Source organism: Gossypium raimondii, chromosome 10 (genome assembly GCF_025698545.1).
Source record: "Gossypium raimondii isolate GPD5lz chromosome 10, ASM2569854v1, whole genome shotgun sequence".
Taxonomy (NCBI): domain Eukaryota; kingdom Viridiplantae; phylum Streptophyta; class Magnoliopsida; order Malvales; family Malvaceae; genus Gossypium; species Gossypium raimondii.
Window position 1 is genome coordinate 53,439,699 of NC_068574.1, and position 72,089 is coordinate 53,511,787.

General features: G+C 32.2%; 2 protein-coding genes, 1 long non-coding RNA gene, 2 other non-coding genes and 1 pseudogene across 6 annotated transcripts; 3 read left to right on the forward strand and 3 right to left on the reverse strand.

Annotated features, from left to right (window-relative positions):
* The first annotated feature begins 10,569 nt into the window (after positions 1 to 10,569).
* LOC105776426 (ubiquitin C-terminal hydrolase 13) lies at positions 10,570 to 27,557 on the forward strand. Its single transcript, XM_012599067.2, has 32 exons — positions 10,570 to 10,775; positions 10,992 to 11,055; positions 11,303 to 11,447; positions 11,545 to 11,702; positions 14,198 to 14,463; positions 14,542 to 14,760; positions 14,861 to 14,969; positions 15,053 to 15,168; positions 15,505 to 15,603; positions 16,968 to 17,077; positions 18,325 to 18,399; positions 18,515 to 18,593; positions 18,694 to 18,840; positions 18,942 to 19,022; positions 19,103 to 19,222; positions 21,027 to 21,149; positions 21,545 to 21,622; positions 21,717 to 21,805; positions 21,878 to 21,986; positions 22,071 to 22,139; positions 22,320 to 22,427; positions 23,070 to 23,125; positions 23,231 to 23,408; positions 23,522 to 23,623; positions 23,723 to 23,794; positions 24,047 to 24,112; positions 25,014 to 25,079; positions 25,884 to 25,967; positions 26,124 to 26,240; positions 26,448 to 26,522; positions 26,613 to 26,699; positions 27,001 to 27,557. Exons 1-32 carry the CDS (start codon positions 10,746 to 10,748, stop codon positions 27,040 to 27,042), a joined length of 3,339 nt encoding a protein of 1,112 aa, XP_012454521.1. The 5' UTR covers positions 10,570 to 10,745; the 3' UTR covers positions 27,043 to 27,557.
* A 4,678-nt stretch (positions 27,558 to 32,235) lies between these two features.
* LOC105776427 (uncharacterized) lies at positions 32,236 to 39,173 on the forward strand. Of its 2 annotated transcripts, none has more exons than XM_052621748.1 (2): positions 32,236 to 32,696; positions 38,624 to 39,173. In XM_052621748.1, exons 1-2 carry the CDS (start codon positions 32,493 to 32,495, stop codon positions 39,092 to 39,094), a joined length of 675 nt encoding a protein of 224 aa, XP_052477708.1. In that variant the 5' UTR covers positions 32,236 to 32,492; the 3' UTR covers positions 39,095 to 39,173. The 2 variants fall into 2 exon arrangements, with proteins under 2 accessions (XP_052477708.1, XP_012454524.1); XM_012599070.2 differs by lacking the exon at positions 32,236 to 32,696 and adding an exon at positions 38,111 to 38,476.
* On the reverse strand, positions 34,293 to 35,189 carry LOC128033731 (uncharacterized). Its single transcript, XR_008189757.1, has 2 exons — positions 34,855 to 35,189; positions 34,293 to 34,577 (listed from the first exon to the last, which is right to left on the reverse strand). It is a non-coding gene; the product is annotated as an uncharacterized LOC128033731 (long non-coding RNA).
* Positions 39,174 to 40,430: 1,257 nt separating the features above from the next.
* Positions 40,431 to 43,883, forward strand: LOC105775595 (uncharacterized; annotated as a pseudogene).
* A 23,603-nt stretch (positions 43,884 to 67,486) lies between these two features.
* TRNAD-GUC (transfer RNA aspartic acid (anticodon GUC)) lies at positions 67,487 to 67,558 on the reverse strand. The gene has a single exon. It is a non-coding gene; the product is annotated as a tRNA-Asp (tRNA).
* Positions 67,559 to 67,976: 418 nt separating this feature from the next.
* LOC128034328 (small nucleolar RNA R71) lies at positions 67,977 to 68,083 on the reverse strand. The gene has a single exon (XR_008190456.1). It is a non-coding gene; the product is annotated as a small nucleolar RNA R71 (small nucleolar RNA).
* Positions 68,084 to 72,089: the final 4,006 nt, after the last annotated feature.

Here is a 72,089-nt window from a genome sequence, read left to right on the forward strand (position 1 = left end):
TTTGGTTATGAACCGAGGCTGTATGCTCCCATACAATTCAAAGCAAGGTAAGTCTCTTAAGGATATAGTTGAATCTCTTTCTAGCACCATTCAACTATCACTACAGGAAACGAAGTCAAGCATTGATAACCTAGAAAAATGAATGAAGAACCATTTTTGGAACATAGAAAATCAAATCAGTCAGCTCACTATTTTAGTGAGTATATTAGAATTTCAAAAAGAAGAAACTAAACAAGATGTGGTTTCTCTCAAGGAGTTAACTAATCATACCAGTGATAAAACCTCCTTTCCTAGAAAGATTTGTTGAAACCAAAGAGCACAAGAAGGAAATTCTCAACACTTTTGATAAAGTCGAAGAGAAAATAGAAGATGAAATCACGAAGGAAAAGGTTAAGGACGAAGTAATAGTGCAAGATGATAGTTATTTTGTTGAGCCTATACACATTAAATTTATCTTTGTTCTAAACAGTTTTGAGCCTCACGAAAAATTGGGAGTATTAGAATTTCTTCGATGAATTTTTAGTTTTAATAATTGATTTATTTTTAACCCAATCAAACAACCACCATCCCTTCAACCCAATCACGTACTTTTATTGTACCAAAATTATAACTAGGTTTGGGAATGGTTGGTTAAAGAACCAAAGGGGAATCAACACTCCAAAGTTGCCTCGACTTCAAATATGTGTCTAATGTTCAACTTTACTAAGGGACCCTTGTTTGAAAATTGGGTTTGGAAATGCAGCGGAAAATATGTTTTAGGGAAAGCAAGAGTTTATAAAATTTTCCAAAACTAAAACTTGATTGTGATATCTAAAGTAATAAACACTTACTTGAAATTATACATTTTCGATTCGTCTAGGATGAACGCTTCGACCAAGTAGTCTTCTCCCCTATCCTCAAGCTCACATCTGCTAAGTGTGAGCTTGCTTTAAATCAGAAAATTTTCCATAAAATTACTAGTGCGGTAGTTTTTCAAAATTTTTAAACTTCTGGGCCAAATTGTAAATAAGAAAAATATCTTTAGAAATTTTCTGAAATAATTTCTTCAATGAATTTTCTCTACAACTTTCTCTTGAATTCAAGTGTGTGTAAAATAATGACCCATGACTCTCTTTATATAGGGAGAATTTAGAGAATTCAACGATGATTAAACTTAATCACTTTAATATTAAATTAATAAAATATTTATCAAGATAATCACTTTAATATTAAATTAATAAAATATTATCAAGATAAGTATTAAATTTAATTTAATATTAAATTTGTTAAAATAATATTATTTTTGGAATAGTTAATTTGAAATCAAATTATCCAGTAGAGTTTCAGTAGGAATGTAATTCTTCCACTACTCAACCACCGAAGAACCACCCATCGGCCACCGGAATGTCGTCGTTACCGCCGTCAGCACCGTTGTGTCTGGTGGTGCCAATGCAAGTGCGACACCCTTACGGCACCCCGAGCAGGTTCAAATGTTGTTGATTCGGTTTGAGCCTAGTGACAACCCGACCGATTCGATCCAGCCACCAATTGGACCGTTGGCCCAGTTTCACATACCAAGCCCATATTACTGCTAGAGACATCTCGATCCTCTTGACGCCTAGTTGCACAAACCAATCTCCAATTCTTATTCTGAGTCGAAGCTTGCATCTGATTAAGAGAATGTCGTAAACAAACCCTGACACGATGCTCATCAAATCCACATCTAAAGCACACTCTCATTTTCCTCCAACACTCGCCCGGATGGCATCTGTCACAGAAAGTACAAATCAAAACCTAATATACGCTTACATCTACCTCAACCCGCTGAGGCCTAACAATTATGGCTCGTTTCTAGATCATAGATTCCAGTCATCATAACCAAAACTCCTCATATTCTGCACTTATTCCTTTCTTTTTTCTCGCTCTCAAAGCGATTAATCTCATCCACTAATTTGGTCTCATTCGACGAAGTCGCTCAGTCACAAACCTTCGATTCATAGATTGGGCACCAACGACCCTTTGTAAATCCTTAAGCATAACCTGGGACACATCAGCATCCACAACTTCCTGATTACCACACTCAGATTCGGGCGTCTTAACAGCCTCTCTAATTTCTAGATTAGGCATGTTGCCCCGAGAAAAGGACTCGACGTGAGCCACTTGACAAGGCCCACCACGTCCTTGCACATCGCGATCATAGATACCACGTAAACTCATTTTGCTTATTGATAGTTCAAAATTATTTAGCTTAGGTTGTCTTTAGATTCTAAATCTAAAGTTTAATATAATTAACTAATATAAAGTAGAGATTGTTTAATTTCTATGGTTTCTAAAGTTTACCAATTAGCTAAAGTATTAAAGTAAATAAAACTAAAGCAACTAAAGTATAGAGTTTCTTACTTGGGTCGGCGTCGGAGACTCGGATTCACATTTCAAAACTAGATATCAAAATTTTATCAAAATTCTAAATTTAGAATTAAAACAATTTCCATAAAAGAAAAGTTGAAACCAAAAAATCACTACCCGAGTTTTGCAATCTCGCTCTGATACCATAAAATGTAACACCCTAAACCTAGCTTAGAAGTCATGTCCGGATATTGAAGAATTATGTTAACTTGTTTAAAAGCCTTTGCTTCAATCAAACTAAAAACGTGTTTTAGAAGTATAAAATTTGGCAAAAACTTTCACAAATGTCTAGAAAATCTTAATTTCGAAAACACTTAACTTAATCCCAAAGTCGTGTTTGAAAATAACTATTTTGACAAATCATTTCTAGTTTTAAGGAAAATACTCATTGAAGTCGTTTGTTTATTTACAGAAAAACTCTTTAAGGATTACCTAATTTGCAGCGGAAAACTTTCAAAGTTTTAATTTTGAAACCGAATGTTAAATTTAACTTGTGAGGTTTTGCAGTATCACGTTCACAAATATCAATATCGAAAAATTAAACAGAAACCAAAACAAAGCCCAAAAACAAATTATAGTTCCCAAAAGACCAAAATAAATAATTACGAAAATCACCATTTTTTAAAATTTAACTGATTTAACCATCTGAGCTCTCACACGCCGTCCGATTCTAATTTACCGATTACCTGAAACGTCAGAAATCAAAGAAAGAGGGTGAGCTATAAAGCTCAATGTATAACTAAACCCAAATAGAGATCATATATAACATAATATACATATCAGAGTTTCATAGAGAATTTCATGATGCACAAGCAAACAAAACTGAGAATGCATGATTATGCCAATGCGGAATTTTTAGAAAACCAGAATGCAGATTTTTTCTAGAATACTTCTTACCCAACTCCGCTACACACCAAAATAGAGTTCTCTAGAACTCATCCAACCAAATCACACCAACAGATAATTGTGGACATTTGTCACCAGAGTTGCAGTTAAAACTGCCATATCAGAATATATGTGGTCGAGCCACTATATTGCAGCCAAGCTGCCAGAACAGAAATGTGGATAAACCACCAGATGAGGCAGCTCATTAAACTGCCAAAAGTTCCTCCTTATAAAATTATCCCAAACCCATGCATGTGATATGACAAACAAAACATAATCAGAACAATGGCATGCTTAACATGCAATCAAATGTGACAATTTGAAAATTTTATCTCGTATTAAGAGATCAAATTAATAGAAATAGAATCGTTTCATAATATCACAAAACATGAGTGTCAGAATATAACATATTCCATTATCACACAACAATCAAACAATCACAGAATACAAGTCAGAGCACTTACCTTAGTTTCAGAATTGGTAAGCATATTAGTACTTCTCAATTGTCATTTAATCACAATTTAAAACATATATTAATCATAATTGATTAACGTTTAAACATAAATAATTAATGCACAGTTTTTACTTGTTAAAAACCCACACTACTTACAGTATCATACTTAACTTATATCCTATTAACATGCGTACATAATTTATATTTTAGGCTAACATAATTTCAAAAATCATGATTTATGGCCTAATTCGTATCATACAGACCCTAAGGAAGCCCACATTCGACTCACACATCGAATACGGCTCTAGGGAAAAATTTTAGTTTTTGGACCCACATGCCCGTGTGGTGCTGACAGTCCCACTTTTTGGATTTTGTCGTTCATTGTTTTCTCGGGTTTTCGTTACACACTTGGTCATTTTTTGATGCCAATTTAACAAACACAATTCTAGCACTCTAAAACGTCATCCAAGACAAATCAATGAACAATGATATACCAAATTCAAACACTAAATTCAACCTTAACACCAAACATAACAGTCCCTTCAAAGCATTCGATTGCTTACCACGCTTGCAGCAGTATGTCCTAAAGCGTAGTATACGCTGAATAAGTAAATGCTAAAACAACCCTCACCTACAGGAGGCCATTAACGATAAAAACAGAACTAAAGATGCACTAGAACCATCCATCTTATACAAAACCAGAAAAATAAATAACGTACTATGGGAAAAATAAAAAGAAAAGAACGTGAATGACACTTACACAATGATGAGCCCACTAACTCTCGTCCAAAACGCACAACACAAAGGTTAGCAGAAAAATAGAGTCTCCATAATAAGAATTGGAAACAAAATAGAGAAAAGAAGAAGAAACATTTTGGGAAAAGAAAATGTTAGATTAATTTCAACAACACTAGAAAACTAACGTGAAAAACAAAATCTGGGAAAAAATGGGGAATATGGAAAAGAAATTAAGAGATAATTCTCTTTAAAAAAAACACCCACTAACTCCTAATAAATTTGATTAGTTATCATTATCATAATTTGCCTAGAGTTTAAAACAAAAATAATTCCTACTTTACATATGCAAAGTTTCAAACACAGGGCCAAATGATAAGTTGACACCTTACCACTGAATCAGCAGACTTATTCTTGTCATCAGTTGAGCGAAAATAATACTTAAGCTATAAGCTCAAAGATAGAAGTTTGGACAAAAATTAACAAAACTCATGAAACAAGATTTGAACCCAGAACCTCACACACATAAGCACAACACTTAACCACTGAACCAAATTAATTTCCTTTAACATAATTTCACAATCCAATTTCTTCTAACCCAGTTTTTAGGATGTGACAACAAGTGAGAGATCTGAATCTTCATAATTACACTTAGCTACATTTGATTCTGCTACAATTTTCCCTTTATCACATTTACCCTTATTTTTTTTTCAACTTTGGGCAATTTTTTTTCTAGTGTCCTTTTGCTTTGACAGAAAGCACACTCATCTTTACTTACTTTCCCTTTTGACTTAGATCTCCCCTTCTGTACTATACTCCGAATGTGTGAATGACTTCGAATTACCAATGTTTCTACATCTTCGATAAAATTTCCCTACTTTTCTTTCTTTTTCATTTCTTAACTATATAAAGTTGTACATATTTCATTAAGAGATACATCAGTTTTCCTATGAAGTGGAGTAGTTTCGGGGAACTCAAACTCCTCAGGAAATGATCCCAACAACATCAAAGTCAAATACTCATATTTGAAAGTCTCATCCATATTCACCAGATCAATGACTGATTGATTAAAATTGGAAATGTGATCATTCATAGTGGTATTTGGAACATAAGTGAAGTGAAACAACCTCTTCTTCATGTGGAGCTTATTCTGATTGTTTTCTTCAAAAAATTCTTCCAGTGCCAACCACAACTTATTTGCAAAATTCTCCTTTAAGAAAGCATATCTCTACTCTCGAGAAAGGCATGATCGAATTGTACCACATGCTAAGCGATTGATAGTTTTCCAATCTTCCTCTTCCACATCATCTGGTTTATTTTCATCAATAACAATGGCTAGACCTTGTTGAAAGAGAACATCTAGAACCTCACTTTGCCACATATCGAAATGACCTATGCCATCGAAGATCTCCATTACTAATCTTGTATTTTCCATTGCTAGTCTCACCCACAAGGGTGATGTTGGAGTTGTTGATATCGTTGATGTGGATCCTTTTGGATTATCCACCATTTCAACCATAATCTTTCAATATGCTTAATGATCTTTTTTTATATGGAAGACCAGTTTAAATTGCAACCATAGAACATACTTCAAATAACCTTTGGCTTTGATACCACTTGTTGTGCCAATAGGGCAAAAGAGAGTAAATTACTATACTAGAAAATCATACTAGGTTTAATTCCCAAGAAAGATTGGAGGGGTTATAAAGGGTCCTACTTAAAACCCAATCTCCTAAGCAGAATCTCCTTACAATTTAATTTAATAGCATAATATATCACTACAATATACGCTACAAAATATTAAAAGATAAATAAAAGCAATAAAGAACACCAGAAATTTAATGAGGTTCGACAAATTACGCCTACGTTCTCAAACACTACCAAATATATTCCAGCGCAAAAGATAGAAGCGAAATATTAGAAATAAGGAGAGAGAGAAAAATTTCCTTATGAAAAATATGACAAGTTAGGAGATGATTCAAAGATGAAGAATAATAGTACAAAATCTTCGCAACTTTATATTTTTTAGATGTGGGATTGTGTTATTTCAACACAATCTATTAGCAAAATTCAATAAAACGATTTAATTGTTAATGTTAGAATCAAGATTGAAATTTTAAACTAATAAAAGTACATGGAATAATTTCACTAATCCAAAAGTATATAATAAATTTGACTGCATTGAAGTATAAGAACAAAATCCACAACTTATACATGGTAAACGGACTAGTAACAAAATTAAAACTTTTACCAATGATTGAATTTTACCTTGCTTTAAAAACTTAAGCGACAAAGATAATTATCACCACACCAATGATTAATTGATCGATTAAAGATAATTTTAAAATCAAGTTGTAGGTATAAAATAAATATAACATAAGTATCTTAATCTAATTTTTATATATACATTATATCAAGAATCTTAAAAAGTAAAAAGTATTTTTATTGTTTGTTGTATTACTATTTTTTTTCAAAAAAATTAAAAATTTGCTATTCAAGGTCAAATTATATTTAATACACTCTTTTATTATAATTTAAATTGTTATAATTTTTAAAAATACATATTTTCTATGTGATGTAAAATTTTTAACAGAGTGATTATAGCTTTTAATAAAATTATATAGAAATTCAAATAAAATTATAATTGTTATGAATATCTTATTAAGTGGATGTCCATCATGATCAATATAAAGTTTTAGTGTACTTCAAATTTTAATAGTTATTAGAATTAGATCTCTACTTCTTTTATACTTCTTATGCCTATAAATAGAAACTCGATGAAGCATTGTAATCATCTCATTAATCAACAAAATGCATTCTCTATTGTTTCCCATATTTTCTTTGTTCCTTAGTCTCTATCTCTCTTTATTTTATAACAATAATAATAAAATAACTTATAAATGTGTGAGTATTTTTATTTGGATGAGTATTTGGTACATTGATAGTATACTTTTTTTTCACAAGTAGTTTTAACAAATTGTCACGTGTCTCTTTTCTTTTAAATATATATTTTAATAATTTACTATATCTTATAATGCGCTTGTCAACCCTCTAGCTCTACTTGTAGAGTTTAAAACTCCACCGACAATGTGCCAAATATTTTCCTTATTATTTTAAGAAATTTCAACTCACTATAATAATTTTTTTAAAAGAACATAGGTTGTTTGACTCTAGAGCATAAATGTATTTTTTTATTTTTTGAAAAATATAAAAATATAAGGTTTAAATTTTGAAAATAATCTTTTTTATATTTATTTAGAATTATTTTTTAAAAATAAAATATGTGAAAATTATTTTCCTTTTATCTCACTAAAAAGCTTTGAAAAATGAAAAGCATGAAAGTAAAACTTCTTAATCTTAGATTTGGTGGATGAATTTACCTCAAATCTATATAAATACATTATGTTGTTAGGCTCGGAAAAACCAAGAGGAGGTGAATTGATATTTTAAGAATTCTTACAAATATTTCTAAATGATAAGGAAAGAGAAGAAAAGTTTGGATATATAATTCGATTTTATAGTGGTTCGACTCAATTGCTTACCTCCACTACTTTGGTATACATCAACCAAAGATTTCCCAATTCACTATACTTGAAGTATTACATTTCAAGAGAAAAAGTATAACATTTACAATCCCTATTTTTTTCACAAGGCTAAGATAAAACATCCTTTTTAATTTTTACGGCTTAACTAAAATACTCTAGCTTTTGTGACTCAACTAAAAGCTTTGACAATCTACTTAAGTATACTCTTTACAACAAAGAGAAGATTAGCAAACTAACACCAAACCTCTAGTAGGAGTGTGTTTGCAAATTGAAGCTCTAAATACAAAGATTTGAGAGTCAGAAAAGATATTACAATAAGCTCTCAATGAATATATACAAGAGAAAATGAAGAAAATAAAGAATTAAAAGCTTTTCTTTTGATTCCTGTACTTGGATGTTCATCTCTTGTATCTTGAAGTGGTCTTGAGGTGTATATATAACAAGGGAAAAATTTGTGATCGTTTATAGTCGTTAGGATAGTTTCTAGCCATTGGAAGCATTGTAGACAGACTTGTATCGATACAACTCACAAAATGTATGGTTAAAAGTGGGCTTGTATCGATAGAAGTGGACTTGTATTGGTAGAAGTCCCCCTGAGTAACGGTAGAAGTCTAGAGGAATGCTTGGGATGTTCTCTGACTTGCTTCTATCGGTAGAACTTCCTCCAAGTATTGCTACAACTTGTATAAAATGAGTTTAAAACACTTAAAAAACATTTTGGATTGACCAAACAATGTTTAGATAAATTAAAATACATTTCAAATATGTTTTTGAGTAATTTTACAATTCTTTGAAATGCTTTGAAATTCTTTAACAAAATTTTCAATAATTATTTTCACCAAATGACTTAGAAAATATAAATAAAATTTACCTTAAATGTTGTTATATCAAAAGCTTGAAAAATCAAATCTAACTCTGTATTATCAAATCTTTAAATTTGATTTTAATTTATACAGATGTAAATTTTTAAAATTTTATTTCTCATATTTTTATTACGAGAAAATAGGTTTAGGTTGTGCTTTTTATATTTTTATTTTTGTTGATAGATTTTCATCTTCATTTAATAAATCTATTTTAAAATTTTAATTATTAAACAATAAACATTTTTAAAAATTGAAAAGAAGAGAATAATTTCTCAAATCAAATGCCACGTTACTTTCTTATTTTCTAAACATTTACTTCATAGGGTTTAATGTAAAATACGCTTACTCCCCATGGTTTTAGGAATGCCCATTTACCCTCAAATTTGAAGAAAATATCATAAGCCCTATAGAGATCTATTTACTAAGCAATTTTAAATAAAAATTATACCATTCTTTTTATTTATCAATGTATTTTCTATTTCATTTATTCATATTTCCAGTTTTGATTACAAAATAATTAAAATTTAATTACATATTAAAGTGATATAAAATTAAATATATTTGAATATTTCATAAAAATTATATTTGATTTCAAATTTATATTTAAATTAGTTAGATATTATACTTGAGATAAATTCATTAAATTATTTTATGTAAAATTGATTAGTTACTATTATTTAAAAGGTTTTAACGAAAAGAAATTGATTAAAATATTAATTAAAAATTATTGAATATAAAATTAAATATAATGAATAATAAGTAACTAGTAAAGGGAAAAATGTTATTCTTATTTAATATTCATTTAATAAATAAATTTTAAGGTAACATTTGGTGCTTTCCTTCCTATACATTGAAAAGTATTGATTTTTTTTTTTGTGACAAAATATGAAAGAGTATCAATTACAAAATAATATTAGTATCAGCAAGGCTAGACTAGGCATCAGAGTAGTTTATCTAATCGAATTTGGTTAGTAACCTTTGAAGGAGTTGCATAGAACATTTTGAGGCTAATGGGTAAGTCCTTCGTCAATTCGACTAGAATATGAGGAGCAAAATTCACATCTTTTGGTATCTGCTTAACTTTCACATGCCAATTACGTCTGTATAGTTATTAAATTCTTAAAATCAAATCTTTATTCGGCTGACCTTTGATACCTCCCTAAATCCCTTTGATGGGTAGAGCACAGCCAATCTCAATGATAACTCTATCCCATCATAGTTAGCCCAAAGTTCTGCTTGCTCTACATTATATCTTCCAATGTTACCTCCTATCCCCTACATTGATCTACCATACTCGTCTCTTGCTACTGTTGTCGAAAAGTATTGATTAATATATTTAGAAAGTTGCATTATTACGTCTGATTCATTAAATACTTCATTGGGAATATAACGATAATTTACAAGTTTACCCTTATTAAATAAAAGTAATATTCATGTATTTTATATATTAAAATAATAATAAATATTTGGATTAAATATTTAATAATATTGTAATTGATAAATTTTAAAATTATAATTATAATTATAATTGAGTATGTGGATGAATTTATATATGTTTTAGCTATAAAGTGAAAATTGAAAAAAGGAAAGAAAAAGTTATAAAGTGAATAATAATAAGACCATCAAAACCTAGACAAAAAATGGTATTTGCCTATTTGGATGAAATAAAATAATGATCTCTGGCCAAAAACCGAAGTAATTGGTTGAAAATCCTGATTTGCCCCCTTTCACAGCAAAACCAGTTTTCCCCTCATTCCACGGGCACTTACACCCCCCATCGTTCCCCCCTCTCTCTCTCTCTTAGTATTTCTCTCTACTCGCAGCTCTCTCTCTCTCTCTAACAGATTCAGTCGATCGAGCGGCCGCCCATCACAGCCCATGACTCTGATGACTCCTCCACCGTTAGATGTAACCATCCAACCCTTCTTCTCTCTCTTCCTATTTCACTTCAATTCAATTTCGATCCCCTAACGCCGCGTTTTTTCAACTGTCTCAATGCTTCTTCCCATCCAGCTTGGAAGAGGAAATTCATCATTTTTCTGAGTGTCCATGCTTGGACTCCTAGGGTTTTGATCAGCAGATCCCAACTGTCCCTCTCATTTTGTATCTGTTTTTGTTTTGCAGCAGGAGGACGATGAGATGTTGGTCCCCCACAATGACTTCGTCGACGGTCCTCAGCCTTTAGAAGGTGAAATTTTCATCTCTATTAAATTTTTTTCTGCTTGTGTCTCATGAAACTGAGAGTAAGTTGAATTTCATTATAGAATTGAATTCTTATTTATTCTTTTTTTTTTTTTAGTTTCAGCTGAATGAAATGTCGTATTTACATCATTTTGAATATTTATGAATATTCTTTGCTGCTGATTTTTTTTTAAATTCTTTAATTTGATCGTTTCTTATGCTTTCAATTTTTAACATTGTCTTATTTATTAAAGTGGCGAAGGAAGCTGCAAGTAAAGTGGATGCACAAGCAGTGGATGATCCACCGTCAGGAAGGTTCACATGGACAATTGAGAATTTCTCGAGGCTTAATACTAAGAAGCTCTACTCTGACATCTTCTTTGTTGGAGGCTACAAATGGTAGTTTTAGTTGATCAATTTGTGCTCTTCGGAGTTCTTGCTAAACTATTTTTGCATTGATCTATCAATAAGATTTAATTTGAGTCCTTTTGAACAGGCGGATACTTATTTTCCCCAAGGGTAACAATGTTGATCATTTGTCAATGTATCTTGATGTTGCGGATTCAGCAACTTTACCCTATGGATGGAGTAGATATGCACAGTTCAGCTTAGCTGTCTGCAACCAAATACATAATAAGTATACTATTAGAAAAGGTATATCTGGTGGTACTGCAATTCTTAATTCAATCCCTTTATGTAGCAGTTGTTTTGGCATCTTATGCTGCATGTCAACGGGTTATACACCCATGTAAAGCCAGTCAACCTTCTTTTTTCATTCATCCATTTTTTTTTTTTGCTTTTTAAGTTGTAGTCTTTTTTGTTAAACAACTCTTGTTTTTGACATTGTTTCTGTTTATGAATTCTTTACTGCTCTGAGTGGTAGTTTGTACATCTATTTTATATACTTCAAAATTTAACTTCTTCTTCTTCTTTTAGAGCTGCCTTAATATGACCATTATCTGTATCTTGCATGTTTCAAACCTTCTGTTTAAGTGTATCCAAGATTGAGCTTAATTTCCCATTGGTGATAGTCAGTATTTCTTCTTACATCTTTTACTTCTTTTTTTTTTTTTGGATTCTTATGGGTGGGGATTTGAACCTTGAAGTTGAGACCTCCTTCCTTGAGGAGAAGAGTAACTATCAATTAGGTTATTCTGCAGTTGCATTTTGTACCCTTCGGATGAGCTGATTTATTCATGTGTTTTAGAGGTGGAGTTGAATGTAGCATGTTGAAGAGTAATGGCTGTGGAGCTCTGTCCCCAACGTGTAGTGACAATTCAAGAAATTTGCATTTATTTTTTTCTTTTTTTGGCATAGCTGATTTATAGAATCCTTTAGTTGCTAAGTTTACCTGGTTGTGGACTTCTTGTGGTTAAATAGATAGAGCTTGAATGCGGTTCAAGTTTTGAAGAATGAGTCTGCCAATGGCATAGTTAACTACTAAAAGTTGACATATATTTAAGGTTTATCAAATGGCATGCTATTTTGTTTCCTTTACTACTTTTTTTTATGTATGCCACATAAAGTTTGGGTTGGAAAAAGTAGTCTGAAGCTAAATTTGTCTGACTATGAAGAAAAATGATTGATTATGTGAATTTTGTCTTCAATCATGTCCCATGAGATCTAATAGCCGAGCTGCCATACTGCCATTTTTACTTTTGAGCAGTCTTGTGAAGACAAACTCCTAGGCATGACTACGGTTTGCGCCTTAGTGCTAGACAGCAAGAGCTCTTCAGACCGTTTTGGGTGAGTTCCATTGATGAGACATATGCTCGTGTGCCTAGGAGCCTGCTTTTTAAGGGGATAGGCATAGAAAGAGACTGTTCCATTGAAGTTCTCTTTGATTTAATTTAAACCTTTTTCATTAGCTATACCCTAAGGGATAGCATCAAGCTCTGTATTCCTTAATATTTGAATATTCTAAAAGAAAAGGGATAGCATCATGCTCTGTATTTATAGATAAAGCTCTTTGGACTTTATTCTCATAATTATATATTAAGCTTATATACACATGCAGACATAGACTGACATACAAAACCACATACGTATTGTACCTTTTGGAACTGATCTTAAAAGATTATATTTCTTATTTTCTTGTATAATCTAGAACTTTAATTTAATTTACCGAGGCAAGTTTGAAATTAAAATTTTTAAACTGTTTTAGTATTTTTTTTTCCTGATTCTAGGCCTTCTAGGATTTTCTAAAGACTTAAGTAAAATTTCCTTGACCCTGGGGTAATCTTTATGTGTTTATAAGTTAGCTTCTCCACAGGAACCATTATTTTAGACAGTTAAGATATATTTTAATTGCATGCTTATTACTTTCTAGGATGCCTTTGGTTTTGAAATTATGAGCTTTTTTCTTGTGAAATGGTTGTCTGACTAATATTGATATTCTCATTCTCGTTAATGTTGGTATTAAGGCCTTTGAAATTGCCCTGAGTTTCTCACTTCACTAGACATGCCCCATTCCCTTCTCATCAACTGCAACTCATAAGGCAACATGGTTTTACAAGTAATTTTCTGACCAATTTATCTATCCGGAAATCAGATACTTTGTACTGCCTGAAAATTCAGTCTTGCAACTGGCTGAAGTCCAGATCCCTCTTGGCATTAAACTGGTCTTGGACCCAGTTAAATAAAAAAGCTCTTGTTCCATCTATATTAAGGTTTGATGTTGTAACTAGCTCAATATAGAGTCCTCAAGATATACTCCTTGATATCTATTAAAGGGACATTTTGGCATTAAAGCAAAGCAGTTCTCCATGTTTGTACTTTATATTCTTTTTGGTCTTCCGTTCACTATGGTAAAAGTGTGGTGAACTGCTTTTACTTTTTATCCTCAAAGTCAATGTGAAAAATTGTGGTCTGGAATGGAGATGTTATTTTTGTTCTTTAATTCTTGGTAGATTTGGGTGTGATATAATGGGTGGGTATTCCTATAAATTTTTGAAATTCAGAAGAAAGAGAGGTGCATCAAAATTTCAAATGAATTTCCATAAAAATGCACTGCTTAAAGATGTTGATGATTACCTGATGTTTAGTGTGTTGAAAATTTAGGCTTCTTGAATTGTCATGGTGCCCACTTGTTTTTGCTTTATCATGCAAGCTCAAATTTTGTGCGATTGATTCTTCATTGTTCTTTGCAGACACTCAGCATCAGTTCAATGTACGTGAAAGTGATTGGGGCTTCACTTCATTCATGCCTCTTGGTGAACTATATGACCCTAGTAGAGGCTTTCTTGTGAATGACACATGTGTCGTAGAAGCTGATGTTGCTGTGCGTAAGGTTGCTGATTATTGGTCACATGACTCAAAAAAGGAGACTGGTTATGTCGGACTCAAGAATCAGGGAGCCACCTGCTATATGAACTCTCTCCTCCAAACACTCTATCATATTCCCTACTTCAGAAAGGTTAGCTTATTTATTCTTTATTACATTTCTTATAGTTAAAATTCTCAAGGAGTTAAATGCTTGAGCCATGCATTGCAGGCTGTGTATCATATGCCAACAACTGAGAATGACATGCCCACAGGGAGCATTCCATTGGCTTTGCAGAGTCTATTTTATAAGCTCCAGTATAGTGACACTAGTGTGGCAACCAAGGAGTTGACGAAATCTTTTGGGTGGGACACTTATGATTCTTTCATGCAGCACGATGTTCAGGAACTTAATAGGGTTCTTTGTGAAAAGCTTGAAGACAAAATGAAGGTATAGGGTTTTCTTCTATTAGTATTTTGTGATTGATTGCTCCTATGTTTGTTTAAAATGTTTCTAAAAATTTCTTTCTTTATTTTAAAATAACTCTCAGGGAACAGTTGTGGAGGGTACAATACAACAGTTGTTTGAAGGGCATCATATGAATTATATTGAATGCATCAATGTGGACTATAAGTCAACAAGAAAGGAATCATTTTATGGTACAGTTTTTAAGGTTACAACAATGACTAGATTGTTAAAGGTTGATATTGTGGGGCTTATAATTTGACACAATTACCTGTAGATCTTCAGCTTGATGTGAAAGGCTGTAAGGATGTTTATGCATCTTTTGACAAATATGTTGAAGTGGAGTGTCTTGAAGGTGACAATAGGTATCATGCTGAACAATTTGGTTTACAGGTGAGATGCCTTGGAGAAATCCATCAGTTCATCATTTTTACATTGAAACCTATAACTTAATGAACAGATTCTACATTATAAAAACTTGTGGACTTAAATAAATTTATTCAAATCTGCTTGTCTTTGGCTGGTCTGCGTTGTCTCTTCTTTCAGCCATCTTTGTTTAGATATGCTTGGGAAAGCAATCTGTTTTCTTCATGGTGTTGATTTGGAAGTTATGGTTTTCCTGACTTGGACTACTATGCTCAATGTTCTGTACTCAGCTTAATATCTTGCTTAAATGTTCCCTATAAAGATAATGTTTAAAGAATTTCAGGGGTTTTGTGCCTTTTTCAGGATGCCAGGAAAGGAGTTCTTTTCATTGACTTTCCTCCTGTCCTTCAACTTCAGCTAAAACGTTTTGAGTATGATTTCATGCGGGATACTATGGTGAAGGTTAGTCGCTGAATAGATAACTGAATATCTTGTCTTATATTTCTGTTGCTTTAATGATTGCTATTCTTTTCTTGTTTGAATTTGGTCAAAGTTACTCTTAAGCATTTAGTACAGCATCATGAATTGTAAGCATATTTTAATAACCATACTAGGATCAGGTTCTATATAATGCTGATTCTATATGATGCTTCCCTTAAATGAATGTATATGTGGCTTTCCATTTTTCTGGTTTGACTCATTTTATGTAAATCTGGTTTGTGCAAGAGCCAGTGAGATGATCTCCTATTTGTATTTTGAAGTTCATATTTCCCTTCTGAGATTTTGTTAATCTGAATGATTGTCTGTTAACTTTCTCTAGTTAGCCAGATATGTTTAATGTAAGAATTTACTTCTAAAAGTAGTACTGAAACTTCTTTTTTAAGATTATCTTTGGAATTCCTAAGATATTTCCTTATTTCTAAATAAAATGAAGATACCTTACTTCTTATTTGTTGTAAGAATATACCGACAAAAATTTAATTTCCTGGAATATTTTTATGTTGGGATTAATATTTTCCGTAAAAGATTTAGTCCTAAGGTTTCTACCCTCAATATTATGGAATGGTACATAAATGACTTGTTTTCAAGCTATAAGTTGTGATACTAGGCATCATGTTGTTGAACTTTAATAGGATAGATTATCTGGAGAAACACGTGAATCATTTGCATCTAGCTCTTTTAGCATTTTCTATTTTAGTTTAGAAGTTAACCTAATGGTTAATATATTTTCTGAGGCCATTTTTCTGTTTTCGTATAAGTAAAAGATGTACTATAAATTTGCAGCCTTTGCTAGATAATGTTACTTTTAACAAAAATGTGTTTTGAGTACATGTATAGTATTATGAAGTGTGTTGATTCCGACTTTAACATGGGTGGGTGATAATTATTCAATGATTCAGTAGTCAAAAATATTTTCTCTTTGCTTGTACTATACAATGACAAATTGGCAGTCAATTTGCAATTGTTTTAGAGGGCTCTTCTGGAAACAAGAAGTAAAGAACCAGAAGGGGTGTGGTCTTAAACTTTATGCCCCTCCTTGAGGTGTGGTCTTAAACTTTATGCCCCTCCTTGAAGCTGTTCTAAAATAACCAAGATACTTCTTATATCATTAGATCCTGTAGGCTCATAAATTTTGTCTGAAAGTGAGAGAGATGGTGTGTGATAAAAAGGTTGCACAAATTCTGTTAGATCCTTTCTGTTCTATTCTCTTACATGCATGTATGTGCATGCATGTGCATTTCACTCAAATCTGTTATTTAATCTTTGATATCCGTGGAAACATTTCTTTATTATTATTTTTAATCTTAATCATACTTTTTGTATAGATAAATGATCGCTATGAGTTCCCCTTGCAACTTGACCTAGATAGGGAGGATGGCAAGTATTTATCACCTGAGGCTGACAGAAGCGTTCGCAACCTTTATACCCTTCACAGGTATTTGCTCACTTTGTTGTGCTGGAACTGTCAATTGTTTTTTTAGCAGCTGTGTTCCTTCTCCCACTTGATGTAAGTGACTTAAGGAAGGGTTTCAAAGAAACCTAAATCTCTAAAAATTTAATCTGTTTTTGACTACAAATTATTAGATCAATCAATTAAGCATGTCTGATGGTATAATGTGCAATAAAAAACTAATCATTTATGTAAAACAATGCAGAACTCCCCCTCAATTAGATTTTAATGATTTGTAGAAATCCAAAAAGTGCCTGCAATAACTTTGAAGAGCAAGGAAGACAAAAGGAGAATATAAGAATGCTGTAACCACAAGGTTTTGTTTGATGAGCAAAGTATTCTGCTAGTTAACCTGACAAGACACCTTTTAATAATTTTTAATCAGTTCCAATTTACTAAAATCCTGCATTAACTTGAGCACTAAAAAAGCCAGACTAACCTATAGCTACCTTATGTAACAGAAAACATAATTAGTCGAGGTGATATAATTACCAAAATAACCTTTATTTGCTGCTCAAAATTGTCAATTTCTAGTAAGCATTATTTCTATTGTGATTTCTTTAGTTTTCTTCTGTTTTTGGGTCTTTTATTTTTTGTTGGACTAGGCTTTCCTCTGATTATGTGTTTTATGCTATTGTTGTTGTTATCATCATCATCATCAAAAGCACTGCAAATATCACCTTTATTTTTTTTGGGATAACTGAAGAAACAAAATCACAAAAAAGCCACCCCTAAGGGAGCCATCATTGTCTTGTGTCAATTAATTATTAGGCTTTGTTGGTTACTTGATATTTAGAAGCATTGTTGTTCATTTGGTGAAGTTGGCTATTGCTGAAATTTATCTACTTCCTTGTATAAATTGTGCTTGTTTCAACTGAGGGATAAGCACATTTATAATGATTATTCCAGTTTGCAAATTTATGCTAATAGTTTAACTAGTTGTCAAGTTGGTCGATATGGATGTGATAGAGGCCAGTTCTATTATTTACTTATATTTCAAACAGAGTAGTAATGAAAATTTCAGCGTAAGGTTATATTGGTGTTTTATTGATTAAGAGTGCAAATAGAGATTTACTTTCTGCCTTTTTGTTACTCTTTGTGGCAGACTTTTCTCCATCTTTTTTCTCTTAATTTAACTGCTTATAAAAACTATTCAATCTGGTCTTTTATAACTCACCTTGACAAGTGTACAAGAGGGTAATAAGATCATAATTCTTTTACATTGTATGCAGTGTTTTGGTTCACAGTGGTGGGGTGCATGGTGGGCATTACTATGCTTATATCAGGCCAACCCTCTCAGATCAGTGGTACCTATCATGTTTTGAAAATTTCTCACTTCCAGGCTTTTATGCTAATTGCCTGTCATAATGTTCTTGTTTTTACTTATGCTCACTTCAGCATTTATTGGTATTGGTCATCTAGGTTCAAGTTTGATGATGAACGGGTAACAAAAGAAGATGTTAAGAGGGCATTGGAGGAGCAGTATGGTGGTGAAGAAGAGGTATTGTTCTCTGATTGTTGCGTGTCAAAATTGATATTTCTTTTATGTGGTTGAATTTCCTTCAGTAGAGATGCTTTATCTTACCTGCTTCCTTAAACAGTTACCGCAGACAAATCCTGGGTTCAACAACACTCCATTTAAATTTACTAAATATTCAAATGCATATATGCTTGTGTATATACGAGAAAGTGACAAGGACAAAATAATCTGTAATGTGGATGAGAAGGACATTGCTGAACACCTGAGAGTAAGATTGCTTCTGATTTTTGTTAATTACAAATTTAAATTTGCAATGCTGTTTATGTTCACTGCAAAATGTTGCTGTGTGCTTTGAACATCACATTTCAGATAAGATTGAAGAAAGAGCAAGAAGAGAAGGAGCAAAAGAGGAAGGAAAAAGCAGAGGCACATCTGTATACTGTTATAAAGGTACAACATTCCGTATGCTTGTCTCTCTCTCTCTCTCTATAGATTTATATGTTTCTTATCTTATTTTTGTATGTCATCAGGTTGCACGTAATGAAGACCTAGTTGAGCAGATTGGAAGGGATATATACTTTGATCTGGTGGATCATGAAAAAGTTCGTAGCTTTCGAATTCAGAAGCAGATGCCTTTTAATGTTTTCAAGGTACTTAAATATAAGGCTAGATCTTTCTGACTTGTTTTAATCAATTATCTGGTATCCCCCTAAAAAAAGTAAAAATCGGAAAGTAATTCTGTAATGCCATTACTTTTTTTCTCGAGCTTCACTTGGAATTTTCTCCCTGCTTGTATTAGGGTGATTTCCTGCTACTTTTCCTGTATGCTTGGAATTGTTTCAATCTTCTAGTATTTTGTAGTAGACAATTTTACACTTGGGGAACGAACTAATTGAATTAGATCATTTTTCATGTCAAAGGTTTAAAAACTGACAATCTACTGGTAACTGACAATGCGTAGATTGAAAAAAGATGTTGAGAGGTAAAATGTACCATATTGGAGATTTTAGATCTGAGTCATCTGACTCTAGTTAAGGTACTACTTCTGCAATAACCTTGATTTTCTTTGTAAAACTAAAGATTTAGATGATTTAAAGTTCCAAATTAGGTTTCTCATTCTCTCCTGAAAACCTTGGGGCTCTGACTAAAAGTCAATGTGTGCCGATTTCTGTTTTTCTCTGACCGTGTGAGCGTGAGCTCCTACACTTTTTAGGGTAGCGTGAGCTCCTACTAGAAAGTTCAAAACCTGGGACGACTCAATATGATTGAAAAGCATGGAAAAACCATTTTGGATTTCATTATTACTTGTTCTTGTGAATTTTGCATGAAGAATTTGTAAGAGCCTGCTGAAGTGAAGTATGTTGACAAGTGAAGTTTAATATGAAATTGGTGAAGAAGATGGTTGCATAGATTAGGATTCTGCCTGATAAGTTCCCTGATGTTGATGTGAATTTGGTGATTATAACTGTTGGAATCCCTATAATTAAGGATAGAAATCTGATGGTATTGGAATCCCTATAATTAAGGATAGAAATCTGTTGTGATCTCTTGTAAATAGAAACTAATCTCAGTTACTGATTCTTAGGAAATTACGATATCAATTACTGATTCTTAGGGATTAGGATTTATTTCCTTTAAAATGATTATTTTTCTCTTTATAAAGCTGTAAACTAAAGTAGTAGCAATATAACAGAATTTTTCCTCTGAGTGTTTTTACAATAACTTGTCTGAAGTTTTTGAAGTATCTGACAAAAAGATTCAGGGCTTATTACTTAAGTACCAACCAAGGTTAGAATCTGGGTGAGAATAGGCATGGCCGTCATGAACGTGGTGGAAAGCACTTAAGTTATGGCATTACCAATTAAGATGTGAATGTGGATGCCTTTTCTCGAAATCTTCTCTTCTTGAAATGATGCACTTTTCCTTTAGTCAAGTATCTTGAATTTGTTGTTTAACTTTCCTTACTATGTACTATTCATATATGGTTTTATTCTACAGAAATTCCAATTATTAAGGAACTTTTGTTTGCCTCAGTAGGAGTTGGACCTTATATAGTGCAAGGGGAGCAAGACCTTCTAACTGAAATTTGTGTCTCACTTTTGGAGATAAATCAATTAAATGTGGATTTTTTCCCCTCTGCACTGCTTGTTTTTTATTTTCTGTTGTTTTAATCAAGCAGTTGAAAGAGATAAATGTAGTTTTAATTCCTTAACCTATAACTATGTGATGGTTTGAACTAAAAGTTAGTGGATTTCTGCATGTGCCTCAGTGCATGGTTTATGGATGGGATGCTTTCCGGTTAGATATGTTCTTATTTGCTTTGTTTTGTTTTGTATTTTTGATGATTTTATTTTTCTAGACTCCACAACAAATTCCTTTATTCTGTAAGTTTTGAAGCTAATGCCATACAATTGAAGTTTCTACTCCTAATGTCCTATTGTTTGTTATTATCAGGAAGAAGTTGCTAAAGAGTTTGGTATTCCTGTGCAATATCAACGTTTTTGGTTGTGGGCAAAGCGGCAGAACCATACATACCGTCCAAATCGACCATTAACTTATCAGGAGGAAGCACAATCTGTAAGTGTTTTTGGTTTTACTAATTTCAAGCTTTTACCTGAAGCATGTTATATGACCTATGGTTTGAACTCGTACCAGCACGCGACGCATGTACCCGAGTCCAAGCAACATACATTTAAAATCACGACCAGTCATTGAGTGTATTCTGTATATGAATTGAATAATGTGTAGTCTGGTTGATTGTATGATGACATTGATATTCATACTGGCAGTCATAAGTATGGATTATGTAGTAACATTTGCAGTAAACTTTTCTTTTCAGGTTGCTGGCAGGTATAGGTCTAGTGGGTCCACCCACTTTATCTGCTTTGTGTACTCATGTTTGTCTTGTTCTTGTATTTTAACGTAACACAACATTTTGTGTATGATGTGATCTTTGTAATACCTTCAATTAGGTAGGACAACTTAGAGAGGTTTCAAATAAGGCGAATAATGCAGAGCTGAAGTTGTTCCTGGAAGTGGAGCTTGGACCGGTACTTATTTGATAATTTTCTTTTGAATTTTGGTTTGCTTGAAGCTCTTTGTTATTGTGATGGTGCACTATTTCTAATATTTAGCATTATTCAGGATTTGCAGCCAGTACCTCCACCTGAGAAGACTAAAGAAGATATTCTTCTTTTCTTTAAACTCTATGACCCAGTCAAAGAGGAGCTCCGGTAATACCTACATCTTATTTTTCTTTAGAGAGGAACTATTTGTGGTTACTGATGCTTTTTCTTCTATGTCAGTTATATTGGGAGGATGTTTGTGAAGGGTGCTGGCAAGCCAATGGAAATATTGGCAAGGATCAACAAAATGGCAGGCTTTGGTCCTGATGAAGAGATTGAACTTTATGAGGTTGGTTTGGTTATTTTATTTTAGATGCATCTGGTTTCCCAATAAACGTGTCTACCACATCTCACATATCTCTTCCATGCACAGGAAATAAAATTTGAACCCAATGTCATGTGTGAACACATTGACAAGAAGCTCACATTCCGTACCAGTCAGGTGTGATAAATCATGCTCAATTACAATGTTTTCTTCCATAAGTTGACAAGCCTTTATTATGAAATCACTTTGTCAATTATCTGTATCTCAATGTTTGAATTATTTTTGCTTTTTCTCCTGATTTTATTATTATTATTATTATTTTAAATTTGTCTTTGTGAATGCATGTTCCAAATACAGCTTGAAGATGGTGATATTATATGCCTTCAAAAATATTCTGAAGTTGCAAGCGAACAATGCCGTTATCCTGATGTTCCTTCATTTCTGGAGTATGTACATAATCGTCAGGTATAGGAAGAATCTTCTTGTGGTAGTAGTAATTTTTTGACAACTTGTTATTGTATGAAGATTGGACCATTGCTGAGGTTCTAATTTTTCTTTTCCTGGCTGCAGCAATTCTGTTGATGTTTCTGATATGGATTGAGATTTCTTGATGTTGTTGACAGCAGATCTTTTCTTGCTTTTAAAATGTTTAGCTGTAGCTTGTGCTTTCTTAGGGAAAAAGCCAGACTTTTTTCTTTTTTGATATTTCTATCCTTTTTATTATTTGCCCTCACATTAGTAGAATTTTAGGCTTGAACCTTTTCTTTTTGTCTTTTGTTTCCTATTCATTTTGTGTTTTTCTTTTCCTGTTGCATTTATCTTTTGCCTCCAAATAAAAAAACTTACAAAAGCAAAAATTAAAAGCATCTATTAAATGGAACCATAGAGAGGGAAGGTTTTAAATTTCCATTGGTTGTACTAACTTTATGGAATCAGTATCTATGATATCTATTCAAAATCTAGAAGTAGAGGACTTTAGTTACTGATGCTTTGCTGAGGTCTGTGATTTTAATTTTAAACCCCATTATGTTGTACATGTTCAAAATTCAGTGTAATTGAGGATTATTATTTGCAAAAAATTTATTTATTTACATTGATGATATGTAGGTTGTTCGGTTTAGATCTCTAGAAAAGCCAAAGGAGGATGAATTTTCTCTTGAGTTGTAAGTTCGTTATTACTAAATTTCACACTTTTAAGTAGGTACATTCTGGAGTAAGTCTGGCTAATTCTGCTTACACTGTTCATGCTCATGTAATCATTTGTCTAGGTCAAAGCTTCACAATTATGATGATGTTGTTGAAAGGGTGGCTCACCATCTTGGCTTGGATGATCCTTCCAAAATTAGGCTTACATCCCATAACTGTTATTCCCAGCAACCTAAACCTCAACCTATCAAGTACAGAGGAGTCGAACATTTGTCTGACATGCTTATTCACTACAATCAGGTTTTGTTGGTTACCTAATTGTAGTTCTTTTTGTTACTATTCATTGTTTTAACGTTTTGTCGATTATAATAATTCTGATTATTGCTGATGGGGTATATTTCTGTTTTTGTTAGACATCTGATATTCTATATTATGAAGTGTTGGATATACCTTTGCCAGAACTCCAGGGCCTCAAAACATTGAAAGTTGCTTTCCATCATGCTACCAAAGACGAAGTGAGTGTGAATTAGAAAATTAAAATGCTTCAGTTAATTATTTTTTTTCAGTGTATTATCAGATTATGTTCCCCTCATGAATTATTCGTTAATTCTCAGGTAGTTATTCATACTATTAGATTGCCAAAACAGAGCACTGTAGGGGATGTTCTTGATGACCTCAAGACAAAGGTAACCATTCCAGTTTTGCTTTTTCACTTCCTTGAGTTTTTCCTCCAAAATATTTAAAAAAAGAAGGTGAAACTCTACCAAAATGACTTAGTTTTAATGGTCACTTTGCAGATAAAGCATTTGATTTATTGTTTATAGCACTTTATTTATATGATAGATAAGTTCTAGTTCAACTTTGCATCCGGCAATTATCTCCATATTTTTCCTTGAAGATAGGAATTCAACAAATTACTTTGCATTTGATGTGAGCAGGTGGAGTTGTCTCATCCTGGTGCTGAACTTAGATTACTTGAGGTTTTCTATCACAAGATTTACAAGGTATGTGTTCCGTTGGATTCTATGCATAAATATGGCTGTGTGCAAGCAAGTGTACGATGTACATGTATGTCTAGAGTTGGCAAGGCAGACCTGAACCCCCTAAAACTCGCTCAACCCATTTGAGCAGGAAAAGACAACCAGGCCAACCCAAACCTAAAATTCCCTATACCTGAAATGTAAACTAGAATGGTTCAGATTGAAATGTTCTAAAATATATTTGAATATGAAATCAAATATCCAAAAACCTGCATAGCCCCAATGTTGGACTTGAAATGACTTGATCTGCCCAATTGCTGTCCATAATATGGGTGCACCTGTGTCTGGCTGCATGAACATGTTGGGGTATGATTTGGATTTTTGTTTTACGTTGCTTGAATAAAGTTTTGTTGACCTAATTAATGTCGATACTAATTTTCTTCCATGTCACATTATATGGAATTATTTACCATACAGACATTTTTGGGAGATCTTTCACTGCCTATTTAACTGCTTTCATATAGATTGCTTGCTCATAAGCAAAGGTTATATCAACTTGATCTCCTGTGTATCATAGCCATTGTTTGTTGTAATTTTCCTGAAGTTTCATGCACCATAGCCATACTTTGCTAAAATAATTTTAAATAAGGGTTTTTAGTTTCTGTGGAAAATCTGAAAATTGCACTATCTTTATTTCTTTGGGAGCGAAAAAATTTGCCTCCATTTTGGGGCAGCACTTTTTATTCAATGGCTGAGTTATCAAGACCTGTTCATTAGCTAGAGTTTTTCAACGACTCTTTTGATACCTGGTGGACAAACGCAAGAATTCCAAAATTTGATACTTCTTTTTCTGTGTGGTTTGTTTAGGAATTCATGCAAATTATGATTGCTTTGTTAACTTTGTTGTCTTGTTTTGGTTTTGCAGATCTTCCCTCTCAGTGAAAAGATAGAGAACATAAATGATCAATATTGGACATTACGTGCAGAGGAGGTAAGGCTCTTTGTCCTCCAAACGTGTCCCAATTTGTATTTATACAGTATACCAATCTTAATTCTTGTAAATTACAAATGATCAATATTGGACATTACGTGCAGAGGAGGTAAGGCTCTTTGTCCTCCAAACATGTCCCAATTTGTATTTATACAGTATACCAATCTTAATTCTTGTAAATTTTACATTCTAAAATCCTTATATATAGATTGTTCCATAAATTTCTACTTAACATTACGACTCTTTAACCTTGTTATATGGTTTGCATGCATTGTAGGGCTTTTAATCTCTTTTCAAGTATGACAGTGCTGAATGCTCACTTAATAAGCCAGTTAAAGTTTTATGGTCGTTCATGGCCTACGCTGGTCATAAGCAGCAGAGTGGTTGATTGTCTCTAGTTTGGCTGAATTTTAACAATAATTTAAAAATATTTTGCTTCCTTTCAAAGGCAACTCTACTATTAAGTATAATGGTTACAGAAAAAAAAAATCAATCCATTTGGAGCCAAAACTGGATTTTGAATATGTCCAAGATTTAATGGGAAAATGGTGCAGAATTATCTTTGCTTTTGACATTTTTAATGGTTTTGTATTTTTTTTAAATTTTATGTTCTCAGTCTATTTTAAATTTTTTACACTGACCAAATTAATCAACAGTTCTGACTTGTCCTGATCATACAATAAAATAATTAATGGGATATTCAAAAGTTCCTTCGCATTTTGTCAAACTATAGAGCTTCTTTTCTGTTTTCTTTAATATGTTCCCTTCATTCTCTTGTCTGATATTGATTTCTTATTGCCTTAGATACCGGAAGAGGAGAAAGACCTTGGTCCCCATGATCGCTTGATTCATGTTTACCATTTCATGAAAGACACAACACAAAACCAGGTGATAGGTCATAATTTCTGTTCCTGCCCCTCTTTGAGTGGACCGATTTTGTTTCAAATACCATTGTTTTATTGATGAATGTTAAGAAAGAACTTCATGTCATAGAGGTTACTTGTTGCTTTGCTTATGTGTTAATTTCTTTGTCAACCTTAACAGCAGGTACAGAATTTTGGGGAGCCATTTTTCCTTGTTATTCATGAAACTGAAACATTAGCTGAAGTTAAAGTGCGAGTTCAGAAAAGATTACAGGTTCCAGATGAGGAATTTGCAAAGGTATGATCTCCCCGACACAGAAACCAAGTTATTATGTCTATTAAGATTGCATAGCTTTCCAGTTTTCTATAGTATTTTCTCTTCCTTTGTTTCCCCATATGTTTTTTTTACGGATATAAGTAAATTGAACAATTGTACAAATTCTGCCCATTATTCCAAATATTTGCTCATGGTTTTTCCTTTTCCATTTAAATCTAAACTGTCCAGTGGAAGTTTGCATTTTTATCACTGGGTCGTCCAGAGTATCTTCAGGACTCTGATGTTGTGTCTACTCGTTTTCAGGTTCTTTCTATCTCTATTATCTTCAAGTTCTGTACTTGTCACTTTTCTTGCTGCTCTTTTTGACATTGATCTTTTACTTTGTTTTTGTAGAGAAGGGATGTATATGGTGCTTGGGACCAGTATCTTGGACTGGAACATTCTGACAATGCCCCTAAGCGGTCATATGCAGCAAATCAGGTATAATATTTCTCGATAGCTTTTATTCTTAGTTGAAGAGCGGTGAACCTGGCCAATGATCACTGAATTGTAGTGGTATGAACAGTCGTCTAGTGAAATTTGTTTGATATTGATAGAATCTAAATTTAGGTATTCTAAATTGTTATTAATTCATCAATGCTAGTTGATTTGGCTCATTGTTGGTAGAGGAAACTGGGGTTTATTTTTATCGATTCTAGATGCATGCACATACCAAATAAGTCTGCTGACAAGAAATGAGGTACTTTGTTCATTGGTAAGATGGTTTGATTAAATTTTGCAGAACCGGCATACATTTGAGAAGCCAGTAAAAATCTACAACTAGATCAAAAACTGGAAGAGCTACAACAACTGTATGAGGTGAAACGTGTAGCCGACAGTACGTCCAACTTTTGTGTAATAAGCGAAGAAGCCAGAAGGAGGCTGATTGTTTGGTAATGCAGGAACGGTTATCAAGTAAATTAGATGTGATTCATTCAGCGGTATGGGAAGATGTCATCAACCTAGAAACTCTACATGTTTTCCCAATAGATAGGGACCCGCCTAGTTCCGTGGACAAAGTGGTTTTTAGGTAAGCATTTGGTGTTAAAGTTCGGTTGTAATCTACTTACTACACGACGAGATTTTGTTTTTGGCATTTGTTGTGGGTCGAAAATTTATATTAGCGGGCTGGTGAGTGAGTGATTGGGGATTGTGTATAGAAAATATAGACTGGTAGAGACCTAATGTTTTTCATTTAATCTCCTAAATTCGTGAACTGGTTTTTGCATAGGATGTCACTTGTTAATGGGGACCCCCGTCCCAGCTTTTGTGTAATAGAATGAATCATATCACCATCAACTGCCCAACAACCAGCCTTTGGCTTCCAACTTACATACATATATAAAGAAACGAACGTAAGCTATGACATGTTTATATAAAACCAAAGTAAATTGGCCGTATAGTTTACACGTCGCAAGTTGTGTGGCAGTGCAGAAATAAAGCGATATTATTTCATTGTGCATGTTTGTTTTGAGGCATGCTATGTTCCTCCTATTTGGGCGAAAATACAGAGAATTTACAGTACTGAAAGATTACTACAGAGGAGAAATATCTCCCAAGTTTGAACGAGTCAGGCAGGACTTCTACGGTAAGCCCTTTGAAATGAACTTACCGCACCTGACAACGCAGGCAACAAGTGCAAAATTTTACCCTACACATATTGGTTCGCTTGCTTTTTGAGCGTATGCAATGACTTTTCTACGTCATTATAGAAATTATAACGTATGCAATGTGTTTTTAAACAAGACTTACAACAATTATTTTTTTATTACACTATTCTTTGCTATATATTACTGTTAATATTTTTAAGGTTTTATGGGATTATACGTAATAGTAATTACTATAAATCTTTGGTTAAAATATTTGAAGTTCTTGTACTTTCAAAATTTGAAATTTAGTTATATTTTTATTTTCAAAATTTAGTCTTTTACTTTTGAAGTTTGAAATTTAGATCCAATTGTTAAAATTATTAAATTATTTTTGTTAAATTGATGTTTATTACAATATTATTATTTTTATTTACATGGATATCAAGTTTTTTTATAATTTTGAAATGTTATACAAACAAATTTAACCAAAAAAAAATTAACAATGTCAATAGTTGGACCTAAGTTTCAAACTTGAAAGTAGAGGGATTAAATTCTAAATTTTGGAGAGTACTAATACTTATAGCATATTTTAACCTAAAACTTTAATGTTTTCTTGATCTTCCTACCATTGTACTTCTTGTTGTAAGTAATTTGTGTTGATGTTTTCGAGTTTAGTTCTTTAGCGTTTACGGTTTTAATATAGTCAACTCTCTATATAACTTCATTTGTCTGTTAATATTTTACCTGCTATGGTACACTTATATCAACATGTTTTATAAGGAGATAATTGTTGTAAGCTAACATATCATGAATTTTCATCAAATAAAGAAAGTGAGAATCAAATCAATAAAATTAAAATATGTAAAGTAGGTGAATGCATTATTGCTTTTATACATATTTTATTTTACATTATTTCACATTGTTAATTACAAAGTTCATAAATATAACAAGTTTAATTAATCTAAATGAATTATCAAATTAAATTAATTATTTAATTTACCATGAGTTAATAATCAATTTATAAGTTTATGATGTTCCAAATTCAAAGTAGAATATTTAATTAGGGACTTAATAGTTGATTGAATTGATATCTTTAATTTCATTCATAAAAGATTATTTTGATTTAATAAAATATGATTAACGAATTTTTGTGTGAAATTTAAACATTTTATTCAAATAATATTTTAACTAAAATAATTTTTATTTAATAAATTATAATCAGTAGGTTTGCTTGTATGAAATAATTATAGTTTTACTTAAAATTTTAGGCAATATACACTATTATATAAAATTTTAGGCAATAATCGATAGGTTTGCTTGTATGAAATAATTATAGTTTTACTTAAAATTTTAGGCAATATACACTATTATAGAAAACTAATTTAATAAAAATTATATTTTATAACAATGGTTGTTTCATTATAAGTGAAAAGTCGTTATGGAATTTTAAAATAAAACATAAAAAATCCGTTCTATTAGAAACTGAGTTGTTATAGCGAGTGTCTGTTATAAAAATGGTTGGTTATAATAATATTTTTTTGTCAAATCACAATTTTAATTAAAAAGGAATTTTCATAAAATTATTTTATTAAGTGAAAAGTTATTTAATTGATGGAATTTTTTTCTTAAAAAAAATGGGTGGAGTTTTAAATTAAAAACTATAATAGTTTAGGTATTTAAGTGAGGAAAAAATAGGTACTGCAGTGAGTGAAAAAACCTATATTGAGGTTTTATGTTCTACCTTCAATATTCTCTCTTGAGGCAGTCCCTTCCTCAATGGATTGTTGTTTGGACTGCATCATTATGATTAACTAGTATGGTTCACCCATGCTTTACATTAATATTTTAGGGTTAAATTATAAAGTACAATTTTAAAATTTTTATGTATTTTTATATATTCGGAAATTAATATGAGAATTTTTTTGAATTTAAAATTTAAGTCTAGTTGTTCTTGTAAAGATTATTTTGTTAAATTTATTAGTGTGACATTTTGAAATTTAAAAAATCATTTGATAGTCCTGTAACAAAAATGGCATTATAATGAATCTAAGTTTAGCGAAGAATTTAGATGATATTAACAATTCTTAAAAATCACGTTAGCATTTTAATTAGATTAAATTATTAAGACTAACTAATGATATTGTCAAAGTTGAGGTATCAAATTATGCCAAAATTAAAGTATAGAGATTAAATATCAAATTTTAGTGTAGTATAGGGATCAATTAAAATTTTACCATTGTTATATAATTTGAAAAAAAACATAGGATCAAAATTAAAATTTAAAAAGTGTAGTGCATAGACCAAAATTAAAATTGACCAATTGTTATATAATCTTAAATTTGAGGGTAACATAGGGACCAAAATTAAAATTTTACCATTCTTCTAAATAGTGCAAAAAATAAAAATAAAAAATAGGGAAGGTGACCTATTATACATAAGTGAGGATAACATGGGGACCAAAATTGGAAATTTACTATTATATATATAAAAGAAATAGAACTTCCTTATATATATAGGTATATAGAAGTGTAGATTTGAAAAGGCGGAAACATGAGTGTTTGATAATGAGGATAGTGATGTTTATTGCCAAATTAAGAGCATTGGAATGGATGAATATTGCATCAAAGGTAATGGATGGTTGAATGGGTGACTGACTAATCAATCTCAATTATAGTGTTGCAAAATTTTAGGTCTAATTTATTCGATCTTTCTGAACAATAAATATTAAAGTTGTCCACCATTGGTATGCTTCCTCTTTGAGCAAAGATACCGCACATCTTAAACAATTCTCAAGAGTACACAATAACTTGTCGAGAACCCTCTGAGTGTTTTCTAACCAATACTCAGTTTTTGTTGGGTCATCATCTTTCTTACATTTGAATTCTTTTACCCCACATTTATGGACTTTCTTTATTAGAAGGCAGTTAATAGGTATTGCATTAGGACTTTGAGGACGAAAAGGTGTCACAAGAGGCATAATCGAAGGAGGAGGGTGCATTTGAGGTTGTGGAGTTGAAGGGGTAGCTCCCATGTATTCTGAAGAAGACATCTCTTGCCTCACTCCTAAGCCCTTACGAAATGTGCAAACTTTGAGTGGCTCTCTGTTCGAAAGTAGGAATATTACTTTCTACTTCATCTGATACGACTCGATTTGATTGGCTGACATGATTTATCTTTATAAGAAAGTAGTCAATTTGGACCAAATTGCAAAAGCTTTAAAAATTCAAAGTTGGCGTTGTGATGCCACCAAACAGTTTATCACATTGTAACCTTAGGTCACTTGGCGTCATGATGTGACTTACTATTAACCAATGTTGCTACGAGAAAAATTGCTTGTCAAGACGGGAACCTTATATTTGATAAAAATAAGACATATTGATACCTATTCAATTACTCCAAACAATCATTCCATTTACTCACCTACAAACATCCAAATATCACAACATTTGATACCAACAACTAACATTTTCAATTGCCAGTCTTAACTATGCTTTAGCACATTAAAAAGTTGCCATTTCGTACATATGTATGCATGTTATACCCTATGTATGCCATTTCAACTAACATATGTTTCAAACCGCTTTTTTTTTATTGAAATAACCTAAATTAATTAATTAATTATGGAAATAATCCAAAAAAAATTAAATATGAAAATGATTTGAAATTCATAGCGTTCACTAGTGTTGTTTGATACATCGGAGGTACTATTCCCTCATCATTAGTCAATCATCAAATTTTTTAAAAAAATTGGATACTGTTATTTTAACAAGTGACATTAGTATGCATATTTCAAAATATCTATTAAAAATACGAGTATTTAAAAAAATGATATATCAAACCACACTGATAAATTATCAAATAAAATAAACTGAAAAGAAAACGAAAATAATAAACCGCTCTTAATTATTTTATAAGAAAAGTGAGAGACATTTAATTCCTTCAACCATAAAACCTACTAACAATTATTGAAGTGAAAAATATTGCATCATCCTCACTGTTAAAAATATCCTAAAATAATCCACAAAAGAATGATTCAGTAAGAACAAGACACGTACCCATCATTCCTACTTTTGATTTTCATTAAAAAAATTTACCCCGTCCATTAATTTTTTCTTCCCCAATATTTGTATTTTTAACAGGTATTTTAAAATATAGTGTGGTTTAATACGATTACAATATGTGTGGTACCATTGTCATGTCACAAACATTATGAATTTCAAATCATGTTTAATATCACTTTTTAGAGTCTTATTTTGAGTTATTTTAATAAAAAGCCAATAAAAACATTTAAAAATTAAAGTAAGAAAACGATATATTTTAAAGTCAAAAATTTGCATTAAACGTTCCACCTGTCTCTCTGAACCGTCTCCCACCTACGTCCTATATAGTTGCAGCCACTGTAGACTTTTCACTGAACCATCATCAGCTTAACCCTTTCAAACACCGCCCCATCTGTGCATAGTTAGGCATAACTTACTTATCTACCTCCCACGCAGCCTGAACTTTTCAGTTAAAGCTTTGGCAATGACTATTCCTATGGTGCTTGATATTCTGTTTCCACCCACTTTGCTCCTCACTGGAGCATCTGTTTTAACTCTATTATCGCTGGCAATTCTTTGGGGTTTTAGAAATTAGAGGGATTAACATGAAATATTCCAAGTTCGTCAATGCTGCTTCTTCTTCTTCTTCGATTAGCTTTAAAGTTCCCAGTAGAGTTGGCATGTTATTGCTCTACACACCAGCTTTCCTTGTCGGTGTTGCTTCCTTTTGGCTTTACCCAGCTGATGACTCTAGATTTCTTTTCCTCAAATCTGCCGTTACCATCCATTTCTTTAAGAGACTTTTTGAGGTATCTTTACTCTTTTTTCTCTTTTGCGGATACAATTTTTTTTTTATCTTACGATGAATGTTCATAAAGTAAATTTATTGATTAAACATTGCAGGTGATTTTCATTCATAAATACAGTGGAGAGATGTCTCTAGACACAATAATAATTATACTTGTCAGCTATTTCTTTGTCAGTTTAAGCCTGATTTACACACAAACTTTCAATCAAGGACTCTGATACGACCCGCCCCGAAAACATACTTGGTTCAGCCCATTGGGCATCAATTGTAAACTTTTGCAAGTTGAATTAGCTTGTTCCAGTTCATTAGAGCTCTATTCGAGCTGATTCTAGTTCACTGAGCTTGAACTTCGATTTAATTTAATTTACTGGAATAAATAATTGCTATTAGTTAAATTAGTTAATTAGTTTAAGTTAATAAATTTGTTTAAAAATCTGGACATATTAATTTCCATGATAAATATGTTTTATTTGTTTTAATGCATGCTTTAATTTGTCTTAAGTCTATTTAATGTGTTTTGTCGTAGTTAATGCTGTTGTTTAAATGTGTCTGGACGAATTTAATGCTGCTACTACATGTTATAAATATGTTTGACCGAATTTAATGTATGTTTTAAGGTGTTCAGCCGAATTTAATTAACTTGTCCAGGCTGCTGAATTAAATGTGCCTTAGGATGCCGAATTTATATTATGTCTCCAACTAACACTTTAAGTGCAGGTTATTAATATGTTGTAGTTAATGTTGTGTTTACTGCCGAATTAATGTGTGTCTAAATGTTGGCCGAAATTAATGTGCAGCCAAACATGTATTAAATGAGATGTTCCACATGCAATGGACGGCCATTCAATGGATGCTAGAATGCATTAAAGAAGCTGTACATTAATGCATTTAACACATTAAATTCGGTAGCAGCTTCTTTAATGCATTCCAGCATCCATGCATTAAAATATCTCAACTCCATGATTTTTTGGATAATCATCTAATTTATCAATATAATTATATATTTATTATGTATTAAACGTATTTTATACACTTTTTATTTATTAATTTTTTTATATAGTTATCTTTAACATTATTTTAGTGTTTACATTAGAGTAGCATTATATATTTAGTATATGTTTATTTTTTTATGTGTTCTAAATTACATATTTAAAATAACATAATATAAAGTATTAAAAACTTAAAAATGGGCTAGGCCGAGCTAGGCTTGAGTCTTGAATGTTTAAGCACGAGCTCGACCCATATTTTACATGGGCCTTTTTTTGCCCAAATCTATTTTTCGAGCCTAATATTTTTACCCAAACCTAAATAGACTTTGGTTAGTCTTTTGCAAATATGGGCGAATTTGGATAAGATTTTAGGCTCATATTTCGGATTGGGTCGAACTTGGACAAATATAAAATATATTAATATCATGATTAGGCCCAACCCGAATCTAACCTGTCCGATCCATGAATACATCTAATACATAATAAATATATAATTATATTGATAAATTAGATGATTATCCCAAAAAATCATGGAGTTGAGATATTTTTTTATGATATCATTTTAATAATGATATCTCATATATATAATTTTGGTACAAAAGCCAATCTTTCTACAAAATTTCAATGTATTTAATAACTCATTGTACCAATTTACAAATAAGCAAAAAAAAATAAATTAGAGGCCAAAACAAAAAACATTACAAGCCCAAATGAAAAAGAGACCCAGTGGCCCAAAACACTTCAACGATTTCAGTAAAACTAAAAATCCTAATCCCATTTGCCTCACTGCCACATTAGAGCTCCTCGTCCCGAGGCCTGACACGCCTTGGTCGCTGTTTCACCAAAATGGCCAGCGCAGGCCTCTTTTGTCGCTGCTAACCGCGCGCCAATACCTGCAAAAAGGACGAAGAAAAGACATAAACAACAAAGAGATGGCAGTAGAGAAACAATAGCGAAACAGAAATAATGAACAATGTAAATATTATCGCTACAAAAGCCATGACAATCAATGTATTCAAAATACAAGCAATCAGGTACAAAAAAAAAAGAAAAAAGAGAGAAATAAAAAAACAAGATTTTGAAAAGAACACAAAGATAGTCTTTTATTTTTTGTTTAAAAAGATATAATAAATACATATAAAAAAAAAGAGGGAGAGGAAGGGTTCTCACTTGTCGTTCCACCTTTTGCCATCGTCAAGGACCACTTTCAGCACCCTGAATATCTCAGAACCCATTTGGGTTCCGACGAGGGTCGGATGAACGCAGCGAGGCTGAAATTTTTCCTTCGCATTTTCTTTTTCTTTTTTATTTTTTCGATTTCAAAAAAAAATATTCGGTTTAGATCTGGGTTTTAAAAAATAATTAAAAAAAAGGGACTAAAAGCATTTTTTATTTTCCGGCTAGGCGGAGTCAAAGCGGAGCCATAGCGGAGGCTCGCCGGTACCCAGGCCGGATGTGGGAAAAACCGAGAGAAAGGGAGAGCTCTCAGATTTTTTTTTAAACGCAAACATAATCAAAATTTTTAAAGGTTTTTGTCTTATATAAGCGATGCTAAACGACGTCGTTTTGGCCCTTGTTCATAAGTCCCAAAACGAGATCGTTTTGATAGGACCCGATTGCCAACCTGGGACCCAACCCGAACCGCGCAGGATCAGCGCATTTTTGACATGGGGGGTCTAATTGCTCCATGGGTCCTTCCGCTTTTACAGTTGGTTTCAATTAGGTCCTATTTTATTCTTTTTATTTTTTTTATTTCTATTTTGGTCCTTGGACCATTTATGGGAAATAGACATCCTAAACGTTGTCGTTTTGAAGCCGACACGGAGACCCGACCCGATCCATCCTAGGATCCGCGTATTTTTGTGGCAATGGTCTATTTACGACCCTGGTCCCTTCACTTTTGGAATTGTTTTCAATCCAGTCCTAATTCTTTTTTTCTTTTTTACATTGGACCATTTAATTTTATTTCATTTTTAATTTAGTCCCTTGATTTGTCAAAAGGAACGGCGCATTTAGTAGGGTTTGGGATATTTTCTCAATTAGTCCCTCATCCTTTTCGCACATTTCACTTTAGTCCTTTATTTTGTTTTACTATTTAATTTATTATGTTTTATACTTACAATTTTATTTAAACTTCAATTTAGTCCCTTATTTATTTAATCTTAGCCTTTCATGAAATTTATTATTATTATTTACTTACTTATTTATTTACTATTGTAAATTTAGCTTTTCATGCAATTTTTTATTTACTATTATTTACTCATTTATTATTGTCTTACTTCTTATTTTTAAAATTAATGATGTTCATATTTGTACATTTTTCGCTCATTATTTTTATTTGTTCATCTTTCGCTCGTTATTTATACATATTCTCATATTATTTATATTTACATTCGTTATTTAGCATCTAGCATTTTTTATTTGTTTTAAATTACCTTATTTATTTTATTATTATTATTTTATTGTTATAGTTACATCAGTATTATTATAGCATTCTCTTATTTATTTAATATATATCATATCCATATAGCCATTTTATATTATCTCATCATCACTACATCATACATTATGTTTAAATATAATTGGCCGTTTTTATACTATTCCCCCAAATAAGATAAATACACATTGTTTTAAATGTTACATTTATTATTACTTAATAAAGGAAATTTTAAAATTCAGGCAATGTCCCGTATTTGGAGATTTGAGAAGTCGTGCCCTAACTTACGGGGTTCAACTTTCTACTTGAACCTAGATAACCGGACATCCCTTTTAAAATTGAAACACATGAGATTTAAATAGTAATTAAATAAAGAGTAAGGTTATTTTTTAGAATTCGAGATGTTGTGTCCTAACTTACGGGATATGACCTTTTTGTTACCTCGAGATAAGAGAGCCTTTTACACACGTTTAGATTTATTCAAGTGATTTTAATTAAAAGTAACATTATGTAAAGTGCGATCATGTTTTTAAATTCTCTTCAAAATTTCAATTTTCAACACTAAGACATCAAGTAATTAATTAGGTACCAATTTTGGGTGTCACGAGGGTGCTAATCCTTCTTCGCACGTAACCGACTCCCGAACCAATTTTCTGAATTTTGTAGACCAAAAATCGTTGTTTAGTAAATCAAACCTTTTATTAAAACAATCAAATTACGAGGTGATCCGATCACACCTCATATAAAAAAGGATTGGTGACGACTCTCACTTTTTCATTTTTTAAGTGATCTAAAAAAAAAAAAGAGTTTCAATACTCATATTAAAGTTTTCCCTTCTCTATCTATTTCTTTTTAATTTATTTTGATACAAAAGTTAATATATAATGAGATACTCAATCTTTTTTTTGATACCATTTTAATATATTATATATATATATATATAATATGATTTTGGTACAAAAGCCAAGATATAGTGAAATACTCTTTCTATAAATTTTCAATAATTCACATTAAAATTTCCTTCTCTCTCTATTTCTTTTCTTTTTGGTACAAAAGTCAACATATAATGAGATACTCAATCTTTTTATATCATTAACATATTTTCAAGGATTTATTTATTTTATAAAATATATATGAATTATGTACAAATTGGTTATTTTCAATCCATCCTTTTCAGTTCACACACATCACTATATGGGGATAATATTAAAAGATATAGTTTTTAGATATTAATAAAATAGTATTACTTTATTAAATTTTAAAGATAATAAAGTGTTATTATATACTCATCTATATCTAATATTTCTCTAATTTAATTTAATTTTAATTAAATTACTTAAAATAATTAATTTTTAAATTATAAACAAAAATCTTTTCTTCTTTTACAAATTTTAATATTTTGTTTTTTTTCATAAGTTAATGTTTTTTATTTTGTGCGACCAATTTAAAAAAATAGTAATTTTGTGCAATTTTTCTATGTTATTTACACATAATTTTGGTTATTATTTTATCTTGAATCCGAAATCTTGAACCCTAAATCTTAAATTTTGAGCTGATACATCGAGATTTAGGGTTTGGATTCAAGATTTATGGTTCAAGGTTTTTGTTTGGGGTTACGAGTTTGGGGTTACAAGTTTGGATTCAAAGGTTTAAGGTTCAATGTTTGGTGCAAATTTTTTTTTCAAAATTGTGTGTTAATGACATGGAAAAAATTATTAATGACAATTTTTAGTGTTTGGGTTCTAGGTTTAGTGTTCAGGTTTGGCGTAATTTTTTAAAATTATATATTAATGACATGAAAAAAATTATTAAAATATCATTAAATAATTAAAATAAATAAATAATATGATTGGAAAAGTTCATAAAATAAGTTGTCTATCGATGATTGTATAACAATTTCACGTCTAATACCTACAAAACTTAGTTTTTTGGATTATTTTAATGCAAGTTATTCCCATATATATTTATATATATAATCGTGCACATAAAACCATCATATTGTTAACAAAAAAATACAACAAAGCTTCGACAATGGCTATTCCTATAGTGCTTGAAATTGTATTTCCACCGAGTTTGGTCCTCGTTGCAGCATCTGTTTTAAGTCTAATATCGCTGGCAATTCTTGGGGTTTTAGAAACGAAAGAGATTCACTTGAAATATTCCAAGTTCTTCAATGCTTCTTCTTCTTCTTCTTCGATTAGCTTTAAAGTTCCCAGTAGAGTTGGCATGTTCTTGATCTACACACCAGCTTTCCTTGTCGGTGTTGCTTCCTTTTGGCTTTTCCCTGATGGAGACTTTAGGTTTCTTTTGCTCAAATCTGCCATTACCATCCATTTCTTTAAGAGAATTCTTGAGGTATCTTTTCTCTTCTTTTTCTTTAATAATTGGGGAAATGATATAGATTAGGATCCAAATTCTCTTTTACTCTTTAAATTTCTCCCAAATAGCTTATATTGAAACTTAAATACTAATCGAAGTGAATTTATTGATTAAACATTGCAGGTGATTTTCATTCATAAATACAGTGGAGAGATGTCTCTAGACACAATAATAATTATACTTGTCAGCTATTTCTTTGTCAGTTTAAGCCTGATTTACACACAAACTTTCAATCAAGGACGCTCAGAACCGTCCATTGATTTGAAGTACCTTGGAATTGTGTTGTTTTTAATAGGAATCAGTGGCAATTTCTACCACCATTGCATTCTTTCCCAGCTAAGAACAAAGGGTGACAAAGAGTACAAGATCCCCAAAGGTGGTTTGTTTGAGTTGGTGATTTGCCCACACTATCTGTTTGAGATTTTAGGGTTCTTGGGAATTAGTTTGATTTCTCAAACATTGTACTCATTTTCTACCACTCTAGGCATTGCTGTGTACTTGATGTGCAGGGGTTATGTCACCAGGAAATGGTACATGTCTAAGTTTGAAGATTTTCCCAAAGAAGTCAAAGCTGTAATTCCATATGTGTTTTGATGCATGGATGAAGGCTTTAATGTACACCTACCGGAAGGAGATTTAAATTGATATTGCTACCCAAGAAATCTCGAGAAAATATATTCTCCAATTAATCACTTGTATTCTATCTTTTGACTTTAATACATGTTTTTAGACCATATATGCAATTTCCTAAAAAATGGGAAATTGCAAATGATAAACATGTTCTTTTAGACCATATATGCAAAAACTTTAGACCCTCTATATTTACCATTTCTTATGAAATAGTCCATAGCCAAAATTATAAATTTCTCAAGTGCTTGCTTGAAAATTTTAAAAACAATTTTAAAATAATAAAATCAACATATGTAAAAATTAGAAAATAACAAAAAAGTTATTTTGATTTCTTTTCACTAAAATTGTTTTGCAAAATTAAAAAAGAGAAGAAGTTGAAAATACAGTTTTTGACTTTGATGAATGGAGTTCTCATTATTCTTGTTATGAGAAAAAGTTATCGAATGTATTTTCATATTTTCATTTTGAATACAAATTTTATTCACCAAACTTTTTTTTCTATTTCTAAAAATAAAAATAAAAAGTAAAAATAAAAATAAAAATATTTTCAAAAAGAAGTGAAACCTTACAGTATGTTTCAATTGCACTAAAACAAGGGAAGGGAAAGGAAAGTAAAAGAAATTAACATCATTTTTTTTAGGGGAAGCTAAGAGAGTTGAATTTTCATTATTTTTCCTTGAATTATTTAGTTTTTATTTGCTCCATTTAGGAGGAAAAGCTAGGAAAAAGAAAGTGTAGATTCTTTTTAAGATGTGGAATTACATTTTTTTCTTATTAATGTTAAGTCTTAGTTCGATTGGCATTGTTGCCAGTGTAAGAAAACGTGAGTTCAAGTATGTTGATGTACATTGTTCTCCTATTTAAGGGTTGAGGAGGAACTATGAACAGTTCTAGACATTCTATAAAAAAAAATAAACATGATAAAAACTTATAATAAGGTAAATGTTAAAAATAAAAATTGTAAAAATTCCTTTATTAATTTTATCTATTCAAACAAAGAGGGTGACTAATGGAATAGAGGAGTGAGAGATTTTTCCGATTCCTTTGGTGATATATCCGGCTGCAATTATGAGACTTAAAGATGCTGGGCCTTTACCATGTTGAGCACCTCGTAATTACCTATACGAAAGGAATATATGGGTGATGAAAGGGGTTGCCGATTGCTTTGGAAAAAAATGTGGATCAAATGGGGCTTTGGGAAACCAAACTAAGCTACATAACACGTGATGCCAATTTGCTATATGATAAATAATTGTGCACATCAAACTATATCAGACGGTTAAGCAGGCAAATACAAGTAACCTCTAGCAATGGCTATTCCACCGAGCTTGGTCCTCACTGCAGCGTCTGTTTTGAATCTAATATCGTCGGCCATTCTTGGGGTTTTAGAAACAAGAGGGATACATATGGAATATTCCAAGTTCTTCGATGCTTCTTCAACTAAGATTAAAGTTGGGAGTAGAGTTGGCATGTTATTACTGTATACACCAGCCTTCCTTGTCGGTGTTGCTTCCTTTTGGCTTTTCCCAATGGAGACTTTAGGTTTCTTTTGCTCAAATCTGCCATTACCATTCATTTCCTTAAGAGAATTTTTGAGGTATTTTCTTTCTTTTATTTTCTCTTTTCCTTTTCTTAGCGGTCTGCAATCAGTTAGCTTGATCTTCTTAATTCAATTTTCTCTTTCTAATTCACATCACAATTATATTAAATATTTTATTAAATTAATGTTATGAATTAATTCGATACTAATTCAATTAATAATTATTTAAAAATATTCTTTTAGTAAATAATTAAATATTAATATAATGTTTTGTTCAAGCCTAAAAATATTTATAAATAACTCAATTCTTGATTTTTTATAAATTTAATTTTTTATGGTTGAGAATAAATATTAGAGCATGTCACAACACAAATAATCTTATCACTAGATTAAAAATTTTGTTGACTAAAATATATTTTTATTATACCAGTGTAAAAAATCTAATGTTAATATTAAACTCCTAATTAAGTTTAATATCACTAATCATTTCACATGATAAATTATTAAAATATCCAAAGTTAATAAAATTTAAGAAAAATAAAATCAATAATTTCAAGGTCATGTTAAAACAAAATTACAACTCTCTAACAAACTACTCACTTAACTTTTTTATTTTATCTTATTAACAAAACAAAAATATCTTTCTTATAAAATTTAATCATTTTTTGTCACTTTTAGTTTACATTCAATAATTTCAATTTTGAAAAATACTCTTCCATAAACTAGTCATGACTTTAACATTCTTAAAAATACAATAAAACAATTAAACAATATAAAATTTTAAAAAATCTACCTTCATTTAAAATATAAATATATATTATTTTGGTAATTTTTATAATAATTTTTTGCACACATCATAAGAGTAGTTTACTTTTATTTAAAAAATAATTTTTTATAAACTAAATCAAAATATTATAAATCAATAAAACAATTGAGATAGTCGAATACCCAAAAAAAGAAGATAATATCACAAGAATGAATCACTATTAAGACCTAGTTTAGGAATACTTATTAAAAGTACTTTTAAGAAAAATAATATTTTTAGGAAGAAACTAAAATTTTCGATTTCTAAAAAAACTCTTAGGTCAATTTTAACTAAAGAATCACTTTTCCTTTTAAAAATAATTTATTGAAAAATATTTTATCCTAAAACTACAATTTTAATAACAATACTAACCTACATAACTTGCAGCCCATCTACCTAACACCAATTAAATAGCAAAAGATACCATAAACCAAGAAATAAAATATTATAGATAAATCCAATCAATTAACTTGGTGACACTTATTTAATAACAAAAGATACCCTTAAAGCAAGATATAGAAATAACACAGCTCACCTATCCCCATAACGAAAGCCACAATTCCAAAGCAAAAGGATCCGTAGACCACCCCAAATAAAACCATGTAGTGAGATAAAAAGATTTTTTTTTAATTGATTGATATTTGATTGTAGTATTTAATTTGATGAATTGAATTTATTAATTGATTTGATCAATTGATTCTATTAATTATTTATTTAAAAGTGTTTGGTAAAATTTTATTGATAGTTAAAAGTCTATATGTGTAAAATGACAAAATAATGACATGACACATTTTCTTGTTAAATATTTATTTGTTTATAATACTTTAATCTTTATTGGGTGAAATTATTGAAATAAAACTATATTATCAAGTAATTAAAATATCCCGTATGGAAGTTAATTAGTGAATATTTTTAAAATTTTAATAAACAAATTTCTTAAGTTCTTTATTTACAAATATTAACATTGTGGAAAATAATAAATTTTAATAGTGTATCAATATAATTGTAAACTATATTCTTAGTGCTAATTATGTCATGTTTTTAGTATGTAAATTAGTGATAATTATGTCACATTTTGAATAAATTTTTCAAGTAGCATATTTCTATTAATATAAAGTTGCATAAGAAATCATTTTACACAAGTAAATTAAAAACAAATTAAGAGTACATAAATATTCAAGAATGAATAGACTCGATTGAAAACTTCTCATGGCAATATCAACTTTTATAAGATTCATGATGGAGTTTTTTTTTTTTTAAATATTTACTTTGAACTTTGGAGGTAAAAGTGAAAAATGAGAGAATTGAGACTATTGATATCTTGACACCCCTATTAGGTTTGAGAGCATGTAACACAGGGAGTAATTTTTGAGTAAGCATGGTTAGATATCTTATTCCCAATCAACTGTGTAAAAAGTTATCCATCATTGTATTTTTTGTTTTGGAGGTTTTAATTCAACAAGCACTTGTAAACCTCTATTCACTAAACACTACAATTAGAAAATTTAACAACTCAATCTCCCATTTGTACTCAAATCAACTAAAAAACACGTAAAACAATGCCTTAAACAATGTTTACCAAACACCCAAAATCAGGTTTTAGCTGATGAAGCTTTTTTCCTTATCATAGTTAATGTGACCACGGGGGTAATAAAATGCAATCACGATGAATTGTGATGAATATCAGCATAAATAAAAAAAGATGCAAATAAATTAAGTTATATAATAAGAATCACTTCTTTCGCTCACCTAACTTATTATGTTGAATAAATATTGCAGGTGAGTTTCATCCACAAATATAGTGGAGAGATGACTCTGGACACAATGATAATTATACTTTTCAGCTATTTGTTTCTCAGTTCAAGCTTAATTTACACACAAAATCTCAACCAGGAACTTCTAGAGCCATGGATTGATTTGAAGTACCCCGGAATTGTGTTGTTTCTAATAGGAATTAGTGGCGATTTCTACCACCATTTCCTTCTTTCCAAGCTAAGAACAAAGGGTAGCAAAGATTACAAGGTCCCCAAACGTGGTTTATTTGAGTTGGTGATTTGCCCTCACTATTTGGTTGAGATTTTAGGGTTCTTGGGAATTAGTTTGATTTCTCAAACATTGTACTCATTTTCAACCACTCTAGGGACTGCTTTGTACTTGATGGCTAGGAGTTATGCCGCTAAGAGATGGTATATCTCTAAGTTTGAAGATTTTCCAAAAGAGGTAAATGCCCTAATTCCTTGTGTTTTTTAGATACACGAATGAAGGTGGGCAATTTGATTAAATGATCTTCTACAAAAGAAAAATAAAAGTCCATGCAATCAAATTGCTTCTTGTTCAAATTAATGCCTGATCTAATGTTCAAATATGAGTTTGAATAGGATTAAGAACAAAGAAAAACAACAAAGAGAGTAAACGAAGAGATAACAACCAAAGTTTATTAACGTAGTTTGAAAACAATCATACTCTATGGAACCTCGCTCAGTGAATAGTTTATTCAACAATTGATCCTACTATCAATTGGCTAAAACTCAATCTACTCAAAAAACAATTACAATCCTAATAGACAACTTGTTACAACCACTCACCAAAATACCTCACTTACAAACAATTTTAGCTTTCACAAATAATGTCTATGTATTTGGAAACACAAAAAATATTTAAAGACTTTTTCAGCACATTTTAAGCTCTAATTCATGCAGTTTCGTAGTAAATTTTTGTCAAAATTCACACTTTAATTATAAAATAATTAATTTGCACTTAAATTATTAACATATTTAATTTTAATTATTTTTATAATAAATTTTCACAAATTTGATTTATTTTTGACAGTTTTGCACAAAATTTGAAAATTATTGGCTCGACAGACACCTTGAAAGGCTTGAACCATTAGAGAATTTTTGCATCAAGTGAACCAAGGGCAAGATTAAAAATTTTTCCAGCCAAGGTCGGTCCAAATGATGATAAGTTTATATACTTTATATTTATTTTTTATCCAAGTTAAATTGGGTTAAAAATTAATATAAAGCCTCCAGTGTGCTAAGCATTGAAAACTATCCAATGAGCAAAATTTACAACCCTAAACTGACCCAATATGTAACACCCATTGTACAACCCAATTTATACCCGGAGCCCAAAACCAAACCTAGCCCAGACCTAACCCATTAAACCCACAAAGCCTAAAGATACAATGGCCCAAATAACCAAAAAAAAAATCGAACAGAAGACAACAAAAAAAACACCTAGGTCTGTTTTCTGACTGCCCAACGCCGCACGTCCCATCCCCACCATCACTGCTGCGCCGCACCAACTCCTCTGCCACCGACCCACCCACCGCCACTTGCACCTGCAAAATTAGAGAAAAGTGACAGTTTATAGAATTAAAAAATGTGTAAAAAGGCTATATAAAGCTGTTCAAATCACTGTAAAAGGGGTTCCCCTTTTCTTTTCTTTTTTCGAAAAGAAATAAAAAAGAACAGATTCAAAAGACTTTGCAACAAAGTAGAAAAAAAAGTATAAGGCAAATCGGGCAAAAGGTTTCTTTTTTCGAAACCCTTTTTTTATTTATTTTTATCTTTACTTTGTTTCTTTAAAACTATACATATATACAGCAGGTATAAAAAAATACACCTTTTTTATTTTTTCGACCACCGTGTACTGTGGTGGCCATGGTGGCAATGGCATGACGGCATGGCGGCGTTAGCCGGATCTGGAGTGCCAAGAAAGGGAGAGAGTTGAGAGTGTTTTTGAGAAATTATTTTTTGAAGAGGAGATAAAATGAAGTTTTTTTGAATTTTTTTTATTTAAATAGGGGAGCAAAACGGCGTCGTTTTGCTCACTCTTTTAAAACGCCAAAATAGCGTCGTTTTAAGGTCGACCCGAGATCTGACCCGCCTGCTTTAGGAGATCCGCTTGTTTTTATGCGGAGGGGTAAATTTCACTTTTAGCCCCTCCGCTTTTTACTATTTTCGCAATCAGTTTTTTTATATTTTTAAATTTGCCCCTTTAGTTTATTTTCGATTTCAGTTTAGTCCACGCTAGAACTACGTCGTTTTGAGGGAAAGGGAAAGTTTCCTTTCGATCCCTCCATGTTTCGCGCGTGTCACAATTCGATCCTTGGCCTTATTTTATTTCTGATTTCTCCCATGATATTTTGTTTATTTTCAATTTAGTCTTATTATTATTATATAATTGCTTATATATATATACACGTATATATATTTTATAACTTATTTAATATATACATAAATACTCATATTCTTTTACATATCTATACATATATATCTATATACACATTTTTTTCTCCCGAATATGTATATACATACTTATATATATTTTACATATTAAAATATGTATATTTATATATATTTTTATTTTTTATTTTATTATAATTCACATACATATATATATTTTTCTCTTATATGTACATATACATATTTTTATATTTTATAATTTTATCTATTTTCTTTGTTATTATTATTGTTTTACTTGATATTTATTTATTTATTTATTCACGTGTCCATTATTATCATTATTATATTCTTTAAATACTTGGTTTTATTTGTTTATTTACTTGATATTGTGTATACATGATTGATTTTTATTTTTATTTATCTTTGTCATTATTTTTTTGCTCATGCTATTGCTTGTATTATCATTTTACTTACATCATCATCATTGTTATTCCATTACACCCATTTTTACTCAGATTTGTAAAAAAAGGAAGATTTCGAAAATAAGGGTAATATTCGGTATTTGAGATCTTCGAAAGGATTGAGCCCTAACGTATTGGGTTCCAATTTTCTTCGTTGAATCTAAATAATCGAGAATACTCTTTAACCAAAAAAAACATAAATAAAAAGCTCATTATTGGGAATACAATACGGTGTGTCCTAACGCATTGGATATGACATGTTGTTTTCTCGAGATGATGATTTTTTCTAAATTTTTTTTCTAAATAAGGCAATATTTTACGTTTGGAAAATCGAGAAAACGTGCCCTAATGTGTTGGGTTTCGATTTTTTCGTTCGACCAAATAGCCAAATATCCTATTAAAATTTCAAAGTAAGGCAATGTTTTGCGTTTGGAAATTCGAAAGGGTCGTACCCTAACTTACTGGTTTCAATTTTCATGATGAATCCAAATACGCGAGTCTTTTTTCAAACCTAAGCTTTAAACGATCTCGAAAATTAAGAAAAGATCAAGTCCTAACTTACTGGGTCTGATCCCTTTCTTTTAGAATCCAAGATAGCTAAATATCTTTTAAATAAGCAAATTTTCAGCATTCATTCGTGTATCGAGAATTCGAGACATTGTGTCCTAACTTACTGGATATGATTCTCTTTCTCGATTAAAGTGAAATATGTCTATTTTCCCAAAAATTTTCAACATTTTAATACAAGGATCGTATTTTTATAATTCTTCAAAGTTCTCAATTTTCGACATCAAGACATTAGCTAATCAACTAGGTACTAATTTTTGGGCGTTACGAGGGTGCTAATCCTTCCTCGTACGTAACCGACTCCCGAACCCATTTTCTGAAATTTGTGGACCAAAATCGTTGTTTTAATAAAATTAAATCGTTTATTAAAAACAGCTACTTTTCAAGGTAGCCCGATCACACTTTATCAAAAAGGATTGGTGGCGACTCCCACATTCGATTTCATTTTTCAAAACCCAAGTCGTCCCCATTTTTATCAAAAAAATGGTGTCAACAGCTTGGCGACTCCACTGTGGAAAAAATAAGAGAGTCAAGCCGCGAGTTGATTATTTCTTATATTTTTGTCGAAAATGAAAAAATTGGTTCAAATTTACGATCCTTTTGTTGCATGTAGTCTGTATTATTTTGTTATATATGTTTTATTTGTTTAAGTCTCGATATAGTTTTTTACATATCGCATTTACATGACCGTTGGTCACACCCTTTTAAGTGGGAGTGAGAAGCTAGTCCTTCGTGAGGTTTTCACCTCCGTACAGGATAGTGGATCGCTTTCGGGATACATCCGTACCTATGTCTTCGTGATATTTTCATCTCCGTGCAGCCATAGGGAAATGTATTCCCCTAAACCGAACTCGGTCTGTATGAGCCTATAATGGGTGAGGATCGAGGAATCGACTGGTTCGGGTACCTTTACTTTAGAGCCGAACTGCATGTAGTGAACCTAAGAGCCTACCTTAGGTAGAACCACTTCAAACCCCTAGTGGTCACCCGAATAGGTGTTCTATTTATTCTTGCTTGCTTTTGCTTTGTACTAACATGTTTTCTTTTGTTTTGGTTATGATTGCATTGCATTTTCATTATAAAAAAGAGGTGTTGATTCACGTTCAGTTGCTAAATAGAGAGCTTGTCATAAGAAAATGGGTTTTTTGATAAAGTGGATGGCAATACAATTGTCCGAATATGGTCTAAGAAAATGTGATAAGAGAAGGATGATAGTTTAACGGAGGACTACACGACTATTGCTCCGTTGCCCGAGGATTCAAGATGACAAAAATTATTTGAGAGCCGTTGAACTTTCTTAAAAAGAAGCCAACGAGCAACACGAGGATGAGTGAGCAACAAGTCGTGGCCTGGATCAAGTAAAAAGAAGATAGAAGAGACGTCCCTTCTGAAGAGTTCGTGAGATTTATCTTAACGTTCGAATGAAAAAAATGATCAAATGTCTCCGCCTATGAGGGCAAAGCCGTATATATATCTGCTTTATGTAAAGAGATTTGTTTTCTAGTCAAGTTGTTCTAATAGAATTGAACCAAGAATCAATGTCTCTTTTTGCATTCATTTCATGCATTTGCATTACATTGCATCATATGCATTAGATTTTCACAAAGTGACCCTAATTAGGTAAAATTATTTTAGTTACCCTGGAAACCAACAAAAATCTGCCAACTAGATATCACTACGAAACCCGTCGCAAAACAAAAACAATGGATCAGAGATTAGAAAGATTGGAACAATTGTAAAAAGAGATGCAAGATCAGATGCAAGAAAAACTAGCTAAAATACAGCAAGACATGAAAGAATCCCAAAGAGATTTATTGAGTCATTTAAAGTAGTTAATGGCTGGGGGGCATGATAAGGGGAAGAGCCCTGCAGTCAATCTTGAAGATGATCATGAAGATCCTGCCTATCCACCGGGTTTTACTCCGACTAATACCCAAGCACAATCGGAGGCAAATCCACAAGGGGCACCCGTACCCCAATAATATCAGACCGGCACCTCAGCTCCGGTGAATTACCAAACAGGCTCAGGTTCTAATCCGGGGGACAATCCAACCAATCCTGCAGTTCTTGATTTATGAAATGGCAGAAATAGAAAAAGCAAGAGTAGACCTGCCAAAACAACTAGAATACCGGTGTAAATAGCTAGAGGAGAAGTTTAAAGCCATGGAAAATGCCGATTACCATCGAGAAATGGATGCTAAAGATTTGAGTTTGGTGCCTGATTTGGTGCTCCCTCCCAAATTCAAAATGCCGGAGTTCGAAAAGTATAACGGGGCTAGTTGTCCTGAAGCTCATATCACTATGTTCTACCGAAGGATGACGGGATACATCAACAATGATCAACTATTGATTCACTACTTCCAAGATAGTTTGATCGGGTCAGCGGCAAGATGGTACAACCAATTGAGTCGAGCCAACATCCACTCATGGAAGGATTTGGCACAGGCTTTTATGAAGTAGTACAACCATGTGATGGATATAGCACCTGATCGAATCACATTGCACAACATGGAAAAGAAGCCAAGTGAGAGTTTCAGACAATATGCCCAAAGATGGAGAGAGGTTGTGACACAAGTTCAGCCACCTCTTTTGGAGAAAGAAACCATGATGCTTTTCATCAACATTCTGAAAGCACCGTTCATTAACCACATATTAGGAAGTGCTACCATGAGCTTCTCAAATGTAGTTATGTCTGGTGAAATGATTGAAAACGCAATAAGAAGTGGGAAGATAGAAGCGAGAGAAGGCGTCAAGAGATCAACCCCAAAGTATAAAGAAAATGAGATGAACAACACAAGTACATATAACGAGGGTTATTCAAAACTAATTATGGTGAATCAGCCAAGAAAAATGGTCGCTAACCAACAAGACTCATCAAGACAAGAATTCGGAACAAGATAAAACACTGAGAAGATTCAGTTCACGCTAATTCTGATGCCGTATAAGGAGTTGTATCAAAGATTATTCAATGCGCACGTTGTTGCCCCTTTTTACTCAAAGCTCCCACAACCTCTGTACCCCAAATGGTACGACATGAATGCACAATGCGATTATCATGCGGGAATTACGGGACATTCTATAGAAAATTGCATTGCCTTTAAAAAAGTGGTTGAAAGGCTTATCAGTATGGGCATTGTCAAATTAGATGATTCATCTAGTGCAGAAAATCCACTACCCAATCACATTGATAATGGGGTGAATGCAATGTATGAAAAAGTGTTGGTAAGCGTTCACATCAATGTCGTACATGAAGGCAACTGAAAAGAGACCTTGTTAGATATCCACCCTTATAAAATTGGAAGTGTTCTAAATAAATCAGACTGTAAAAGAAATCCCTGTAGTATTTAGAGCTTACTCAGAGTAATATTCAGAACACACTTGTTGCTTTTAGCCTAGATGCAATAAGAACTCTTTTGTGAAATATGCTCATGTCTGAACGTCGTTATTTTAATGAAATATATCTTTGCGATCATTTTTGAGCCAATATTTTTTCATTCTTTATGAATAATTATTCTTTCATTCTTTCTTCCAAATCATTCTTTCATTCATTAATAATCATACTGTACGGATAATTCATACATTCCTTGTACCTACAATAGGTCTTTGGATATCAACGACATAAGTGACGCTGCTACAGACTTAAAATCTCTTTTTGAGCAAGATATGTGTTTAGAGGGATCTCATGACTTCGAAGATGACATAGATTGCAGCCTATCTCCAGACTTATTGAGGACGGTAGAACAGATAGAAAATAGATCCTACCCTACAAAAAATCATTAGAATCCACGACTTCTTCCTATGTGGGGCGTGAAGGTCGTTGGGTCGATCTTGCTAAAAGATTCTGGAGGTCGTCGATTTATCTTCGTAGGAAAAAGTCACTTCATATGCCAATGTCACAAAGTTGATAGTCAGTAAATTCTTGAAAAATAATATGTCAGTATAGGATGCCAAAAAAGGATCATAACTGACTATGCACTAAATTTGAACAACAGTCAAAAGTTTGTAGTCTGTTCAAGATTAACACCATGTCTCCCCAAAATGAATGGTTCAGTAGAGGCAAAAAAAAACTGCCGAGGCAATGCCTTTTTCTTGGGCTTATCTTGAATTTGCCTATTGAAGACAAGATTCTTTCTTTTTGAGTTTTTTTGAATCTAACCTGATTGAAGAGGAATGTTTAAAATTATCCGTCATGGTCAAATGTGCCAAAAGCAAATGATGCGAGCTCACAAGAAGACAAAAATGGTTCATCCTAGAGAATTCTATGAGAGGGTCCTGGTATTGAGGAAGACCCTTTCCATACAAAAAGAACTTCATGTCAAGCTGGAAAGGACATTGTGTGGATGGCCTTATCTGGAAAAGTGCCAATCTTGATCGGAAGGGATAACGAGGACATGCCTAATCCTATAAGTTCAAATTCAATAAAAAATGTTAAGAAAAAAAGAGAGAAAAAAGAAAAAGAAGGAAATAGAAGAAAAAAGAAAGAAGAAGAAGAAAAGAAAAAGAAAAGGAAAAGAAAAAGAAAAAGTAAAAGAAAATGAGAGGCCAAGGTGAAAACTCGCAAAGGGCGCATTGAGACCAAAGGGGATTTGAGTTGAAAACCCGAAAAGGGCAGCTCAAATGTTGGAACAAAATGGGGCATGAGGTGATCAAAGTAGCTCAAATTTTGATCGAATTAGGGCATGTGGTGATCTTGTTATACCTGAATCAACAGGAAAGGGTAAGCGACATCTTGGGGCATCGACAAAGCCCTGTAGATCTCCTAAACACATGTCAAACTCAGAATAGTCTTTCAAAGAGTTTGTACAAAGAAGTTCAAGCTGTGATATCTGTGGCATCTAGTCTTCATACTATTCATATTGAATGTTTTGTTCTTAGAATACTCCATTCTTTTTCAAGATACGTGTTCCCAATCAATATTTTTTTTATTCTTGCTATCCTTGATAATTTATTTCAAGCTATGCTCCCAAATCAATTCTTTTTTTTATCCATCGTTATGATCTATTGCAAGCATGTTGCATTGGAATAATGATTAATGGACTAATAATACTTTCACAAGGGAAGTTTTGCATATTACTCTAAGAGTTTCTAAATAATATAGGAACTAGAAACAGGACAATTGTTTAGAACTCACCATGTTTAAAGGTTGAAATATCTAAGAAGGAAAAGTCTAAATTAAGACCATCCTTTTGGATTTTGTCGTCAAAACATTGATTGAATAAAATGACAAGATGTTAGAGCTTCAATGAACAAATAAGCGATGTTCACCAAGCAATAAAAAGAGGTTTCCTGATAGAAAAAAATTCTTCATTGGTGCATGAGCATTTGGTATGACACCCCGAGAATGGGGTAAAAGACCAAAAAGCTTCACATTCTGTATCCTTGAATTGCGATAGGAGAGAATTGAGAAAAGCCATATTTTTCTACCTTTGGGTTACAGTGGGAGAATGATGGTACAAATTTTGCGTCCCAGTGGATTGAACTTTAACATTCACAGTGGGGGGCAATTAGATTAAGTGTTTCTTTGGATACGCTAGCCGAGTAAGAAGGCGTTGTAGCACGTCAGTGATAAAACCTTAATAAACTTTGAGTAATGATAACCTAAGCATTAAAAAGGGATCATTCTCATGACATTCTACAAATATCATACATACACATCTAGTTAGGATTATTTGATTCATTCTAATCATGACATCCTAAACACTAGGCATAAATAGGTCCATAAAATGGATTTTGCAGGTAATATTCCCCAGAGAACAGATCAATAAAGTTACCCATACCCTTGAAGTTGTAGTGGGATGGATTAAAGTCATTATATCAAGTTTTATCTCCCTGAAATTACAGTGGAGTAGACTAAAAACAACAGATCTTGCCTTCCTGTACTGACGGCAAAGCAGAATGAAGACATCAGCCTTGCCTTCGTGTACTGACAGCGGAGCAGACTGAAGATAGCAGATATTGCCTTCCTGTACTGACGGTGAAGCAGATCGAAGACACTAGCCTTGCCTTCCTGTACTGACAGCGGAGCAGACTGAAGATAGCAGATCTTGCCTTCCTGTACTGATGGCGAAGCAGATTGAAGACACTAGCCTTGCCTTCCTATACTGACAGCGGAGCAGACTGAAGATAGCAGATCTTACCTTCATGTACTAATAGAGAAGCAGATCGAAGACACCAGCCTTGCCTTCCTGTACTGACAGTGAAGCAGACTGAAGATAACAGATCTTGCCTTCCTATATTGACAGCGAAGCAGATCGAAGACACCAGTCTTGCATTCCTGTACTGACAGCGGAGCAGGCTGAAGATAGAAGATCTTGCCTTCTTGTACTGACGGCGAAGCAGATCGAAGACACCAGCCTTGCCTTCCTGTACCGACAGCGGAGTAGACTGAAGATAGCAGATCTTGCCTTCCTGTACTGACAGAGAAGCAGATCGAAGACACCAGTTTTGCCTTCTGTACTGACAGCGAAGCAGACTGAAGATAGTAGATCTTGTTTTCCTATACTGACAGCGAAGCAGATCAAAGACACCAGTTTTGCCTTTTTGTACTAACAACGGAGCAGACTAAAAATAGTAGATCTTGCCTTCTTATACTGACGGCGAAACAGATCAAAGACACCAGCCTTGCATTCCTTTACAGACGGCAGAGCAGACTGAAGATAGCAGATCTTGCCTTCCTATACCGACAGTGAATTGGATCGAAAACACCGGCCTTGCCTTCTTGTACTGACAGTGGAGTAGGTTGAAGATTGCAAATTCTGTCTCCCTAAGCAGTAGTGGAGCAGATCGAAGATGGTGAATCTTATCTTCCCAAGATAGTGGAGAAGTAGATTTAAGCCATTAGTCCTATCTCCCTAAGCAGTAGTGGAGTAGGTTGAAAATTGCAGATTTTGTCTCCCTAAGCAGTAGTGGAGCAGATCGAAGATAGTGAATCTTATCTTCTCAAGATAGTAGAGAAGCAGATTTAAGCCATTAGTCCTATCTCCCTAAGCAGTAGTGGAGTAGGTTGAAGATTGCAATTCTGTCTCCCTAAGCAGTAGTGGAGCAGATCGAAGATGGTGAATCTTATCTTCTCAAGATAGTGGAGAAGCAGATTTAAGCCATTAGTTATATCTCCCTGAGCAGCAGTGGAGTAAGTTGAAGATTGCAGATCTTGTCTCCTTAAGCAGTATTGGAGCAGATAAAAGATGGTGAATCTTATCTTCCCAAGGTAGTAGGGAAGTAAATTTAAACCACAAATCTCGTCCCTGAAGTTGCAATGGAGAATATTGAAGATGAATCCTATACCTCTGAAGTTGCAGTAGGTCGGATTAAATTTTCCATAACAAGTCTAATCTCCCTGAAGTTGCAGTGGAGCAGACTAAAACCACAAATCTTTTCCCCCTAAAGTTGTTACGAAGAAGATTGAAGTTACAAGTCATATCTATCTGAAGTTGCAGTGAGTAGGCTAAAACCACAAATCTCTTCCCCTTGAAGTTGTTGCGAAGAAGATTGCAGTTACAAGTCATATCTATTTGAAGTGCAGAAGAGTGGATCGAAGCAACAAGATACAATGGACTGGAATGAGGTTACTTGAAGAAAAGAAAAGCCCAAAGAAGTCAAGAATCAGTGAGACCGGGCAAAATTGGTCTTTCTTAGTCTTTGCTCTGTTCTCGCTACACGACAACGAGCAAAGAGGGGCAGCTGTACAACCTAATTTATGCTTGGAGCCCAAAACCAAACCTAGCCCAGACCTAACCCATTAAACCCACAAAGCCTAAAGATACAATGGCCCAAATAACCCCCAAAAAAATTGAACAGAAGACAATAAAAAAACCTTAGGTGCGCCGCACCTAGGTCTATTTTCTGACTACCCAGCGTTGCACGTCCCATCCCCTCCATCACTACTGCACCGCACCAACTCCTCTTCCACCGACCCACCCACCGCCACTTGCACATGCAAAATTAGAGAAAAGTGACAGTTCATAGAATTAAAAAATGTGTAAAAAGGCTATATAAAGTCGTTCAAATCACTGTAAAAGGGGTTCCCCTTTTCTTTTCTTTTTTCGGAGAGAAATAAAAAAGAACAGATTCAAAAGACTTTGCAACAAAGTAGAAAAAAAGAATAAGGCAAATCGGGCAAAAGGTTTCTTTTTTCGAAACCCTTTTTTATTTATTTTTATCTTTACTTTGTTTCTTTAAAACTATACATATATACAGCAGATATAAAAAAATAAACCTTTTTGATTTTTTCGACCACCGTGTACGGTGGCCGGTGCGGCGGCGACACGGCGGCGGCGTTGGCCAGTCTCTGGGCAGTGTTGTGGAAAAGGGAGAGAGTTGAGAGTGTTTTTGAGAAATTATTTTTTGAAGAAGAGATGAAATGAAGTATTTTTGAAAATTTTTATTTAAATAGAGGAGCAAAACGGCGCCGTTTTGCTCACTCTTTTAAAACGCCAAAACAGCGTCGTTTTAAGGCCAACTCGCCTGCTCCAGGAGATCCGCGTGTTTTTATGCGATGGGGTAAATTACGCTTTTAGCCCCTCCGCTTTTTACTGTTTTCGCAATCAGTTTTTTTATATTTTTATATTTGCCCCTTTAGTTTATTTTCGATTTCAGTTTAGTCCACGCTAGAACTACGTCGTTTTGAGGGAAAGGGAAAATTTCCTTTCGATCCCTCCATGTTTCGCGCGTGTCACAATTCAATCATTTGCCTTATTTTATTTCGGATTTCTCCCATGATATTTTGTTTATTTTCAATTTATTCTTATTATTATTATATAATTGCTTATATATATACACGTATATATATTTTATAACTTATTTAATATATACATAAATACTCATATTTTTTTACATATCTATACATATATATCTATATACACATTTTTTCTCCGAATATGTATATACATACTTATATATATATTTTACATATTAAAATATGTATATTTATATATATTTTTATTTTTTATTTTATTATAATTCACATACATATATATATATATTTTCTCTTATATGTACATATACATATTTTTATATTTTATAATTTTATCTATTTTCTTTGTTATTATTATTGTTTTACTTGATATTCATTTATTTATTTATTCACGTGTCCATTATTATCATTATTATATTCTTTAAATACTTGGTTTTATTTGTTTATTTACTTGATATTGTGTATACATGATTGATTTTTTTTATCTTTTTCATTATTTTTTTGCTCATGCTATTGCTTGTATTATCATTTTACTTGCATCATCATCATTGTTATTCCATTACACCCATTTTTACTCAGATTTGTAAAAAAGGAAGATTTCGAAAATAAGGGTAATATTCGGTATTTGGGATCTTTGAAAGGATTGAGCCCTAACGTATTGAGTTCCAATTTTCTTCGTTGAATCTAAATAATCGAGAATACTCTTTAACCAAAAAAATAAATAAAAAGCTCATTATCGGGAATACAATACGTTGTGTCCTAACGCATTGGATATGACACGTTGTTTTCTCGAGATGATGATTTTTTCTAAAATTTTTTTTCTAAATAGGACAATATTTTTCGTTTGGAAAATCGAAAAAATATGCCCTAATGTGCTGTGTTTCGATTTTTTCGTTCGACCAAATAGCCAAATATCCTATTAAAATTTTAAAGTAAGGCAATGTTTTGCGTTTGGAAACTCGAGAGGGTCGTACCCTAACTTACTGGGTTTCGATTTTCACGATGAATCTAAATACGCGAGTCTTTATTCAAACCTAAGCTTTAAACGATCTCGAAAATTAAGAAAAGATCAAGTCCTAACTTACTGGGCCTGATCCCTTTCTTTTAAAATCCAAGATAGCTAAATATCTTTTAAATAAGCAAATTTTCAGCATTCATTCACATATCGAGAATTCGAGACATTGTGTCATAACTTACTGGATATGATTCTCTTTCTCGATTAAAGTGAAATATGCTCATTTTCCCAAAAGTTTTCAACATTTTAATATAAGGATCGTATTTTTAAAATTCTTCAAAGTTCTCAATTTTCGACATCAAGACATTAGCTAATCAACTAGGTACCAATTTTTGGGCGTTACGAGGGTGCTAATCCTTCCTCGTACGTAACCGACTCCCGAACTCGTTTTCTGAATTTTGTGGATTAAAATCGTTGTTTTAATAAAATTAAATTGTTTATTAAAAACAACCACTTTTCAAGGTGGCCCGATCACACCTTATCAAAAAGGATTGGTGGTGACTCCCACATTCGATTTCATTTTTCAAAACCTAAGTTGACTCCGTTTTTATCAAAAAATGGTGTCAACACCCATAACCCGTATCCGTCGCCAGATTGAGGTTACGAGGTATTACCGAACAAGACACAACTTTTAAACAATTACATTTGCACACCTGTTATATTCGAATTAATAACACAAAAGACTAATTACATGTTAAACATACATAATTAATCGTAAAACAAATATAATATCTGATGCATATAATCAGATTTACACCTTAATAATCTTGCATCAAAGCCATACAAATTTTACTTCTAAATAAATATACGAATCGAGTACTTATCATTAAAATGGTATTTAAATACATAATAAATTTTAATCATTTTATTTCTTAATAATAAACATGCACTTAATAGACCAAACAAATCATATCACAAAGCTTATGCCCAATCTCATATGCGCCATTAACAAATATGCCAATTGATTTAATATACTTCAATATATAAGACCAAATCATGTTTATCTTCTTATTACAAGCTTATACGCATATGCATACACCAATGAGCCATTTCCCAACATCCATACTAAACATATCTCTTTACAAATACTTTATAAATCTATTATCCGAACCTATTGGCTAAACATTTTAGTCTTTGCACTCCTATAATGAACGTCAATCATATTTCATTTTCATATGCATAACCAAATTGAATAACTCTATATGTGAACATCAACTTAATTCTCCATTAATTTATACCATTTCTATATGCTTTAATTCATGCCATTTAACAACACATTTCAAAAATTATTATCTCACAAATGACCAAAGCAATTTCATTAGTACACATTACCGAATACATAATCAATCAATTGTCAAAATTATAGAAATAAAAAACCCTAGCCCAACTAAACCCAACTCACAAAGCAAAAAAACCCTAGCCCCTTTCAGCAGCAGCCGCCGTTGCACCCTTCCCACGCGTGCCGCCACGTCTCCTCCACATCACTACCATACGACCTCTGTACCTGCAAGCAAATAACAACACAACAACAAAGAAAAAATATTTATAGTTTTTAATATTCGGCTATAAAAAGCCGAAAAACAGTGATGTAAAAGGATTTTTTTTACAGAGAAATCAATACAGAAAAAAAAGAAAAAATTCAAACACAAAAAAAGATTTCAAAGGTAGCTATTTTTTTTTGCTTTCGCTTGTTTTGTTTTGATATTTCTTTTTCTCTTTTCTTTTCTAAAAGGAAATATAGAAAAATAAAAAAGGATCGAAACTTACTGTTTCTCTGCACTTTACGTCGTCGTGAGGCCGAGGTTCATCGTTTTCGATGAAAAATGACGTTTTTAGGGTCGTGTAGTTAAAACCCAAAAAAAAAGGCTTTTTCGATTTTTCAGCCACCGCGGATGGCGGCGACGTCACTAGCTATCGGCGACTGCCATGGTGGTCTGGCGCGATGGCCGACGGCCGGACCTTTGATTTGTTTTAATAAATCAAATCATTTATAAAAATAACCACTTTTCGAGGTGACCCGATCACACCTTATTAAAAAGGATTGGTGGTGACTCCCGTGTTTGTTTTCGTTTTCAAAATTAAAGTCGACTCGTTTTTTCAAAAAAAAAAAGGTTTCGACAGGTTAAATGGTAAGACTTTAGCTTATCCTTTTGGTCTTGTGTTCAAGTCTCTATGAAAGCGATAAAGAAATATTTTTGTGATGTTTTTGTAAGTTAGCTTTATTTTTAATTAAATTATATTTTTATTTGTTCCCCAAAACTCTAACATTTTCCCCTATTTGTTTCTCATCTTTTTGCTTTCCTTGGTCTCAAATTGATCTTCTCTTTTCTTTTGGCTTTGTGATTTACTTGTGTATCTATTTGTCGACTCCTTTTCTCTGCTTAGTTGACAAGCACTCCTAGCGAGTAAGTGATTTTGTTTTTGGTAGTTAATGTGTTGGGTTCGTTTTTGGTTTCATAAGATACCCTTTTTTGAGTTAAGTGTTAAGTGGTTTTGATTATTGGCTTTCCCATTAGGTGAGGAATGGCGTACCTTCGACGATCCTCCAGCGAATTGAGTTAGTGTGTTGCGGTTTCTTGAAGGTAAGCTTAAGTTTTGATTTGGGGTTTTTGTGTCGAAAGTTTTTTAACGTAAATTCGATTTTGGTTGCTAGTTTTAGCGAATTGGTTCGGTTAAATAGTCTAATTGGTCATTTGAATGTCATTTTTAGGTTTCGGAATCGTTATTGTTGCTTCTACGTCAAAATCGTACTAGGTGTGTAACGAAAACCCGAAAAATCAACAATGGCAAAAGCCAAAATTGAGGCTGTCGACACCACACAGCCGTGTGCCAGGTCGTGTGGTAGGTCATATGTGTGCATAGCCCGTGTATGTCACTAACTTGAGTCACATGGTCGTATGCCAGGCCACGTGTTAAATCGTGTAACCCTCTGAATTGAGTCACACGGTCATGTGTCAGATGTGCTAGACACTGACTTGAGCCACAAGCCTTGTGGGCCAAGCCGTGTGGGCCACACGGGTCAGATTCGACTATAACTTCTAGCTCGAGTTCGGAGTGTTACAAAATGTGGGGTGCTATACTTAAAAATATTTGAAACTTATTGTAAATATGACGATACAATTTTATATTTTAAAATTTAATTTTGATATAATTGTACATACTTTAAATTTTATTATTTTTATATTGAATAAATATAGCATTTTATATATACTAAATAACATAAAAAATTATATTAAAAATGATATAAAATAAAAATAATTAATTAAAATTAAAATTTCTTCTAACAATAATATAAAATCAAAGTTGATATGTATCGTTATGCATTTATTATCTCTTCTAATTAATATCCGCATAAAGTTGATCTACCTCTAGAAGTATAGGTTTTGTCGTATTGGAAAAAGAAAAGAAAAAGAAGTATATGTATTTCCGAAACCACACAAAGGTACAAAAGGATATGATCTTGCAAGAAAAGCACATGTCTAGTGGATAGTGGCCCATGATTATGATTTAGATTGGGGTGAGTATATGCTAAATTGGTTATTTATATTTTTTATTTTATAAAATAATTTTAAAAAATTGAATTATGTTTTTTTTAAATATTTTAATATATTTTTATAGTATATTTGTGAATCTTTTATTTTACTTATAAAATTTTAAAACTTTAATTTTTCTAAATACTAATAAGTGGTTGGATGTAATGGTAACACATATGATACTTTCAAAGAAAAAAATTTTAAGTTTGAATTTTAGAGACAACATTATTAAAAGAAATATCTACGAATCCAAATATGGATAGTAAAAACAAATCTGAATAATATAAAGAGATAAATGAATCTAAGAGAAGATAAGATAGTGGGTGATAAAGCACCACACATTGAGACATCTCTCCTCGTGGGAGCTCATGTTTCCACGTTTTTAGCTTCCTATCAACTACTATGAACCAATTTGGTGAGAACATTATCATTAAATAATAAATAAATAAAATTATATTATATATATGGTTATATCACAGGCAAACTTGCAGCTTAATTTAATTGTAGTTGGTATTAACGTCTTAATATAATATTCCTTAATTCCTTTTACCACACTAATTGTATTTCTTGTAGGCAGCTAAGAGAAAATTTCAACTCCATTTAATTTCATGTTTCATCAACTAGTTAAAGCTATGTTCTCGTAAATTAATTCTTATTTTGAAAATTTTAATTTATCATTTGCTTTCAATTTATATTATTTTAAACAATTTTATCTATCGTTTGTAATGTTACCTGTAATTATTGTTAATTGAATAGCAAAATAATTAATGGCAGTGCTTGATTGCAATAATCATTATGACATTACAAAAATTGTGTAGACAAAAAACATTAAGAATGTCAATGGTTGTTTATGCAGTTTGGTTTCCCTATGTGTGCGAAATTTAACTTAGTGAGTAATTTCACTATATTTAATCCACAATACAATAAGTGAATTATATTCTATTACTCGTAAGCATAGAGATCTCACCTTGGTACCTAAAGAATATAACACTCATCTCCAAATTCTCCCCTAAGATATTACCTAGTAAACACTCAATGTTTACAATTCAGTTTGCACTCTCTCACCAAACAGTTCCTCAATAAATAGATTCAAGTGTTCTCAATATGCTTGCATACCTAACCTAGACAAGCTTTCAAGCCTATATCAATTTCAACTTGTTAACCTAAAATCTAAGTAAATACAAAGCAACTCCTCAAAAATAACTATTATAATATAAACATTCAAAGCATAATTTCTCGAAGATATGATCTCTAGAAATCAATAGTACAATCTCGATCAGATCTCCTCATAACTAGGGTTCAATTGATTCACTCGAATCTAATCCAATATCCAATAGTCACGGATTGATTTTCATAAATAGACCATAATATTAGTATAAATATTTTGCTTCATTAAATTGTCAGCTCAAATATGACAAATAATATCACTATTTTAATGACAGTTACTATCAAGTGCGACTCAACCCATTAAACACAGCTTTTCTAATCAATTTGTTTTCAATTTATATAAAAATATTAGTGTGAAGTATAACCTTCAATTAGAAGAAAAATATAATGATAAAATAAGCCGTACGTCTATCGAATACAAAAATGTCAGATAAGCTACTACTATTTTATTTGAACCAATTGAACCCTCATCTATTTTCTTTTTCCAAATAGGTCCTATTTAATGATGAACATCACAGTTTGAATAAGTCATCTAGCTGCCTTGCACTTGAATAAAAGTTGATGGCATAGGCTTTTTACAGGAAGAAAAGAAAATATAAATGGAACTTAATTATGAATCAAACAAATCTTAAATTTAAATTAAACTTAATTGCATCTAAATAATAAACAAAAAAACAAAGAAATCTCTGAAATCACTTTTTCAACTTTGGAGCAAATGTAGTTAAATTTTGTGAATGTACCTTCGCAGTTTGGTTTGAATCATCTAATAATAATAATAACTTCTTCATTTTCATTCAAGTGATAGTAAATAATAGCTTAGAAGAAAGGGATCAATCTCAAAATTATACATAATGTGCGATTGTATATATGAAAATCTGATTTGATCCAATTCTTGTAAATTATTAACACAATTATTGATATAGCATCCTTTTATGTTTATATATTGGAATAATAAATAATTATATTTATCTAATATAAAAATAAATTGATGTATTTATTTCTTTAAATGTATATGATTAAATCAAAATTAAAATTTTAAGTATACATTTGAATCACAACTAAAGTTTCACGTGTATAATTATACCAAATTAAAATTCATATATATAATTACATATTAAATTAAAGTTCATATATAATTTTAAAATTTATCTCTAAAAAACAAACGTAAATAGAGTTCATAAATTTCACTAAAGAAAGAAGAATAGAATTCATAAATAACAATCAAATATTAACTTAGAAAATATCTTAATGTTGTCAAACTCCACATGCGATGGACAGGTCAGCGTTGGGTCCATGTGTCATTTCTATTTTAGCATCCACGATACGAATCAATACCCATGATCATATATATATTATTATCTAATTAATTTGTTAGTTAAATTTGTATTAACTTCTAAAATATTTTTTAATTTTATACAACATGTTTTTATAAAATATTATTATAATAATATTGTTAAATTATAGGGCTGAAAAGATAAAAGAAAATGAAAAAATATTGGTACACCCACTTGTATAACTTAAATGAATAATAATTTTATATAAAAAAGTAGTTGATGAAAAGCGTGGATTCAAACCTAACGTCCTCAAATTTAGAGTTTATATATTTTAAAAATATCTTAAAATATTCGGCATCGGAATTCGTATGGTAATGTTGATTGAGTAAATAAAATTTCAGTGTGACATTGGAAGTCAAAATCTCCTTAAACCAGGCCATTTGAAATTAGAAAATAAGTACGGAACTAGAAAATAGGAATATTAGTAATCATGTTGAGATTGAATTGGTAAGCTAAAAAGGGAGGATCCAATTCTAAGAATTGACAACTTTGAGATTTCTTGGTAAATATTGATAGATTGACATTCCTCTAGTATATTTATGAAGTCAAATTTAAATTTGATTGGGTATATTGTGAGATACGAGTAATTTGGACATTAAGGTTAAAAAGGGACATAAATATAACGACGTACAAATATGCTTGGTTGTTGTTGGTATGTCTCTACTAAATGAGGAATTAATGTTATTCCTGTAATTGAATTTGTCGTACATAGCTAATGAATGACAAGGTCGGAATATTAAGTGTCAAGGCAAAAGCAAGCAATGGATAACAAAATTGGTTTGTGCTCTCATAGTTTGATTAAAATCATACTTTATTAGGTAGTAAAATATAATCAAATAAAAAAAAAGAAGCAAACATGATACGAGGTATGTCTAAATTTTATTGTTGTAAAAATTCAATTAAAAGAAAAAAAAAAGGGTTTTAGCCATGGTGGAAATTTAAATATTTGAAAATCGAGTTGATTTGTGATATTTATAGTAATAATTTTTTTCTCAAAAATATATGTGCTTTGTGCATGACGGATATGTATCATTCCTGATTTTCAACCGAACAGTCTTTTCTATTATCCTCATACCTCGAGTTGTGCCAAATGGCTCAAGTAACAAGAAACAAATTACGTAACCTCCTTCACTATCCTCAAACCTTGAATTACTCGAGCAACAAGAACAAAACATAGAAAAAGAAGCGATTTTATTACTTTCAGTATGAAAGTAATTTTGCTCAATAGAAACCGATAGAAATTAAATATAATTTATTCTTAGAAAATAAATTCACACAACTTTTTAGCAAAATAACAATATACGAAACTTGTATGTAAAAACCTATGTGAATCTATTAGTGTCATCTATTTACAGGGAGAGATAGGAGAATATTGGTTGAATAATGGTAACACAAATAATATTTCTTTAATAGAAAAAATAGTATAATAGTCTAACTAAAAGAGAGGGGGGTACTCACTCTTTCGATTCCCTTAGGTGTTGCCGCCCGTCACATGTTTATGTGAGGCAGATTGGGCCTCTCATGTATTGGGTCTAATAATATATAATTCCTAAACTTTTGACCCAGTATTTTATTATTAATCCAACCCAATAAAATTTTTTATTTCTCAAAATAAATATTTTATTTATTTATTTTAATTAACTAAATTAATTTCCCAATTAAATAATTTTCTCAATTCAATTCAAATTTTATTAGTAATTTTTTTGATAAAAAAATCTATGAGGAAATATATTTAATTTCCATTTTCAACAATTCATGATGGCTAATTAATTTAATTCCATTTTGAATTTCAGTTATTTAATTATAATTAATTAAATAATAATTTGAAAACCTTAAATTAATTCTCAAGTAATTTTATAGTGAGAAAACACATTCATTTTTTTAACACGACCCAATTCTCTAGCTTCATCATTTCTATTCATTTTTTTCATTTGGTTCTACATACAATTAATTTCTAGTTTTAGCAAGCTAAAGGAGGGACCGATTGAAATATGTAATTAAAGCTCAAATGACTTATAATTAAGTTTCATTTTTTGTCTATTAATTATAAACTCATTTAGTCACAAAGTCATTGTAATGGCCCAAATTCAAGGTTATTGGAATAGTGGTTTCGTAACCATAAATCCGATTTAAAGAGAAATTTATTTTAATAATTTTGCATGAATATTGACATGATAGGAAAATCGTATGAAAATATCGATAGAAAAATTTTACCGATTTAGTGGTTAGTTAGAAAAGAAATTATTGAAGAAATTGGGTAAAAATAAGGTATCGAGACCTCGATCTCGTAAAACCGAGTCAAAAATATTTTTATAATTATTTATGAAATGTTAGTAATATGGTATTAAAATTTAGTTAGAAAATTTTAATGTTTGGGTAGTCAATTAAGTGAAAAGGACTAAATTGAAAAAGATGTAAAAGTTACTAGAAGAATTAAATAGCTCAATTGTTAAATGAGGAGGGATATAAATTGCAAATAAGCCCAAAAGGAGATATTTTTGGCGGCATAAGCTGAGAAAAATAGGAGAATTGAAGAATTAAGGGTAAAATTGGAATATTGCAAAATTTACTTTAAAAGTTAGGACTAAAGTGGAATTATCTAGATTTCTCTTTATTTTTCTGCATTCTCATCAGCCAAAAATGTCCTAGGGTTTCTTCAAGCTGGTTTTTCATAATTTTTGCACCAAGTGAGTTAATCCTTGCCTTTTTCTTGTAGTTTTTGTGTTTCTAAGACTTTTACAACTAGGTCCTATTACTAAATTCATTAGTTTTTGATTTTATGAATGAAATTGAAAGTTTCTATGAATATCTTCTGTAATTTTATGATGAAATAGTATGAAAGTGAAGCTTTAATTTGTTTATGAAATGATTTTATTAGGTAATTTCAATAGAAATTGATTTGTAGGACCCAATTGTGAAAAGGTTTGGAGTTAAAGTCTAGTACTAAAATTTTGAATTCCAAAGCTTACAAAGTAGTTTAAAGTGATGGGATAAAGTGTTAATTGAGAAAAATCAGCTCAATTGAGAGGTTAATTGAGCAGGGATGAAATTATCATTTATTGAAAGCTTAGGGAAAAATGGTAATTAACATCATGCACTAAAACAGTTTTGGACAGCAGCAGTAGTCTAATTTTGAAAAATCACCAAAAATTGTAGAGATCTAATTATAGGATGAAAAAATATGAAATTATATCTTATTGAGTCTAGTTTCTTATAAAAGAAACGATGTAAGTAATGTAATTGTAAATCATGAGATATAATAGATTTTGTGAGACAAGGTCAGAATGAATTCGGGTTCCCCTGTTCTCAGTTTGGAAAATCATCAAAAATTGGAGAAAAATAATTATGGGCTTAAATTTATATTTTTAAAATCTTTAATGAGTCTATTTTCAAAAGAAACAAGCTATAACATCATCCAAATTCTGTACAATGAGATAATTAATTTTTAGTGAAGAGAGGTTGGAACTGTTGAACAGTGAAACAGGGGAAATTTAAATAATAAACTGTACTTATTTGCTAAACCAAAAATTCTGAAAATTTTATGGTAAGAAGATATGTGAGTCTAGTTTCGGGGAAAATTAGCATATCTTAATTTGGAGTTCAGTAGCTCAAGATATAAATAATTTAGTGACTGTGACTCAGTGAGACAGCTTTGAATGCACTATAAATAATAATGGAATTATAGAGAATGTTACATATGAACATGAAAAGTATTTGATAACACTCTAGAATAACGTATTTTTATGTGTTAATTATGTATTTATTCTGAGTATGATCCTGCTAATTTGAGCTATTTATGATCTTTTATCTCATAGGGACTAAATTTGAGGCAAAAGCAAAGTTAAGGGCCAAAAGCGTGAATTTAGAGATAAAATGGGCCAATGTGCGACACAAGGAAAAGTTGGTGTCAAAAGTGCAAGCATGGAGGACACAAGGGTTGAAACGCAAAAAGAAGAGATTTTATTCTGTTAAACTCTATTTTAATTATATTAGGATAATTAATATTGAGATAATTATTAAGGATTATTTTTAGGATTTTATTTTATCTTTATTTATCTTCAATTAAATGTATTTATCTTTTAGGAATTTAAGTAGGATTAGACTATCTCCCCTAGCACTATAAATAGGGGGTGAAGTAACTCAAAAGGAAATCCCGTCTTTTTCCTGAAAACACTCTCTCCCCAAAAGTTTAGGCTTTTGTTCTTCTCATATTTCATTTCAATAAAATCTTTATTTTTATTTTATTTATTTTCTTTTCTACCACAACCATGAGCCACTAAACCCATCTAGCCGAAGGTTGTCAAAAATCCCAAAAAGAGTTTATGAGGCTTAGAATCCGTACTTAGCCTCCTCACTGAGTATTCATCGTTTCTCCGCACTACGTGGCTGACGCTTCTGTCCATGTCCCTTAAGAAGTAAGCTTTTCAACGTATGCAAAGGCGGCCGCTTTGTATGTTTTGGGAAGGTTGCACAGTCAGTTCGTTAGCTTACTGTGTCAGAGGTTGGCAAGCCCAAGAGACAAAATGGCGTGGGATTCGCCATTGAAAAGCGTTGATCTAGCATAAGACGATCCCACAGAAGCGATTGTTGGCTAGAGTCAGGTTCCACTAAATCGTAAGTCTAAATCCTTGGAGCTTGTGGTCGTAGGCGTCCTCTTCCACTATAACTGGCTTATTCGGTTTGGGAAGGATCATCTAAAAGCCGATGATTGAACCCAAGGCGGAACGAAACAACTGGAGGCTGGAATCTCCCATAAGAATTTCCTTTCTCTCAACTCTATTTTTAATTTCTCAAATTTTCGATTCAATATTCTTAATTCTGTTTTTATTTTATTCTTCGTTTCCAGATCCAAACCTTTAATTCTGTTATTTTTTATTTTTTTCAGGAACGCAGGTTGTCTTGGGCAAGACTCTGCCTGGGATTCCACGGAACAAGATATTGTGCAAATCCAGTCCCTGAGGATTTGACCCTACTTCTCTTTTACTATTCTTTTTCATTATTTATTAGGGATAGGATATTTTTGGTGCTTTCAACGACCGCATCAAATTTTGGCGCCGTTGCCGGGGAATGAACCCGGGTCACCCGCGTGACAGGCGGGAATACTTACCACTATACTACAACGACTCACCAGAAGAAGTGCTTAACGCTAGGGTTAACGAAAACCCGAATCTAGTACACCAACAATGGCTCAAACGATTCGGCAACTGGCCGAAGCTCCGACAGAACAACCGCCATTGTGCATCGCGTATCTTACTATGGATACTGATTTTGAGTTGAATTCAGGATTAATCCAATTACTGCCAACTTATCGTGGGTTGCAAAATGAAAATCCCCACAAGTATCTGAAAGAATTTCATATGGTTTGTCTTAGCATGAAACCTCATGGGGTAACTGAGGACCAGATTAAATTGCGTGCTTTCCCTTTCTCCCTAGCAGATTCTGCTAAGGAATGATTATTTTATTTACCCCCTGGATCTATTACAACTTGGGCTGACCTATCTCATTTTTTTTGAACAAGTTTTTTCCAGCGTCTCGAGCAGCTAAGCTAAGAAGAGAGATCGTTGGAATAAGACAAAAAGAAGCTGAGTCCCTTTATGATTATTGGGAGCTGTTTAAGAAGTTGTGTGCAAGCTGCCCACAACATGGTATAACGGAGCAATCTCTCCTCCAATATTGTTACGAAGGTTTGAAGCTCATGGAGATGAATATGGTAGACGCTGCTAGTGGAGGAGCATTAGTTAACATGACTCCTCAACAAGCGAGAGACTTGATCTCCACAATGGCTGCAAATTCTCAGCAGTTTCGAGCTAATACTGAACCCCCTAGAAGGGTTCACTAGCTAAGTAATTCAACCTTAGAGGATAAAGTTGATAGACTTACTAATATGATGAACTCTCTTATTGCAGAAAAAGCGAAGACAGCTCGGTTATGCGGAATATGTGCTACACCTGATCACGCGACTGATGCATGTCCCAGTTTGTATGATGATACCACGGCCCATCTGGATGCTGTTGGAAATTTCCCTAGGCCGCCACAAAGGCAGTATGACCCCTACGCTAATACCTACAACCCAGGGTGGAGGGATCATTCTAACTTAAGCTATGGGGCAAATCCACGAAATAACCAGCCATACCAAAATCGATTTTCGCAACAGCCGCAAGGTTCAGGTAATTTTCTAGAAACCGTGGTCAATAAGTTAGCAGCTAATGTTCTTGATTTTCAACAGCAAAATCTTAATTTCCAAAAAGAGATGAAAGATTTCCAATAAAAAACCGAGGCGTCCATCAGAGAGTTGACCACATCGATCGAGAAATTGACCTCTCAAGGGAAGCTGCCATCACAAACAGAACCAAACCCTAGACAAAATGCAAATGCAATGACGTTGCGAAGCGAAAAGGTATTGGAACCAATTCCTGACAGGAATCTTACCCAAGAAATCGCTCAAGAAAAACCCGAGAAAGACGAACAGGTCCGACTAAAGCCTCTATTGCCTAAAATTCAACCTCCATTTCCAGAACGTTTCAACCCGTGTTGAAGAGGTAAAGAGGACAAAGAAATCTTCGAAACATTTAGGAATGTCGAGATCAACATTCCGCTGTTGGACGCCATCAAGCAAATACCGCGGTATGCTAAATTTCTTAAAGAGCTTTACACTAACAAGCAAAAATTAATAGGTAATGAAAGGGTGAATGTTAGTGAGAATCTATTTGCAGTGTTACAGCGGAAAATGCCGGCAAAATGCAAGGTTAGGGGCATGTTTGCAATACCATGCCAAATAAGCCATCTGGGAATTAAGAAGACTATGTGTGATCTAGGGACTTCTATAAATGTAATGTCGTATTCTATTTATGAATCACTTAAAGCGGGTTTTTTTGACAAAAACAGGTGTTATCATTCAATTGGCGGACAGGTTTGTTGTGCATCCAGAAGGAGTCCTCGAGGATGTTCTGGTAAAAGTTAACGAGCTTATTTTCCCTACAGATTTTTATGTGATCAAAATGGAGGAGGATAGAAGTCCTGGATCTTCAGATCTCCTACTGGGTCGAACGTTCCTTAGTACAGCTAGTACTAAAATTGATGTTCGAAGTGGAACTCTTACGATGGAGTTTGATGAGGAGATTGTAAAGTTTAATGTCTACGACGCCATTAGCCATCCAAGCGAAATATTGAGCGTAAATCGTGTCGACATAATTGCCTCTTTGGTGGAAGAGAATTTTGAGTCAATTTATGGAGATAATTCTGAACTTAATGAAATTGAATTTGTTAATAAGTTATTATCTCCAAATACTAAACTGTTACCTTCTGTTATACAGGCACCAGAGTTGGAGTTGGAACCCGCAGGAAAGGCAAGAAAATTAGACATCCAAGAGTTAGAAGAAATTCGTAATGATGCCTACGAAAATGCTCACATTTATAAAGACAAGACAAAGTTGTTTCACGATAAGAGAATAGCTCAGAAGCATTTTTCGGTAGGACAAAAAGTTTTACTTTATAACTCTATGTTAAAGTTATTCCCAGGTAAGCTTCAATCACGATGGCAGGGACCTTTTATTGTTATTGAAGTGTTCACACATGGAGCGGTTGAAATAGAGAGTGAAAAATCTGGAAAGCGGTTCGTAGTCAATGGCCAGCGGTTGAAGCCATTTTATGAGAATTTTCAAGCCCACACGGTTAAGAAAATCCATTTGGAACCACCATAGAACCAATAACGGCGTCGAGCTAACGACGTTAAACAAGCGTTTGTTGGGAGGCAACCCAATTTTTATTTTTTATTTTTTTTATTTTTTTCTTTACTTTATTTATTACTTTATTTTATTTTATTTTACTTATTTGGATATTAATAAATTTTTATTCTTTTTCTTAGATAAAACAGAGCGAAAATGCGAAGAAAACCGTAAAGCAACGCTTAGAGCGCATTAAGGCCTGACTTGAAACCTTTGGCCAGCAACTGACCAAGCTCATTGCCATCATTTGCGATCGACAGTAACAACACAGAGAGTTTTTCTAAACTTTTCTACCTATTTATTTCTTTTCGTCCACATTGAGGACAATGTGCTTTCAGTAGGGGGAGGTACTCTTTGTTATTACTATCATCTTCTGCTGTGATTTTGGTTATTATTACTGGTGTTGCTACTTGAGGCTTTATTTTGTCCATATTTTTTTTTGGAATCTCCTGCCTCTTTTCATGCCCAAGATTTTTACGAAGAATTGCCTACTGTTTGACCTACAAGCATGATTCTTGTTTTCTGAGAAAATTATGAATTTTTCATAATTGATGCCATCTCCAATGTTTTATTCTTATTAGACTAAAAATAATTGTGATTCATAAAGTTAACTTTATCTTACTTTTCGTAAAATTGATTAAGTTTAAATACAAAGTGGACACTTAATATGTTTGCATGCTAAAATATATTGATGACTATTAAGGTAATTACTGAAACTTATTTTTGACACTTGATTATTATTATTATTATTTCTCTAAAGTCCTCATAAAAAAATATTATTAAAATGTCGTTTAATGTTTCCGTGGTTATGAGTGCAGCTTAAAAACGTGATTGACTGAGTAACCGGGGTAGGGTGCTTGGGTTGTCATCCTATTTTGCGTCAAAAGGTTGTGTGACGTAAAGCTCCGCTAACCGGAATTAAATTTTTAGAACATGTTGGGCTGAGTAACCGGGGTGGGGCGCTTGGCTGTCATCTCTCTTCGCGTCAAAAGGTTTAGTATATTCCTAAAGCATAATAAAAAAAGAAAAATATATATAATTTGAGGACTAAAGGAGGAAACAAATAAGGTGTCTTGGTAGGTTTGGTAATTTACCTAATTTTCATCAAATAATTCAAGTCTATTCTAATTTTTGTGTGTATTAATTGGAAAACTTTTTTTTGTTTTACTTAAAGCAAGCTTAGGGTTCTCTTTATTTTTCATATGCATTTTTGACTGATTTTTATAAAACTTTGGAGTTGTATTTCTTTTATGGCAGAATCTAACTTTCACAGTAGATAGGAACCATACTTGAGGGTAAGCATGGGCTAAGTAGGGGGGATTTGATAAAACTCTAGAATAACGTATTTTTATGAATTAATTATGTATTTATTCTGAGTATGATCCTGCTAATTTGAGCTATTTATGATCTTTTATCTCATAGGGACTAAATTTAAGGCAAAAGCAAAGTTAAGGGCCAAAAGCGTGAATTTAGAGATAAAATGGGCCAATGTGCGGCACAAGGAAAAGTTGGTGTCAAAAGTGCAAGCATGGAGGACACAAGGGTTGAAATGCAAAAAGAAGAGATTTTATTCTATTAAACTCTATTTTAATTATATTAGGATAATTAATATTGAGATAATTATTAAGGATTATTTTTAGGATTTTATTTTATCTTTATTTATCTTCAATTAAATGTATTTATCTTTTAGGAATTTAAGTAGGATTAGACTATCTCCCCTAGCACTATAAATAGGAGGTGAAGTAACTCAAAAGGGGATCCCATCTTTTTCCTGAAAACACTCTCTCCCCAAAAGTCTAGAATTTTGTTTCTTCTCATATTTCATTTCAATAAAATCTTTATTTTTATTTTATTTATTTTCTTTTCTAACACAACCATGAGCCACTAAACCCATCTAGCCGAAGGTTGTCAAAAATCCCCAAAAGAGTTCA

What these genes read in the sequence shown, in the direction of transcription:
- LOC105776426 (XM_012599067.2), top strand. Translation starts at nt 10,746, where the DNA reads ATGACTCTGATGACTCCTCCACCGTTAGAT. An exon ending in AAGAGATTGAACTTTATGAG is followed by an intron (nt 21,987 to 22,070) that starts GTTGGTTTGGTT and finishes TTCCATGCACAG; the next exon opens with GAAATAAAATTTGAACCCAA. An exon ending in GGACATTACGTGCAGAGGAG is followed by an intron (nt 25,080 to 25,883) that starts GTAAGGCTCTTT and finishes TTATTGCCTTAG; the next exon opens with ATACCGGAAGAGGAGAAAGA.
- LOC105776427 (XM_012599070.2), top strand. Translation starts at nt 38,153, where the DNA reads ATGGCTATTCCTATAGTGCTTGAAATTGTATTTCCACCGAGTTTGGTC. An exon ending in TCTTTAAGAGAATTCTTGAG is followed by an intron (nt 38,477 to 38,623) that starts GTATCTTTTCTC and finishes TAAACATTGCAG; the next exon opens with GTGATTTTCATTCATAAATA.